This window comes from Acomys minous (assembly GCF_964271855.1).
Source record: "Acomys minous genome assembly, chromosome: 10".
NCBI classification, from domain to species: domain Eukaryota; kingdom Metazoa; phylum Chordata; class Mammalia; order Rodentia; family Muridae; genus Acomys; species Acomys minous.
Genome location: NC_140491.1, coordinates 96,314,064 through 96,386,152, shown reverse-complemented (window position 1 = coordinate 96,386,152; position 72,089 = coordinate 96,314,064). Strand labels below are relative to the sequence as shown.

Here is a 72,089-nt window from a genome sequence, read left to right as displayed (position 1 = left end):
CCTCCTCCTCCTGTATATGCTCATATGGTATCAAGTTTCTTCTTGGTACCCTGCTATCCTTCCTCTGAGTGCCACCAGGCCTCCCCATCAAGGGAATGTGGTCAAAATTGGGCCCCAGAGTTTGTGTGAAAGTCAGTCTCCATTCTAGACTCAACGGTAGAGAATGTTTTGTCCATCAGCTAAATCTGGGTAGGGGTTCGAAGTTTACTGCCCATATTGTCCTTAGTTGGTGTCATAGTTTGAGCAAGACCCGTGGGCCCAGATCTGCCCATCATAATGTTCTTCTTGTAGGTTTCTAGGACCCTCTGGATCCTTCCATTTCCCCATTTTCCCATGCTTCTTTCACCTAAAGTCCCAATAGGATGTCCTCCCCTCTGATAAGTGAAGACTTTCATGGGACATGCCCCTTGGGCTAGTATCTAGATATAAGTGAATATATACCATTTGACTCTTTCTGCTTCTGCTACCCACCACCTTTTATCTGGTCAACTAAGTGATTCTTGAACTTATAAGCGGTCAAGTATTATTTCAAATGATCTCAGCATTTAAACTCTTGAAGTAGTGAGGCTTAATGCTTAAAAAAAAAAAAGTTAATTGTGCCCAAATACAAACTTTTATAAAGAAAGGTGTCCTAGTTGGTTTTAATTAGCAACTTGACAATCAGCAGCCATCTACGAAGAAAGACTTCATTAAAGAATTGGCTAAATCAGATTGGGCTGTGAGTAAAGGCCAATTATTAGTTGATGCAGGGGGCCCAACCCCACTGTGGACTGCACATGCGTAGGCAAGCGGTCTTAGAATGGCTGTGTAAAAATGCTAGCTAAGTCATAGAGAAAGCCACCACGCAGTGTTCTTACATGGTTTCTGCTTCAGGTTTCTGTTTGAGTTCCTGTTCCAATTTCCCTCAATGACAGAGTATGATGTGGAGGGGGTGTAAGTCAAATAAGCCCTTTTCTCCAGCAAAGGTGCCTTTGGTTAGTGTTTTATCACAGCAACAGAAAGAAACTGGAGCAGAAGGCTAGGACAAGGTTGCTGGCTTATACACAAAGCTGGTTCTGGTCGGTGGGCTGACAAACTGCTTTTTACCTCCTTTTGGAAAGTAGAAAATCTTTGCATCTCAACAGTATTTCTAAGCATGGTAAAAAATGATAATTTGGTTTCCCAGCTTTACTAAGTTCTTCCTCGGTGTTATTAAAGTTAGAGCAAATGGTGCTAGAGTCCATAATAATTCTTCTGTATCCTTTGGACTTTCTCTTTTACACTGTTTTTAAAAGTAAAAATGTGAGTTTAAAGATGGCAGTGTTGGTGCATGCCTGTAATCCTAGCACTCAGGGAGGCAGAGCAGGCAGATCTCTGTGAGTTCGAAGCCAGTATGGTCTACAAAGTGAGTCCAAGATGGCCAAGGCTATACAGTGAGACCCTGTCTTGAAAACCCAAAACTAAAAAAAATAAATAACAATTTTTTAAAAAGGAGATCATGAAATTTGCAGGCAAATGGATGGAACAAGAAAAGATTATCTTGAGTGAGGTAAATCAGACCCAGAAAGACATGCATGGTATATACTCATAAGTGGATACTAGCGATATAGATCAGGATAACCACACTACAATTCACGGACCCAAAGAAGCCAAGTAACAAGGCAGGTCCAAGGGAGGATTCATGAACCTCACTGAGAAGGGTAAATAGGACAGACAGTAGAAGTGCTTGAAGAGAAGGAACAAGTTGGGAGGGTGCTGAGGGAAATGAGGGCAGGGATCTGATGTGGGGAAAGGGGAAAGGCAGGAGGACAGAGGGCTTACAGAGAGGAGAGAAACCACGGCCTGGGGCACCTCTGAGACAGCCTGGAGACCTACAACAGGGTAGGCTCCTGAGAGGATATGGGGGTGACTGTAGTTGAGCTCCCAACTAATGGAGGCCATGGAGACTGAAAAGGCCACCCTATAACCAGACAGCACTCCTACCTAGTAGGGGGGAAGGAAGCACCAACCCACGCGCAAAAAGTTCAACCCAAAATTTACTCTGCCTACGAGATGTGCAGTAATAAAGAAAGAGCAGAGATTGAGGGAATGTCCAACCAATGTCTGGCCACACCATGCAAGGGAACCAAGCCCTGACACTCTGCTATGCTTGCAGATGGGAGTCTAGCACAGCTGTCCTCTGAGAAGCCGTACCCAGCAACAGATCAAAACAGATGCTGAGATTCACAGCCAAGCATTGGATGAAGTGAAGGGAGCCTTGTAAAAGAGTGGGAGGAAGGACAGAGGACTGGAAGGAAACCAGAGCTCCACCTGGGCCCGGGGTCGGGGGCTTGCAGAGACCGAAGCACCCACCAAAGACGAAGCACGGAGTGGACCTTAGGCCCCCTACACATATGTACCCAAAGGGCAGCTTGGTCTCCAAGTAGGCCCACTAGTAAAGGGAGTGGAGGGTGGGGGGCGGCTGTCTCTATAAGGGCTTTCTAGCATGCTTTTCGATCACTTCCCCCTGGTGGGGCTGCCTTGCCAGGCCACATTGGTAGAGGATGTGCTCAGTCCTGAGGAGACTTGAAGTGCCAGGATGGGTAAGTGGAGAGGGGCTCCCCTTTTCTGAGGGATGGGGGAGGAGGGAAGGTGGGACTTGGAGGAGAGGAGGGAGGCGGCTACAATCGGGATGGAAAGTGAATAAATCAATCAATTTAGTAAAAAAAAAAAACAAACTGTGAGTTTAGAGAAACTCATGGGTATGTGATACCACATGCCTTAGTATATGGCTGTGCTTCTTGGTTGAGTTTAATCGCGCAGTGAACAAGAACAAGCTTATCCAGAAGCAACAAGGGAGGATGGGAAGGAGGCTGGCCTGGAAGTGATAAGATTTAGGTCTAGTCACTCAGTGGCATTCTGTAGCTGGCTGACATTCCAAACGCCATTTTCCTCTCTGAGCTTCAACTTCTTCATCCGAAGATGTGATTGACTAGGTGGCCACTCAGGAAACTAATCTCAAGCTTCTGCACGCACTAGTGAGATGCAAACAAGGCAGATTCCCAGTGACACACTTGGGGCTTCGGGAACAAGGCCAAACCGTTCTCACACACGCCCAAGCTTTCTGCAGTGTGTGTTCATCTAACCAGCTCCCCAGGAGATGATGTATGAATGCTGAAGACGCTGAGAGCCCTGGCCAAGATGTTTTCCTCCAGCCTTCCCCATGCACCGCTCAGGCTTCCACACAAGGAGAGCAGAGGCCTGTGTCCAACCACCTGCTCATTCTCTTTGCACAGAGTATGAATGGAGGCATCACCTGTTTCCTTGCAGAGACAGAATGCTCAACCAGGCATTGATGCAGCACTTAGCCCTCTGGAAACGTTATTCAGTTACCACAGGCCATCATTCTAGAAAGTTTTTAGATTTTGTGCTTTGAACTGTGATTTATTGCCTTCCTATTTGAGAGCTCTGAGTGATAAGTTGATATATATGTTGTTGAACTGCGCCATTTTCTTTGCTAATGTAATGAAAGAGATTTTTAAGAACATTAATGTAACAAAACATGTGTGGTTGTCTGAGAGCTAAAACCATAAACTGTCTTGAATGGGATTGTCTTTAATTGATGGTTACATTTCTAAATTCTTCTAATGTAGCATTTGTGTCACACACACACACACACACACACACACACACACACACACATATATATACATATCTCAAGTATATATTGATAACACATAATCAAAGGTACTGGACTCAGATGAGCTTGTATTTATGTTCTATGAGAAAGCAAGTTTATGCATGCCATTATTTGTTTCCATAGGAAGTTATTGATGACTTTCAGGGTACTTGTGTAGGTAAAACGAAATTCAAATTGGCCATAAAAATCAAGCAAGCTCAAATTTTTATCTATGATATACACTGAGAACTGTAATTAAAAGAAGGGAGTAGCAAGGAAATGTCTTGTTGGCAGAGTATATGTGAAAACACATCTATACATACATCACTAAATTACATACACCCAAAAGGTAATTAGAATGTTCATCAAAGAAATCGATGCTAATGGTGAACATGCATCCGATTCTCAAATGTTATGACATTTATTTTTCAATAGAATTCTGATTTTTCTTTGGAGTCTTTATCATTTCCTGCTGTAGCTTAGAACAAAACGACAACAACAAAACAAAAAACAAAAACAAAACAACAAAAACAAAAACACAAAAAACTGGGAGAACTTGGAAAACCAAACTAACGGAGTAAGCAAATTGCCTGGCCACCTCCTTGGGGAAATGCAACCTGTTTGCTGTAAAATGGAGGGAGATGAACAATTAATCGATGTCAGGATCCAAATTAAGGTCATCTGCCACCCGCCATATGGTTAGTGGGTTTAACCACCTTAGGCTGCTTTGAAGAAATGTCTCTATTCCCCAGCCCTGGGGGTCATCTATCTCTAACAATCAACCATCCAATAACTATGTACGGGACACATCACTCACTACAGCTTCTGGCAGGGAAATCTGGTCACACCTTGCCTTCCAACTCACAGTAATCTTCCAATTATCTGGACGCCTCTCTTTCTGTTTCTTGTGCCTTCATTCTTTGGTTTGTCCTCACATGAGATGCCTTGGCGTAGAAAAAACTTTTGTCTTCCGTCACACATGCATTCCTTTTTTAAAAAATATTTGTTTATTTGTTATGTATACGGTATTCTGCCTGCAGGGCAGAAGAGGGCACCGGATCTCATTATAGGTGGTTGTGAGCCACCATGTGGTTGCTGGGAATTGAACTCAGGACTTTCGGAAGAGCAGTCAGTGCTCTTAGCCTCTGAGCCAGCTCTTCAGCCCCACACATGCATTCTTTTTGGCAAATTCCCCTCTACAACAACTTAGCTAGCAAATTCCTTGTAGCCATGTGTATGTGGAGTGTGTGTGTGTGTGTGTGTGTGTGTGTGTGTGTGTGTGTGTGTGTGTGTTCTATGTATGTGTGTATACTGGTATGAATGTGTGGATGTTAGAGGCTGATGTCTGGTATCTTCAGCCATGATTCTCCACCTTATTTTCTGAAATATGGAACCTCACTGAACTGGGAACTTACCTGATCCGCTAGGCTGATTGGCTAGTGAGCTTCCAGTGATCCCCTGTCTCTTCCCTTGTCCCTACACAGTTACTCATGCTCACTACCACATCCAGCTTTTACAGGGATGTTAGAGATCAAACACGGGTCTTTCCATTTGTTCCATATGCACTTTCACGATGGAGTCATCTTCCCTTTAAAGCAAACCTTATGTCAAAATAGAGTAAAGAGGACAAAGGTAGCACAGTCTCAGGTGTGCAAAGTGAGCACCAGACCACGAGGCAGAAGCTGGCCACATCCTGGTCATCTTAGTCACTAACTGATGACACTTAGTAGGTATGCTTATTTGAAATTCACAAGAATGAATTTGTGCTCTGTACTCTTCCTGTTGAAAGTGCTAATTCAACATTATGCTTCTGAGAGATTAATTCACACTCATTTTTATTGCTATATGTTGTTCCACAGAAGAGATGATTTACCCATCTTACTTTTGATGGACATTTAGTGTACTTCTTCTAGTCTGGTGCCACTGTAAATTCGAGGCCATATGGTGAACATACAAATGGGTTTCTGTTCCATATGAAGCCAGAATTCCCCCAGTTAGCCTTGATCAAAACTTTCAAATGGTCCTTGAAGATAGTTATGGCTCACTTTCACTCTCATATCCGGTTTTTTTCCACAGCCCCATCTGGGTGCATAATAGCTATCATTATTGTTTTAATTTGTGTTCCCTATAGTTCAATGAAACTGAGGGCTTTCCCATAGATTTGCACTAAGTTAGCTATCTCCCTTCACGAAGTAGCCATAAATGTATCTCTTTTCTATTTAGCTTCCTGAATCTTTTCTTTAAAAATCTATATTCTTGCAAGAAACTCCACTTGCTTCCAGTGAACTGTTCTTTGTGTGTGTTACTCAATGTGATTTATTGAGGAATTGAGGGGGTTTGCTTCTGAATTCATGAAGAAAGGTAGCTTTAATTTTCTGTTCCCATAACTTTCTTGGAGGCTTTAATGACAGGATTATATAGGCTTCCTGCGACAGACTGAGATGTGCCCCTCCTTTTGTATGCTGGAAGAGTTTATACAGTTTGAAGTTGGTATTATTTCCTTCTCAAATGTCTGGAATAACTTAGCAATTGAGTCTTGAGGCTGTCTCCATGGAAAGTTTTTAAATAGTGGATTCAATTTCTTTTTTTTTAATACGTTTTTTATTAATTTATTCATATTACATCTCGATTGTTAGCCCTTCCCCTGTCTCCTCCCATTCTTCCCTCCCTCCCACTTCCCCCCTTCTCCCCTCCCCTATGTCTATGATTGAGGGAGACCTCCTCCCCCTAAATATGCTCTTAGAATATCAAGTCTCTTCTTGGTAACTTGCTATCCTTCCTCTGAGTGCCACCAGGCCTCCCCATCCAGGGGACGTGGTCAGAAAAGGGGCACCAGAGTTCGTGTGAGAGTCAGATCTCACTCTCCACTCAACGGTGGAGAATATCATGTTCGTCGGCTAGGTCTTGGTAGGGGTTCGAAGTTTACTGCCTATATTCTCCTTGGCTGGTACCTCAATTTCTTATAAAATGAAAAGGTTTTCATTAACAAAATTAATTGTTAACTTTGCCCCTTCCACTCCAGGTATAACAAGTCTTAGTTGGGTTTCTGTTGTTGTGAGACACCATGACTTTGGTGTTTTGAATAAGAATGGCCCCCAAAGGCTCATATGTTAGGATGCTTAGCCACCAGGGAGTGGCACTATTTGAAAGGATTAGAAAGATTAGAAGGTGTGGCCTTGGAGGAAGTGTGTCACTGCGGGGTGAGCTTTGAGGTTTCAAAAGCCCAAGTCAGGCCCGGGCTCACCCAGTCTCCCCTCCCCCCTTTCTCTCTGTCTCTCTGTCTCTCTCTGTCTCTGTCTCTCTGTCTCTCTGTCTCTCTCTCTCTCTGTCTCTCTCTCTCTCTGTCTCTCTCTCTTTCTCTCTCTGTCTCTCTCTCTCTCTTTCTTTCTCTCTCTCTCTCTCTCTCTCTCTCTCTCTCTCTCTCTCTCTCTCTCTCTCTCTCTCTCTCTCTCTCCCAGCCAGCTACTGCTCTGAAACGTTAAGCCAATCCCAGATGAATGCTTTCTTTCCTAACGGGTGCCTTGGTCATGGTGTCTCTTCACAACAGTAGAGCAGTGACTAAGACAACAACCAAAACGCAACTTAGGGAAGAAAGGGCTGATTCCACCGAACAGCTTACAGTCGACCTGGGAGTGATTTCAGGGCAAGAACTCAAGGAGGAATCTGGAGGTGAAAATTGAAGCAAAAGCCATGGAAGACCACTGCTTACTGGCTCACTCAGCCTGCTTTCTTATAGAAGTCATTACTATGTACCCAGGAACAGCGCCACCCACAGTGGGCTGGAGCCTTCCACCTCAACTATTATGAAGAAAATATGCAACCTACAGGCTAATCCGATGGGGAAATTCTCAGCTGAGGTTCCATCATCCAGGTGATTCCAGCTTGTTTCAAAATTTTTAAATTCATTGAGTAAGGTGATTTATAATAGCCTGAATTTGTATCTTAAGATACAAACATGGTCTACAGCCTAAAGTATGTCTGCTTTTCATGCTTAACATTACACACACACACACACACACACACACGCATACACACACCTTCTTTTTCATAAATAGCCCCACTAAGGTTTCTTGATTGTACTATCCTTTCAAAGAACAATGTTCAATGTAGTTGCTTTTGAGTTTGTTTTCTTTCACCACTTATGTCATCTTTACTGTTCCTTTCTTGGTTTCTTGAAATAAAAGTCAAGAATATTCCTTTTCTGTATTCTTTCCTACTGTGTATGTGTCTTTGAGTATTTTAAGTGGATAGCACAAGTTCTAATGAATTATGCCCTCGTCGTCATTCAGCACACACTTCCTAACCTCTGTGCATGACTTACCTTAGATGTACGTTAATTGCAAAGGTTGGGAATTTTAAAGTTAATTCATTTGAAGCTCAGCTCCACCACAGAGTCACAGAACAGATTCTGAATTGATTGCATCTTTGGAATTGATAGAAGCTTGCTTTATGACCCAGCATATGGACAATCTCAGCAAGCGTTCCATTTGTACTTGGAAAAATTAGAATTTTGACATTGCTAAGCATTGTACGCTAAATATAAATCAGTTCAAGTTGGGTAGTTCTATCGTTCAGACCTTCTATAGCCTTAGTGATGATTGTGCCCTCTCTACCACCTGCTAACAACGAGCTAAAGTGTCCTGCTATGATTATGGATTCTTCTGTTCCATCTTTTATTTCCAATGTGTTTTGCCTTATACATTTTGAAACTATATTCTTGGGTGGCATTAAACCTAAAATTGTGGTAGCATTTATCCTTCTGAAGAGTCACTCAGTGAATTTGAACACTTCAGGTCGCCTTTGCTTGAAACATATATTTCTTTTGATAAGTGTTCACATTGATTGTCTTTTCCACCCTTTCAACTTTATCTCTCTGCATCATTAGTTTAAAGCTAAGCTCTTAATTAGAGTTTTATTTCTGGTGCAGCCTGAAATTTCCCATTTTAATGCCAATATTTACTGTTTTCATTTAAAGTCATTGTTTTTAATTGGAGTTTATCGTTTCCACTTTCTATTTGTTTCTTATTTCACCCCATTTTATGCTTTCTTTCTTTTCTTGTCTTTTCTTTCAACTAGCCAAATTTTTCTTCTCACTTCATTTTCTCTGTGCAGTAGTTGTCCCAGAGATTCCAGCTTGCACTTTGCCAATTTCCTTATGATATTCCCAACTGCAGGGCACCTTAGGTCCACATAGCCCTGTTTTATCTTACACTATTGTCATTATGCATTTAATTTCTATATTATTATACACCCAATAGATAATTTATAGCCAAGATTTGTTATATCTTCATTCACATGGCTGCCTCTTCTGATATTGTGCGTTTGTTCATGCGTTTCCAACTGGCTATCTGAATCCATTTTTTTCTTATAAATATTTACTATTTTTGTTTGTTTGGTTTTGAATTATTTGCTTGCTCTTGAAAAAAACATATCTTTATTGTAGATTATTCTTTTTATTTTTAAGATTTACTTTTACCTACATGTGTACAGTGCCCATGGAGGCAGGAATAGGATATAAAATTCCCTGAAACTGTAGCTACATACATTGTGAGCTGCCATATGGGTGCTGGGAATCAAACCTTGGTGCTTTGAAAAGCAGCCAGAGCTCTTAACAACTGCTGTGCCATCTCTCCAACCTTCTAGTTCAGATCATCCTTAGGAACCATTTTTGCCAAGCATAAAATTCTAGATTAGCTATTGTTTTGTGCTCTCTATCCCTTTAAAGACATCGTTCTGTTTGTTCCTAGCTTCCAGCTCTGTTAAGAGTTGAGTATAATTCTTTATCTATTGTTTCTTTCAAGAAAATGCACCTATTTGGGCTACTTTAAATTTGTGCCTCATTTTCTTTGTTTTTCAACAACTTTTCTTTGCTTGTTGTTTTTGATTATTTGTCTGACTGTTTGTTTTTTAAGATGGGCCTCTCTATATAGCCCAGGCTGATACTGAACTGATATATAGCCCAGGCTGATACTGAACTGATAAATAGCCCAGGCTGCTCTGCATCTTGCAGTCTTCCTGTCTCAGCCTCCCAGGCACTAGGATTACAATCATGAGCCATCACACTTGGATGCAGCAGTTTTTAATGTATTAAGGAGTCATGGTTTACATATAGAATGTCTCCCAAAGTCTCCCATAGTGAAGGCTTAGTGCCCTAGGCAGCAATGTTGCAGGTGGGGGAGTTATTGGATTATTAATAGATTCACCACTGAATGGACAATTGGGAATGACAGCAGCTTTGGGAGTCAGGACCTAATTGAGGGACACGGGCCACTTGAGGCATGCCCATGAAGGTCCCCTGGGGCCTGGTCCACTGGTTCATGTTCTGTCTCTGCCTCCTGGCTTTCCTTGCCTTGCTATTCCTCATCACAGTCCTGGGACCAATGGGCACATGTGGCCACATACTGAACATCTGAAGCTGTGGGTCCAATAACCCTCTCCGCCTGCATTTTCTTCACGAATTTTATAACAGTGACAGAAAGCTGACTTACACATGTTTGGTTTTTCTTTTATGTATCTGTTTGTGTTTGACATATAACTTAAATCTGTATGCTTGTCAGCTTAGAGGTAATTTTACTAATTCATTACATCTTCAGTTGTTGCTTGTACTCTCTCCCCTTATTTCTAATTGAATTAAATTACTTTTTTGCTGTTTTCCACATATCACTTATATTTTAAGTACTTTAGTCTCCTTCTGTCCTATAACCTTTCTTACCATAAACCAATCTGTTGAATTCTTAATTGGTTTTTAGTCCCAAATTTTAATTCTTCTATTAATAAGTTCTAAATCTTTGGTGAAATATTTTAACTTACCTTATTTGTTTGTTTGTTTGTTTTTTCACTTTTTTTTTGAGACAAGCTTTTCTTATATCACCCAGATAAGTATGACTTACGTTATGAATACAGACAGCTCTACATTACCTAGTTTGTGTTTGCTTCTTTGATGGGTCAATAAACAGATGTTTTTCTCCACCAACTAAACATCTAGAATTTGTAGGAATTGTGTCTATCTTCTAATTGCACTGCATTTCCTTTACTCTCACATTTGTGAAAGTCATAAAGAAAGATTTGTATAAAGGTATAGGTGGAAAATATGTCACCGTATGCTGCATCCATCTATGTTAAAGCACTCAGAAGGGCAGGTTGTCAGCTCTGCTATTGTCTGTATGCCTGCGCTCATCCAAAATCTATATACGGAGACTCTGTCCTCTGAGGTGGTGCCATCAGGAAGTAGGCCCTCTGGGAGATTCGTGGTCATGAGAACTGAGCCCTTAGGATTGGAGTATGTACCCTTAGGAAAAACACACTTGAGACCCACCACATCAGGACACAGTGAGAAGGATTCATCTATGAGTCTGAATGCAGGCCCTCCCCAGTCTGCCTAGCTTTCAGAGCTGTGAGAACTTTCTTGTTTATAAGTTCTCTGGTTGATGATGTTTTGTTATAGCAGCCCAAACGGACTAAACCAGCTTTCATTTCGACAGACACAATTATAATGTTGTAATGTGGGGAACAGTTTTTAGTAATTACTTTTCTCTCTCACCTTTGCCTTCAATAACATCTTAGGATAAGGAGCTACCCATTGCTCGGGAAAGCAGAGGACTCCACTGCATGATAATCCCAAGAGCTAAATGCTTTTTATAGTCATTATTCGCCAGTGGTAGAAATGGCTCAGCCCTCACAAAGATGGAGCAGTTTAGTGAAGCACTTCTCTGTACCCATCAGCTTCCATCTCCCTGACCTTTCCTTTCATCCCAAAGCAAAAGGATTCAATTGCTTATTTTAAGATACTCTTGAAAATCATTTAGGCATAATTAAAGACGGCAATATCCTGTAAGCGAGTATTATATTCTAATATTTTCTGCCAAGAATTGAATTCGCTAGGCATGACACATTTATTGCTGGCAGTAGATGTACCAAAACCTACCGACACTAGGGAATTAATAAATACCAAGCCTCCTATGGAGCAAGTTGCATGAATATTTAATAGGAAATGCATGATGAATTTCTTGCATGATTATGCAGAAAAACATTTGGGAATGGCTGCAGCTGTTACATGAACTAGCTCAGTCCCCTTCTCCCACGTCTCTCAATCTTTATCGATCTCGGGATTGTGGTTTAACTTGAGCAGGAAAGGATCTCCAAAGGTGAGGACTGCAGACACCTGTCAGTCAGCACGTTAGAAAATGTGTGAGTCTTCGCATGTGCTCTGCGTGTGCCAGCCTTACAACTTTCAGGGGCAAACTGTAAGGGCCTCCTGGAGAAGAAAAGGACCTGAGAGGACACCTGACTCAAAAGAGGAGGTGAGCAGAGTGAAAAGGTGACAGCTGTGCTCTCACGGGCGTGGCAGGTGGTCCCTGGCAGCAAACTTTGCACCTCTACCTAAGGCACCTGAAAACATTGCAATGTAGTCTTTGCAGCTCCTTGTTTGCTTCAGTACTTCAAAGATTTGTGGGTTCGCTCCCTTTATTTGTACTAGAAATCCCTTGACATTCCCCTTTAAGTGGGTAAACTATTCCTTTAGCATTTTTGAAGTTTACGTCATATTCATAAGGCAGAAAGGGCATAGCACAAAAGGAGCGTTTTTCTTAATGAATCAAGAGTTAGATTCTCATCACAATTGTTTGAGCGGCGAGCTCAGATCAGCAGGCACTGACATGCAGTAGTTGGCTTGAGTCCTCCAGAGCTCTAAAGGGCATCTCTCTAAAACAAGAGCCACTCGTCAACTCGCTCAAATACCCCCAATTTACAGCAGCTCTTCAGCACAATGTCTCCAGGGATTAGGAATTCCAGGAAGATCTCAAATTCTCACACCCCCAAGGACACAACACACTGTTACAATGCTATCAAATCGGCACAGGGAACTCAGGGGTGTGCTGGATTTTTGACAATGGTCTGTGACCTTCTCATGAAATCAGATGCACAGTGTCCAAACACCCCAAAGCAACTTAGTGTTCACTGGACACCGCTGAGGGGCTACCACCCTTAAATTACCAAGTTGAAATGATAATTTTGGCTTCCATGCAAGGAGGAAAATCCTCCTTAGTCACGTAGGTGTCGCCCAAATGTGGAAGAGAAATGAGCTGCTGCTCCTAAGGTGGTGACCTCAGTCCTCACATGTTGGGAGCTATTTGGGGGAAGAAATGGAGGCTTTGTAAACACAAGGATTAATGAATCTTCCCCACATCCACTGTCGCTGTCTTCAGAACGCGCGCCCGCTCATGCGCGGGCGCGCGCGAATATGTGTGTGTGTGTGTGTGTGTGTGTGTGTGTGTGTGTGTGTGTGTGTGTGTGTCTGTGTGTGTCTGTGTCTGTGTGTCTGTGTGTGTGTGTGTGTGTGTGTCTGTGTGTGTGTGTGTAGCGTGGGGGAGGTTCGCACAGGTAAAATCCCAAAGCCCCATGACAAGTACTTGTGAAGCGAGAAGCACAATTCTAAAAGAAACTTTCTTTCTCAAAAGCTGAAGCTGAAATGTCACTTAAGCAAAAAAGTTTAGATGCTGCCTTCCCTAATCTGCCCTCCTCCCACTTTTTGTGCAACATAAGTACCTAATGTGAAAGGAGACTTTGAAATCCTTTTCTGTGTGATTACAAAGGTACATTTTTTAAAAAGTCTTCCTTAGAGTTACAATTCAAATAAAGCAGTTACCTCCTCTCCTCCACCCGCCATTTTGTTAAAGTCTAAAATTACAACTAATTCTCCAAAAATCAAAGGACAGCTCATTACATGTTAACTTAGCCTAAATCCTTTACTTAAGAAGGACCCATTTGGCTTTTTTTTTTTTTTTTTTTTTTTTTGAGACAGGCTAACCTGGAGCTCCTCAAGTTGACCAGGTTGGCCTTGAACTTACAGAGCCCTACCTGCTTCTGCTTCCCCAGTGCTGGGCTTAAAGGCGTGTGCCACCACATTCAGTCATCACTTAGGATATTTCTGTGTAAGCAGAAATATGTGTGTTCAAGAAGAGACCAAAAGGGCTGTAGCTCTACTACTAAGAGGTGACAGAAATCCATTCCTATCTCACATAATATTTACACTGTTATAATTTAAACTTGAGCTTGTGATGACAGTAGAAACCTCACTTGGAGGATAATTGTAAGGTTGGTAGAAGACAAAATTCTAGTTCGAATGCCCCCCCAAAGACCTCTTTTAAAAGTCTACATTCTCAGTTATTAAAAACAGTTATTAAAAAATTATCAGTTAAAATGGTCAAAATATTTATACAAGCCCACAAAGCAAAAAAAAGAATTTTTTTTTTTTTTGGTGAGGACATTGTCTTTGCTCTCTGTGCCTTATAGTTAATTCACTGTTAACTTTCATACAAATGAAAACAATATAAATTTCTTTCTAAAGCAATGCTACATTTTAGGACTCATCTTTAATATTTTAAGCTTCATTTTTGAAAATTCGGCCTTGCCCTAAAGGAGTCCGAGTCAAGCCACCCCGTTGGGAAGGAGGCAGAGCCACCAGCTTCCTGTTGCCTGAGTCATTAAAAAGCTTTGTTTGTATTTGCATTTTACTCTTGGGCAATTTTCCAACGTGGAACAAGATAAGCTTGCAGCCTGAGCCTACTCATTATGACTAATCACAGCGGCAATAAGGGAGCCTGCTGTATCATGCCTCTATCTCCATCACACTCTAGTGATTTTTCAAATAGAATTTGTGCCTCACAATAGCCTTGGAACATGCTCTCTCTATCTCTCTTTTCTTAGGAGATGAGCTCTTGAAATATAAAATAAAAGGCACACAATAAGCTTAGAGAGATCCCCGTTTGTAATTAGAATGTATGATTAAAACTAGAGAAAAGGCTTGCCTCAGAGCAAATGAGATGCAGAGAGGAGAGCTAAAGAGAGGGAGAGACTGGGTGAATATCATTAGAGAGTTGGTCCATGGCTGCCCTCTGTGTTCTTGCGTTGAGACATTAGTCTTAGGATGGTCCAAGAAGACCCCCAGGTTGGCTTGGCTTGCTCTCCTGGACACGGTGGCTTATATTATAGTTTCACAGAATGAATGCCTCAGATTCTGGCATAAGTTACTAATTTTCTTATGCTAATGAAAAACACACATCAGCTCCTTGAAATTCCCCAAAGCAGCATCAGTTTGCCACTAATTGCAATACTTTTGGGGTGGTAGAGGGAGGAAGAATGATTCCAACAGAAATAGTTGAGAATGAACTTTTTTTGCCTCTGAGTGGTCCTCTAACTGAAAACACTTGAGACTTGCCCCTCCTGGCCTTGGGTTCTCATGAATTTTAAGAAACTGAAGCTCCCCAGGAATACCAGAGTGCAGTAAAATAATGGAAAACTGGCCCAGGAGGTATAAAGATGAAAATCTGCCTCCAACTTCAAACCTAGCAGAGAGAATCTGAAATATAGTCATTTGATTTTTTTTTTTGTCTCAACTTGACAAGATAGTCTTCTTTAGGGCCAAATGTACTCACACTGTATTTGCTAACGACTGATACTTCATGTATGAGAACACCCTAAAGCCTGAAAGCACTAATAACAAAATGGCTTCCCACAAATCAATTTTTAAAGCAACCACAGAACATATTATGTTGAGAATTCACCAGAGTTTCTATTCCTATGATAAAACACCTTGACGAAAAAGCAACAGGGAGAGGAAAGGGTTCATTTAGTCTTGTGGCTCTCAGGTCACACTCCATCACTTAGGGAAGTCAGAGCAGGTGGTCCAGGTTGGAACCCAGAAGCAGAAACTGAAGCAGGGGCTGTGGGGAACACTGCTGACTGTCTTGATCCTCAAGGTTTGCTCACCCTACATTCTTACAGCATTCAGCATCACCAGCCTAAAGGTAGCATCATACTCCCACATCGAACATTGATTTTTAAAAAATGCACCACAGGTTTTGCCCACAAGCCAATATGGTGAGAATGTTTTCTCATTTGAGATTCTTACTTCTCAAATGACTCTAGCTTGTGTCAAGTTGACAAAAAACTAGCTAGCACAGTGTATGTGCCTCTCTCTCTCTCTCTCTCTCTCTCTCTCTCTCTCTCTCTGTGTGTGTGTGTGTGTGTGTGTGTGTGTGTGTGTGTGTGTCTGTCTGTCTGTCTGTCTCTCTCTCTCTCTGTCTCTCTCTTTTTCTCTCCTGAAACTCATTCATACAGCCTTTATAGTCCTCGTTATCAATGAAAAAGAAAGTTTTGCTCAGTAAAATATGTCCTATGGGTAAAACGAGAAATATAACCAAATTGTCGAAGATCATATTGTACACAATATCTCAACTTGTGCATATTTAAACACACATGGCTTGCAGATATTTTACTGAAATTATTTGCTGTAGAACATGAACCAGGCAGGAAGCCTGTGCACAATGAATTGATTTCAGAGTCTTATTTTGTGGCTGATTTGAGGTTAGAGAGCATTTCTGTGCTGGGTGGAGTGGTACAATAAATGTTTATTGTTTAGGATTTAAAAGGCCCATTATCATGCAGACGCAGGAAGGTTATGCCACACAGAACTAAGTACCAGGCCAGCAGGCAACTGATTCAAGTGACTAGAGGTGAGCTGTAACAGCCCTTCCATGTTAATAAAACACATCCTAGCACTCAGAAGGAACTCTAGCTCAGTAAGAGAGCAGATCGAATTTGTTAATCAGAACTACTGCTAACTCTAATTATAGACTTCCTTTGAGTTACAAAATAGATGGATGCTGTGGCAACAAAAAAAAAAAAAGCAATGTTTCGTATTTCGAATTATGTGTTTCCATGGATTGCTTTTCTTATTACTGAGAGTGAGTTTTGATAGAAAAAGAAGTCTAATCCCACTAATAGATACAGTCAGGTAGCTCCCTACCCAATTTCCTGCCTTACTTTGTGACTTTTTAATTCTTTCTGAAGCGCTTGTCAGGGAGTCAGATACAGCAATGCGGGTTGTGGTTCTGCCAGTCATTAGATGTTATTAATACTCATTAAAGCACTTTCTTTATCAGCCTGGGTAAAGGCACGGCTAAGGGGAATGGAATATTAGGAATCTACAGATACCACCCCAGCAGGAGAAACTTAAGGAAACTATGGGCCCTCTCTTCTCTCCCAAAAATTACATATGCATATACAAACAGAACGTGTGACATCAAAATGTGGAACACATTAGTAGAAGAATTCTGAAGAACTACAAGTGTAGGGGGAAAGGGGGTCAGTAGATTAAAGCCCTTGCCACCAAACATGAAGACCTGAGTCCTATCCCTGGGGACCACACCATGGAAGGAGAGAACAGACTCCTACAAGCTGTCCCCTGACTTCCACATGTGTACTGTCATACACACATACCTCCCCGCTACTCCTGCCAAACAAATACATAAGTAAAGAAAATATTTTTAAAAAAAGAATTAGACATGTAAAACCCTACACAAGACCACTCAAGCTTTTAAACCATCCATACATTTGGTTTTCTTGACTATCTTCTGCATTGTAGACATTAGACTGTGCTGCATCCCCAGATCTATTCTTGACAGATGAAGATGGCTGTCTACCCGGTTCTTCACACCAACTCTCTCTACATGGCATGGTCAAGAAGAAAGTTTGCTCGAGATAACACATATTCTGCTATATCAAGTCCCAATCTGATATGTAAGCTAGAATGTTAAGGAATATAAGTCTAAGAAGAGGCCTATGAAGTGTTATCAGTAGACAGTGATGTCAAGTAGACACTACATGATGTAGACGGAAGTTTGTTGTACTGCGGTCCATCCCCATTGAGTGAGTACATTACAGTCTGTGCAACAGTCTGTTCCAGCATTGATGTCCCCAGCAACAGCTGCAAGTTTGCAAAAGAGTTCTTTCTACCACTGTTTTGAAACATGAAAGCAAATCACTTGTCAACATGCAAAAAGAGACTCCTCTTTCAATTTCTAAAATTATCAGGCAATACATCTAAAGCCATCACGCTAATTAATGACCAAAAAGTATGGAAGTATAGTGAGAGTGGAAACAAAGATGATGGTGAGGTAGAATGAATCTGTGAGAGCTGTAAGGACTTGCTATTCCAAGGTTACTTAACACACAGTTTTCTTTCACACTTTTTACCAAAATGTGAACTCATAGGAGTACTTTTCTGTCTCTTTGAAGTCCATATATGTGGACCGTGACCACTCCCACACAAAAACAATAAACCTCAAGGGAATAAACCTACACCGCAAAAGAAGCAGTAACACTGAGTCAGCTTGTGCCTGCCTGGCATTGATGACACCAGCGAAGTGACACAGACTCCCTCGGGGGCACAGCCAGCAGAGAGAGGTAGGCCACACACTGTGCCCTAAGCTCCATCCTCTGCCTGCCTTCCCAAGGAGGCCTGCCAGGCCCCAGGAACATTCAGGTTAGACCCTCCCCAGCAATCCCCTGCCTGCTGGGTCTATCTGTGACACAGCCAGCAGAGGTGAGCTTTAGGCTGTGCTTTCAGCTCCATTGTCAGTCCCACAGCTCTGCCTGGCTTTCTGAAGGAAAATTCCACCTAAAGAGGTTAACTACACCTAAGAAAACACAGAAAATAACTAACTCCATACTAGTAAAACCAAAAGAAGGAAAGTGCGTACACACACACACACACACACACACACACACACACGCATACATGCACACACACTACCACCACCAAAATAACAGAACTTGACAGTCATTGCTCAACATCTCTCAACATCAAGAGAGCTCATTTCCCCAATAGAAAAGATGCAGGATAACAGAATTGATGCAAAAACATGATCCATCATTCTGCTGCATACAAGAAACACACCTCAGCAATAAAGATAGATATTACCTTAGAGTAAATGGCTATTTTCCAAGCAAATGGGCCCAAGAATCATGTTGGGGTACCCATTCTAATATCTAGTAAAATAGACTTTCAACCAATATTAATCAAAAGAGATAGGGAAAGATACCTTATACTCATCAAAGAAAAGTTTCACCAAGATGATGTCTCAATTCTGAATATCTATGCCCTAAATGCAAGGGTATACACATTTGTAAAAAGAAACATTACTATCGAACTCCTCCTATTAATAGTGGGAGACTTCAACACCCCATTCTTACCAATGAACAGGTCATCAAGACTGAAACTAAACAAATAATGAAACTAAAAGATGTTATGAATCAAATGGACCTAACAGATATCTACAGAACATTTCACTCAAGCACAAAAGAATATAACTTTTTCTCAGCACCTCACAGAACCTTCTCCAAAATTGTCCACATAGTTGGTCACAACAGATACAAGAAAATTGTATTTTATCAAACCATCATGAATTAAAGGTGGACTTCAACAACAACAGAAACAACAGAAAGCCTACAAACTCATGGAATATAAACAACTCTTTACTCAATGATCGATGGATCAGGAAATAATAAATTGACTAAATTAAATTCTTTTTACAATTCAATGAAAATGAATGCACAACATACATAAACTTATGGCACATATGAAAACAGAGCTAAGGACAAGGCTCATAGTACTAAGCACCTTCATAAGAAATTGGAGAACTCTCATATTAGCAACTTAAAAGAACACCAAAAGCTCTAGAGCATCAACAACAACAAATGAGTAGACAGCAAGAAGTAATCAAACTCAAGGCTGAAATCAATAAATTACAAACAAAGAACAATATAAATAATCAACAAAACCAAGAGCTGGTTATTTGAGAAAATCAACAAGATAGATAAACCCTTAGCCAAACTAACTAAAAGGCAGAGAGATAGTATCCGAATTAACAAAATCAGAAAAGAAAATGGGGACATAACAACAGACATTGAGGAACTCCAAAGAATCACTACTACAAAAGCCTGTACTCCACAAAATTGGAAAATCTAAAGGAAACAGATTATTTTCTTCATAGATACAACTTACAAAAGTTACATCAAGACAAGGTAAACCATTTAAATAGATGTATAATACCTAAGGAAATAGAAGCAGTCATTAAAAGTCTTCCAACCAACAAAAGCCCTGAGTCAGATGATTTTAGCAAGGAATTCTACCAGACATTCAAAGAAGAGCTAATACCAATATTCCTCAAACTATTCTACAAAATAGAAACAGAAGGAACATGGTCAAACTCATTCTATGATGCCACAGTCACCTTGATTCCTAAACCACACAAAAGCTCAACAAAGAAAGAGAATTTCGGACCAATTTCCATTATAAATATTGATGCAGCAATACTCAGTAAAATGCTCATAAACTAAATAAAAAACATGCCAAAGACATCATCCGCCATAATCAAGTAGGCTTCATACTAGGGATATAGGGATGGTTCAATATATGAAAATCCATCAATGTAATCCACCATATAATCAACTAAAAGAAAAAGAAATGACAACAAAACCAAAGGGTCATCTCATTAGATGCTGAAAAAGCCTGTGACAAAATTCAGCACCCTTTTAAGTAAAAAATATTGGTGACATCAGGAATAACAGGCACATACCTACTCACAATAAAGGCAATATACAGAAAGCCAATAGCCAACACCAAACTAAATGGAAAGAAACTAAAAGCAATTCCACTAAAATCAGGGACAAGACAAGGTTGCCCACTCTCTCTATATCTATTCAAAATAGTACTTGAAGTTCCAGTTAAGGCAAATAAGTCAACTAAAGGAGATCAAGGGGATATAAATTGGAAAGGAAGAAGTCAAAGTATCACTATTCACAGATGTTATGATAATAATACATGATATATTATATATATATATGCCCAAAATTTTACCAGAGAACTCCTACAGCTGATAAACACCTTAGAAACCCGTCTGAATACAAAATTAACTAAATAAATCAGTAGCCTCCTTTATACATACGCCAAACAGGCTGAGAAAGAAACTCAGGAAACTAAACCATTCACAATAGCCACATATAATATCTTGGTGTAACTCTAACGAAGGAAGTGAAAGGCCTATATGACAAGAACTTCAAATCTCTGAAGAAAGAAACTAAAGAAATCAGAAGATGGAAAGACGTCTTATGCTCATGGATAGGTAGGATTAACATAGTAAAAATGGCCATCTTACCATCTTACAATCTATAGATCCAATGTAATTTGCATCAAAATACCAACACAATTCTCAGACTTTGAAAGAGCAATTCTCAACTGTGTATGGAAAAATGAAAAACCCAAGATAGCTAAAACAATACTGTATAATAAAGGAACTTCTGGAGGTATCACCATCCCTGATTTCATCCTTTACTACAGAGCAATAGTAATAAAAATCATGGTATTGTCATAAAAACAGACAAGTTGATCAATGGAATAGAATGAAAGACCCAGAAATAACCCCACATACCTATGGACATCTGATTTTTAACAAAGAAACTAAAACCATACAATGAAGAAAAAAACTTCAATGAATGGTGCTATTCTAATTGGATGCCTGAATGAAGAAGAATGCAAATTGATCCATTTTTATCACCCTGCACAAAATTCAAATCCAAGTGGATCAAAGGCCTCAACATAAAACTGAATATACTAAATCTAATGGAAGTGAGAGTGGGGAAGAGCCTTGAACAATTACATAAGAGACAACTTCCTGAACAACAGCTCAGGCACTAAAATCAACAATTAGCTAATGAGACCTCATGAAACTAAGAAGTTTATGTAAGGCAAAGGACACCATCAATAGGACAAAATGGCAGCCCACAGAATAAGAAAAGATCTTCACCAACCCTATATCCAACAGAGGCCTAATATCCAAAAAATATATATAAAAACTCAAGAAAATTAGACAACAAATCAGACAACCCAGTTAAAAACTGGGGTATGGAGCTAAACAGAGAATTCAAAACAAAAGAACCTCTAACGGCAGAGAAGCACTTAAAGTAATGTTCAGTGTTCTTAGTCATCAGGGAAATACAAATCAAAACAACTCTGAGATCCTATCTTATACCCATCAGAATGGCAAAGATCAAAAACTCAAGTGACAGCACTTGCTGTCAAGGATGGAGAACAAGGTGAATACTCCTCCAATACCGGTGGGAGGATAAACTCATACAACCATTTTGGAAATCAATCTGGAAGTTTCTCATAAAATTTGGAATAAATCTTCCTCAAGACCCAGCTATACCACTCCTGAGCATGTACCCAAAAGATGCATCACCATACCACAAGGACACTTGCTTGGCTATGTCCCTAGGAGCTTTAGACATAATAGTCAGAACATGGAAACAACCTAGATGCTCCTCAACCAAAGAATGGATAAAAAAAAAACTGTGGTACATTTACACAATGGAATACTGCTTAGCTATTAAAAACAAGGAAACCATCAAATTTGCAGGCCAATGGATGGAACTAAAAAAGATCTTTCTGATTGAGGCAACCATAGAGAACATGTAAAACAAAGAAGAGAAGTTATACTAAAAACATGTTGGTAGTAATAAGTGAAACAGTGTGCTTGCTATAGTAAGAAATGCCATAAGTTGTCCATCTGAACATAAACACAATGTGAAATGAGTGACATAACCTAATAGCTCATTGGCTAAAAGGGGGTACAACTCCTTCCTAGCTAGGGTATATAAGCCGAGTACAAGACCACTTCAGGCTGGCCATGATGTCTACCAATTAGGACCACGCCACTGTGCTGATCAAGTTGGACACACATACTCAAGTCCAAACACTCACTGGAGACCAGACCAGACTGGGGCCCAGATCTAGAGAAGTAAGCCCATTGTGGACCGCTCAGCACACCAGGACAGATCTTGAACCTTATCTGTGAAGCCATAAACCAGGCTACAGCTGTGCTCAGCAGACTAGGAGAGGTATTGGATGCCTGCATGAAACGAGATGAGTGTATGACTAATAAAGCATCTGTAAAATTTTGATATTCATCTCCTTGAGGTTATCCCTTCCCTAGACTCGTGACAGTTGGTGTAGTTGGCAGGATCTGGTCCTTGAGACTTGATCATGAGCAGGAACCCTGAAGCTCCCATTAGTGTTAATATCTCTGGCTAGATTTAAGCTACTGATCAGTCTTTGGAATTTGAATCAGTATTATAGCCCAGCCACTGTGACCGCCAGAATCTTTACCTCCAATAGACGCCAATAGATGCCGAAGGCAAGGGCAGAGGGGGAAACTCTGTGTCTTAAGACTGGTCTAAGGGAGTAATGATCTGTACCCAAGGGTCAAGAAACAAAGATACCATAATTACCTAGACACCTTAATGCCACTGCTGAAGGGACAGCAGGGGGGGAGGGGGCACAACACGGGACCCAGGCCCATTAAGACACACACAGTATGCACTCACTTATAAGTGGATATTAGCCATAAAGTACAGGATAGGCACAGACTCAAGAAGCTAAGAAACAAAGAAGGCCCAAGGGAGGATGTTTGAATGTCATTTAGAAGGGAAAATAAAAATGACATCAGAGATGGACAGAGGGAGGGAACTGGGTGGGAGAGAGGGTGGGAAAGGGAACAGTGGTGGGGATCAGGTGTGGGGAGAGCAGGGTTTGGGGATGGGCTGGTAGAGGACATGGAAATCACGGGGGTGGCATCTCTGGGACGAAATGGAGACCTGGGCCTGGGGAGGCTCCCAGGAGTCTATGGGGTGACCCTAGCTGAGACTCTTAGCTGAACTGGCCACTTCCTGTAGACAGGCGGGACTTCCAGTGGTGGGAGGGGCACACTAACCTACTCATGAAACCTTCAACCCAAAATTTTTCCTGCCTACAATATGTACAGGGATAAAGATGGAGTAAAGATTGAAAGAATGGCCAACCACTGATTGGCCCAGCTTGAGACCCATCCCACGGGAGAGAGCCAATCCCTGGCACTGTCAATGATACTCTGCTATGCTTGCAGACAGGAGCCTGTAGAACTGTCTTCTGAGAGGCTTCATCTAACAGCTCATGGAAACAGATGCAAAGACACACAGCCAAACATTAGGCAGAGCTCCAGGTGTCTTGTGAAAGAGTTCAAGGAAAGATATGGTAGGGAGTGTCAAGGACACCACAAGAAGACCAACAGAGTAAACTAACCTAGACCCATGGGGGCTCACAGAGAGTAAATCACCAACCAAAGAGTATGCATGGACTAGACCTAGGCTTCCTACATATATGTAGCACATGTGCAGCTTGGTCTTCACATGGGTCTCCTAACAATTCAAGCAGGAGATGGTGCTGTCTTTGACTCTGTTACCTGTCCCCTAGCCCCTAGACTATCCTCTAGTTAGGCTGTCTTGTGTAGCCTCAGCAGGAGAGGATATACCTAGTCCTGCTGCAACTTGATATGCCAAAATGAGTTGGTACCTGTTGGGGAAGGGGGGCTCCCCTTCTCTGAGAAGAAGAAGTTATGATGGGAGAGGAAGGTGTGAGCATGGAACTGGGAGGAGAAGGGGACTGTGATCTGGATGTAAAGTGAATAAATTAATTAATGAAAAAAAACTAGTTATGTGAATGTCTTTTTAATCCCATGTGTATGATAAGAGGCTGCTTCACAGCAGGTGCTTGTGATTTGCCTCATGCACTAGCAGGGTCATGATCTTTTCCAGCTTCAGATAGTTTAATTCTGGGGAATTCTGGAGAGGGTATAAATAGGAGAGCCCCAAGAGGCCCTGTTGCAGCTGGCTGCCACTCTCCGTGCTGCTGCTGGATCATCCTGCTCTGTATTTACTGTTGTATTTTTTTCTATTGCTGGATTGCTGATTTGTTGGTTTTCTGAACGGCTGGAGATTCTGACAATAAAGCCTGACTCAAGGAAGTCTACACCCATAAACATCAGGAAGTAGTCTATAGATGTCTATGCCCTTTTTCCCTTCTAACCTTTTTTCCCTCCTACCTAGTGTTGAGGGCTGGAAGGGATTAGGGTGAAATAAGGGTTAGAAGGGAGGTAGAGGTATAAGAATCTAATAAAATAGCTTTTAAAATACACCACCATACAATACTGCAATAAGCAAAGATACACCGTGAACAACCAAATCCACCCAGACTTTACAGAAAGCCTATGCAATGGTAAAAACCAAGACGACATACTTCAAGAAAAAAAGCTATGCAATGGCTAATGAAAGTAAAAAGTTATTACTATCACAAACTACCCAAAATGGCAAGTCCACCTAACTATAACTACCCACTAGAAACACTAAAAGAGAAAGGCTGGCAATACGAACCATAGAGGAGGTGTGAAGTGGCCAGGATTTCATACTCTGCTCATGTGAGCTGAAGTGGAGGACACCTTTGGACTGAGCAGTTTCATCATTTTGATAGGCCCAAATGAATGGTTCATATGCATCAAAATTATTTAATACTTGTGCATAAAAATATTTACAATGGCACTAATCATACTAGTCCTGATTTGAAAGGACTTAAATGCTATTCTTTCAGAAGGCCTGAGTTTGGTTTCCAACACCCATGTGAGATAACTTAGAACCACCTATAAATGCAGCTCTCAGGGATCACTCTCTTCTGGCTTCCTCAGACATGCACATGCATGTGGCATACATATACAGACATATATACACATAAGTAAAACATTTGTAGAAAACCAGAATGGATAAAAATATTGCAATATATTCACACAGTGGAAAATTTTTATGACAAACTATGCTTACATACAATGAAACTGGCACTATCACAAACATTATATTGGCCAAAAAAAGCCAGACACAAAGAACATAACTGTGGGAGTCCACTTCTGTGAATTTCAAAAGGCCCCAAGAGGGATAGTGTTCTTGGGTCCGCAAGATTCCAGACAACAAAGCGTCAGAACACAAGGTTCAGACAGTGCCCTGAAAAACACAGAGCAGAGGATAAAGGAATAGGAGCTACTGACTATCACTAGAGTGAGACTATTTATCAAGTAAAGCACCAGACAGACATCTGACTTTTTCCGAAGCTATGTATATACATATGTATGTATGTATATATTTACTTTTCAAATTTTAGTTCTTAGCCATCAATGCAAAACTGACTCCCCCAAGCAGGAGTACACACCCTACAGATGAAAATAAAACCACATTTTGTGACTAAGTACAGTACTATACCACTAAATAAATGTGACGCACATTTGTACCCATATACTAGTCCTTCTTATTCATACTTTCCCTTTCTGTGGTTTCTGTTATCTATGGTGAACCACAATCTAAAAATATTAAATGCAATTTCCTCAAGGACCACGCGTAACTGTGACTGTGTATAGATACGCTGTGGAGGCAATACAGTGTGTCATCACATTGTCACCACTTACCCATGGTCCTAAGGACTGAACAGATGAGGATTCTGACCAAGCCAGCTGTTTCCGGACAGTCAAACCATTATCTGTCACTGAGATGTAAAGAGAACATTTCTGATCAGGCTCCGTGGTCAGTCCCTACCCCCTCCACTGTTCACACGGACAAGTTGCAGCTGTTGGGTGCTGGGAGCGTGGACCTTGGTGAGCCCAGGAGAGCCAGAGAGAACACAAACAGCAGCTGACAAGATAGCACGCAAGAGTTATCAATGATTAATTCAAACAGTACATGACGAGAAGGAAAACACTTTGGCAAACGTTTTTAAAACACAGCTACTTTCCACATAATCAAAGCAATCACGACGACCTGTCCTGAGCACACAGCACTTCTGGATGGATGTCAGCAGAGACTGGGGAGCTTTGAGAGGCCCCAGGGTGGTTAATGGGAGAATTAGCACAATTCAGAAAAGACATTAATTAGGTCAATCTGCAGTTCTGGAAAAAAAAAAAAAAACCTTAGCACCTCTCCAATGCTATTAGTGAATTAATGACCCCAGCTGCTGAACAATAGACAAAGATTAACACAAAAATTTGGATGGTGAAAGCCAACTTTAGAAGGAGAAGTGTAAAGAGAGAGCTAACAAAGTTGGCAATTTACAAAGAGAATGAAGGGAAGCGTGCTTATGAATTATAAAAGCAGACAATGGGAAAGTGAGTCTTTTCTGAAAGAACTCCTCAACATGCCTTACAGCTGATGTGAAGAGAGTGAATACGACCAACAACAGTGAGTCTGGACCTGTGACTTCTGTAAAGAAGGAAGTGTTCCTTATATAGCAAGGGTAGATTGCCTCACTAGTGCATGGAACTAATTCCAATTATTCCTATAGCATTTGTTCGTTTGTTTTAAGATGCTCTTATTCTGAGGCCCAGGGTAGCCATAACTATGTGGCCCAAGCTCAGCAATCCTCCTGCCTCAACCTTCTATGTGCTAGAATGATGCATATGAGCCACCGAGCTCAGTTACTTTTCTGAGTTTTAAATTAAATTAGTTCCAACACCAAACCACTCACATCAGGATGGAGTGGTAAGTCTTTCTCAGCAGGCTCTTTTGGGGTCCTGCATGATGCCTTAAAAGGAATGTCCTTTCTTCATTCCAAGGTCATTCCCAAGCTGTTGCTCCTTGAGACTACTAATGACCCTTATGATTCTGTACTTTGTGAGCCAATGCTGCCTAGGCTAGGCGTAGTGACACAAACCTTTAATTCCAAGACTCTGGAGGCAGAGGTATGTAGGCTTGAACACACTCTGGAGGCAGAGGTATGTAGGCTTGAACTTTTTCAAACCTACTTTATTTGGGGTGCTTTAATGCTATTCCTCCCTTCCAACCCACCTACCCTAGACAGGGGAGAATGAGGTTAATGGGAAGAGGAGAAATAGACCTTTTTTGGACTCAGTTCCTTGGAGCGGTTCCACTCTTTATAGTCAGTATTCCAGCAGACCCTTTAAACAGCAAACCAGCAATTCAGCAGAGGTGACTGCAACTGCAGAAGCAGGAATCCGGAGCAGCAGCCAGAACCCGGAACCTGGAATTCTCTAGAGCCATTCTTTTTAGGAGCACCTCAAAGCAGAGCGATGAACAGCCAAATCATAGGAAAAGGTGCCATAACCAAAAAGCCCAGCCTCTTGTTTTGAGGATATATTTGTGTGTGTGTGTGTGTGTGTGTGTGTGTGTGTGTGTGTGTGTGTGTGTATGTGTGTGTGTATGTACACACACACACATATATATAGAAAGGGTATATATATAATACACACACACACATATATATATACATACACACACATATATATATTCATACATACACACACACACATATATACTAGGATGTTTATCAGTTGATAAAGATCATGCTCCCACAAGAGGCAGTTCTTCTTCTAATAGACAAACACCACGTGTCCTCCCACAAGTCTTTTTCCACCAGACAAACACGGCACACTCTAACACAAGTCTGTTTCACCATAGTTGGGATCAAAACAAAAACATGTTCACATCTGCTACATAGGTGGGTGGGTATCTGTGAGTTGAGGCCAGCCTAGTGTATAGAGCAAGTTCCAGGATGCCCAGGCTATAAAGAGAGACCCTGTCTCAAACAAACAAACAAACAAACAAACAAACAAACAAACCACAAAGACAGAGCTGGCCAGTACTCACGGTAGGGCATGTTAACACAATAATACATCTTTATTGTATGGTATATGTTTATAATTCATGTGCTATAAATAACGATTTGCAGTGGCACTGCTACAGGATTACATAATTTGACATGCTACTTGTTTCAAAATGTAAGAGAACATAATCAACAAAATCTACTGGAAAAATTATGCAACAATCAATATTTAACCAACATCAAGACTTTGTGTTCACTTTTTTATTTTAAAAACAATATGTTAATAGTAATAGCTAACTCAGGTTGTACTTTTTTTTATTATGCTATAAATCCAACATTTATTTTTCAAGAGTTAAAATATCTGCCTCCACACAAATAGTTCTTGATGTACTATAACTAGGAAAAAAAAGAGCAGAGAATTCTTTTCAAGAATAACTGTCAAGTCATCAAAAGCGTGTGTGTGTCTGTGTGTGTGTGTGTATGTGTGTGTGTGTGTGTGTGTGTGTGTGTGTGTGTGTGTGTAGATCTTTTATGAATATCACATAATGAATTTCTTGGGCTGGCTTTCCATAACTTTAATATCTGTTTGTAAGAATTGTTTTTTTTTAAATGTGGGATTTTATACCATTAAGCAATGACAGCATTCATCAGCTTTACTACACGGAGCAGCACTGACATTTCTGTGAGAGCTGAAACCATATGATCTGGGATCTGCAGGTCTAAGATGTGTGGTGACTACCGTCTAGATCTGCAAACAGGCTTCCAGTGGCAGATTGCACAAGACTCTAACTTTCTTAGATAAGGTCCCCAACAAGCACAGTTCTTTCCCAGAAGTAAGGCTAAAGGAGGGTCATAGTGGGCACAGATGACAAGGCGTGGTGGCAACTGTGGGGACCACACAAGAGCAAGAGCTCTGAAGGCAGCTACTGTGCGGTGCTGCTCCGTGAGCATTCGAGTGTGCTCGAACCAACATGGAGGGGGAAAGTCAGAAATAAGAAATGGCGGGTTTTGATCCTCTCAATATACTAGTCATAGACTAATATGGAAATGATCGGCCTGTCAGGAGGTCTTGTGTGGTTTGGCTTAACCTGGACACCAAAATATGGAGTCTACAAGACTAAAGGGAACCTTCTCCTTCAGCTCAGAGTTCTCTGGAATCAACAGGTAACAGCCAGGTTAAACAGAAGAAATTCTCTCTCTCTCTCTCTCTCTCTCTCTCTCTCTCTCTCTCTCTCTCTCTCTCTCTCTCTCTCCCTCCCTCCCTCCCTCCCTCCATCCCTCCATCCCTCCCCTCCTCTCTCCCTCCCTCTCTCTCCCTCCCTCCCTCCATCCCCCCCTTTCACACACATTAATTTGCATCAGGAAATTTTTGAAAATACATGTTAAGAGTCATACACAAGGTATAAGAGTGCCCAACAGACCAAAAAGTTGAGGCTTAAGTAATTTCCCCAGCTTTAGAAAGATGGAGGCACTGAATCCGGATCAGCTGCTGCTGCCGGGACAGTAGCTGCGACCGGCTGGGTTAGCACTGGGTCCCATCTCCACCACCGACCAAGGGCAGTAGGTTCTGCCCACGGCCTCTTTTTGAGACCTGGCAGTCAGCCCCATGTTATGGGCCTGGAGGGGCAAAGAGGACGAGGGAGCCGAGAGCCCCAAGCCGCGCCTGCCTCAAGGGACATGGACTACCTGGATTGCCACGAGCTGGAAGTTGACATTGAGTCCAGGCTGAGGGTGGAGGCTGAAAGAAGCTGGTAAGGTGAAGATGTTCCAATACCTTTACCAGAAGATAACAGCATCGACGCACATAGACTAGATGTAACTGATCCAGACAGACAGCCTGGCTCATTAGAAGTTAGTGGAAACAAAGTACATAAGAATCTATCAGCCTGACCCTGGATCCTAGTGGAGGCTCTGTGCGGTCAGATGATTTGGATGAAGGCGGGGAGGATGACCTGGAAGCCTTAGACACCCCATCAAAGAACAGTGATGACTTTGAGTGAGGAGATGATCTTCCCAAACACAAAGCACTACTGAAGTCATTGCGGAAGGCTCGACTACTGCTGGCTACACAACCACAGAAGAAAAGGAAGATGGACGCCGCTGGCGGTGTTCAGGATCAGAGAGCAGGACCACAGAGCAGATATGAAAGCAGTCAAGCCCTACAGAAAAGTAATTACCCATGGAGGCTATTATGCGGATGGTTTAAATGCCACCGTTGTATTTCCTGTCATGAAGCAGAGAACTGCATGTTCATTTACTTAAACGGTGCAACAACTCAAAGGAAGACACCCAGTCTGGGATGGCTCAGGAGATGCCACCAGCAGACTGATAGACGATTAAGGAAAAACCTAGAGTCTCTAATCATGGTCCACCCCTCTTGGTTTATCCGAACACTTCTGGCTGCTACAAGACCGTTGATCAGTTCAAAATTCAGTCAGAAAATTAAATGCGTCTTTAATTTGGCAGAACAGGCGGAGCTTGTTCCCATGGAGTGTGTTGGCATACCTCAGTGCATCAAACAAGTTGATCAAGAGCTTAATGGAAAACAAAACCAAAGAGTGAGCAGTAAGTTCTGCGCCCTGCCCAGACGAGACAAAGAGTACCGACCAGGCAAGTGGAGCTGTAGTGCAGCATAGTGCACTCATAGCTCAAGTGCTTATGTAATAATCTGTTACAAAATTTACTTGACTTCTTTCCAAATGGATTCTTGTGTAAAGGACTGTTCACTGCTGCTGTGGTTCCCAACTCTTGAGTTTAGCTCTTTAATGATTATATTATAATAATTTTATATTGCTATATAACAGAGAGCTACTTTTTATATAAAGCAATTTTGCATTAGTTTATTTGAATGATGCATCTTCAGTAAAATGTGTGTGTGTGTGTGTGTGTGTGTGTGTGTGTGTGTGTGTGTGTACAAAGGAAAGAAATAATACATATTTCTTATGTTGGGGGCACTATTTTTTAGTGTGTACCTTTTATCTCATGGAAGAATATAGAGGTAAATAAGATGACAATTTTAAATGTAAAGTACATGTAAGATCTTGTTTTTTGTAAATGGTTGGATACATTTCCTGGGTAACTTAGGTTGGGTTGTCCTTAAAGCAGAGACATCTAAACTGACGCCAAGAAGCACCTAGGGTCATGCATGTGGTCTGGTCAGTAGTAGCAGCCTGAGCTTCTCCTCACCTTAAAGCACACTGCTCCCAAATGTGGTGGAAGGGCAGGCAAGTGAATGGTTCACTTTCCTCTCTAAGGACATGTGTTAGAACCAGAACCAGAGATTGTGAGAAGCTGGTAGTTAGGGTTTGTATATATGTATATAGGGGACATTTTATTTTACCCAAAGTCAGAACTGTTTTGAAAGAGAAAGAAAGAAAGAAAGAAAGAAAGAAAGAAAGAAAGAAAGAAAGAAAGAAAGAAAGAAAAAGAAGAAAATAAAGATAGAAAGGAGCCTATCAAGATATGCTCGCTAACATGAAGTGAGTTGTGTCCATGTGGAAAGCTGCCTGTGACAAGTGTTGATGGTCAGCCGCATCTGTAGAGTGGATGGGCTGCTTTTGAAATGCTCTCACGGTAAGGCATCAGAGACCCTCCTCGTCAGCTAGCTGACCACAGTGGCATTGGACCTAAGCAGATGGGTGTTCACGTTGCTGATGGATGGTGTTGACAGTGCTGTGCGTGGGTCCGTTCTTTAAGCACTGAAGACCGATGGTATGCGTGCAGGATGTTTGCTGTAGGTAAGTCTTTATTTCATGTGGGTAAGTACATTGACTGAACATTGAAATAAATATTATTTGTGCCTCAAAAAAAAAGAAAAGAAAAGAAAGGAAGGAAGGAAGGAAGGAAGAAAGAAAGAAAGAAAGAAAGAAAGAAAGAAAGGAGAAAAGCCTGGGTAGGGAGGGTTTGAGGTATGCTGGGAGGTGCTGAGGATTAGCTGGGAGAAAAATATACAGAGCAAGATTGAATTCTACTGTGGTTAAAGTCCCTCAAGAAATCTCTGGCCCTGCCACAGAATAGACGAGAAGTCTGTCCAGGGAAATCTGGGCGTGGAGACTCTTATTCTCAGTCTTCTTCTACAGTTATTATTTCCCGGCTGCCAAGACTTCTTCTATTGCACTCCTCCCAGAAGAATGCTCTAGAGTCTCGAAGAAGCCCTTTCCGGCACTTTAGGAGAGAAAGGATTAGGACACAGGACAGCTAAGGCAAAGGTCAGAGAGAAACCTTGCCGTTGTTCCTTTGACTTGAAGCTATCGCACTTTAGGGCCTGATACATGGTTCCTTGCTTTCTTGCTTTGATTCCCAACACATTAGGTAGGTGGGCAACAAGTGAGAGGCAGAAACGACAGCCTCTGACCACCTCCTCCACTTGACAATACACGAAGACAGAGGACCCACTGAGACTGACCAAGGAAACATTAGGTAGAAGAGCGCTGTCCATTCACTTTCCCTATTTATAACCAATAAACTAGAAGCAAAGGAGGAAAACAGGATGAGAGGGAGGAGGGGAAGAAGAAAAAGAAACAGTGACTCTAGAATCAGTTTCCAGATACAGCTATAGTTTGACCCGTCTTATGTCCTTTCTAGGGCTCAGCATGGCCCTCAGCCTATATTTTCTTTTATGTACTAAGCAGGTCTTAAGACTAACAAAGTTATGCTGCAATTTTTCTTTTCTTTTTTGAGTCTCGAAGTTCAAAGTTGCGGGTAAGAAGCGTAAGAGGTTTTCTTACCAAAAGTGAGTCATAAAAAATAGAAATGAAACAGAAAGAGAAAGGGACGGAGCGGAGTCCTTGGAATCTCCAGGGTTGCACTGTATTAACAGGAAATTCCATTCTCTCATTCTGTTCAACTCTGCTCTGAGAGCAGTCCAGGGATTCACAAGTGGCCAGATTACACACACACACACACACACACACACACACACACACACACACACACACATCACCACATACACACACACCACACCACACACACACCACATACACACATATAACACACACACCGCACACACACACACCACATACACACCACATACACACACTCCACATACATACACACCCCCCACATACACACACATACTACATACACACAAACCTTCCATACATACCACAAACACACACATAGCACACATACACATCACACCATACATACACATATACCACACTACACACACACACACACACACACACACACACACACACAGACACACAACGAGGAACAGAGAATATTTACTGTTTTATCTTGTTCCTATCAAATACTGCTTTTTAATCTGGATTCTCTGCTTTTTGAAAAAGATTTATTTACTTATTATCATATGTACAGAGCTCTGCCTGCAGAGAAGAGGGCATCGGATCACATTATAGATGGTTGTGAGCCACCATGTGGTTGTTGGGAATTGAGCTCAGGACCTCTGAAGGAACAGTCAGTGCCCTTAACCTCTGAGCCATCTCTCCAGCCCCCATTCTCTGCTTTAACTTGTAGCAGTGGTGACTATTCAAACACCTTTGTGTTGAAAGGAGAAGCGTGCCATGTTACTTTCAGGGGGTACTCTGTCATACCGTCTTCAGTGTGGTTATTTCTCATGCCCAATCTGTCAAAGGAACAGTAACAGTGACTCAAAAAGATTTAATCTTTTATTTTAAAAACAGTTTTAAATATCCTGAAAATTATGTTTATCCTTGATACTCTGGCATGACATGTTTCTTTTAGTTCATAAAACTGGGCAGTGGAGGGAATGTCAGTTTCTAACCTTGTCCACCTCAGATCCTGTTGTCTCTTTCTTGTCTAGTATAATGGTGTCTGTCGAGGGGTGATTGAAGATAACACTGGATGTCCTTATCACTCTTCCTACAACTGGTTACCATAATGATGGGAACGTGGCTAAAGTCTGTACAGCAGTCTGTCCTCAATCAACCAATAACTAAGGAGCCACCAGATAAAGCAACCTGTCTGAGTTCTAGAAATCAGTGATGACTCAAGCTCTTCCTACATCAGATATGTGTGCCGGTTAGTTTTTCTCAAGTTAACACAAACTAGTCATGAGAAAGAGAGGACATCAGTGGAGGAATTTCCTCCCTCAGACTGGCCTACATCTGGGAGATGATTAATGAGACAGGGGCCAGCCCACTGTGGGTGGAGCTGTCACTGAACAGGCAGTCCTGGGTTGAGCAAGAACACAAGTTGAGTAAACCATGGGATGGGAGCAAGCCAGGAAGGAGCACCCCTGCATGGCCCCTTGCTTCAGTCTTTGCCTCCAGGTCCTTGCTTTGACTTCCCTCAATGATAGGCTGTGCCCGGAAATGTAAGATGAAATTAACCCTTTCTTCCCCAAGCTGCTTTTGGTTAGTACAGCAATAGAAAAAAATAGATGAAGAAATGCAGACTACTTCCTACATGCCAGGTACTTTGCTAAGCATTTCCCAAACATGTTGCTATTTAATCCTTACTACCAACATACGAAAAGGAGACTGACATTCAAAACACATTCCAGTAATTACAATACTGGCAGTGACTAAAAAAACGTAATGGATACTTACGTCATCTCTGACCCCTCCAGCCCTCATGCCATATCAGTGTGTAACTGGATAGTGAGCTCATTTCCTATTCTAGAACACTAGGCTTAGAGGGATTAAATAGCATGGCCAAAGTGCCCATCTAGTAATGGAAGGGTTGGGATTTGAACACAGGTCTGTTTGACTCCAAAGCATAAGATAATTTCCTATTCACAACACACACAATGCTCTCTCCCATTGGAATCATCATTTCCTTATCAAGAGGCGTCTGTGGGCACTTAAGACGCTGAGGGGAAAGTTGTTATTCACGGGAAGACACGTAGAAGTTGTCTCACCTACTAAAATACCTGCAAGAGGCAGCCTTGTCACATATGCCTATGTCTTTCTACAAGCTCATATCCCTCAGCAATGGCAGGCCCAAGGACAGCCTATGTGTCAGATGACCAGCAACCAAGTTTCTCCTTATGAACGCTGAACACGAGATCCAAAGGTCCTACCAGACTAGGGCTGGCCAGAGTAGGAACTACTCGGAAGTGGCACCGGAAACAAGGAGAAATAAAGTGGCGCAAATGAGAAAGCAGAAAGATGGGTTGGAGACGTCTTCTTCTGTCACCGGCTCTATTTTCCATGAGGTCTGGGCAGTATTAGAAGTTTACATGGCCATATGTTTCCTCGTTTTCTCCTTCACCTGAATTAACTGGGGTAGGTTTCTTTCGAAAAGACAATGAACCCTGTTAGAGATCAGGGTCCCCTGTTCTATGTTAAGAATTTACATCTTCCTGCCTGCTGTTCTGCCAGCCACTTTAACTTATACTTCCGTTTTGGCACTTTTATATCTTTTTCAATTAATGTTAATTATGCATGTCTGTCTCCCACCTTTCCTTCAGATGAGGTACAGTCATCTTTTTCTCTAAACGCCCGGAAGAACCTGGCACACACAAGAGTTTTAACAAACATTCATTGAATTGAGTAACGTTATGTGAGGTAAGTAACAATGGCATTAAATGGGCCATGAAGAACTATATTAACGGCATTCCAGAATAGCTTTGTTTTCACTGTCATCAATGCACTTGAGTGTCTGCTCTCAAAGGTTACAGAGAAAGAAAAGGAAGTACTTATGTCTGGCCAGTCACTCCACACTGTGTACCCCTTTCTGCAGTAGAGAGCTGTCACACTTCCCCCACAGAAACCAGTCTCTTTACATTTAGGTTGGGTTTGACTGGAGTCAAAATGCGTAAGCCTCTTCCACACCCAAGGGTTCAATAAGTACTTATAAGGACCATCCTATGAGGGAGGAGCCTAGGTCCTGCTAAAATACTGATAGTATAGCTCCAATCTCAAGTGATCTCCAAAAGTCCATGTAGAAAGCATTTGGTTCCAAATAGGACACTATTAAGAGGTAGTGGAGTCTTTAGGAAGAGGGTGTAGTGCAAAACCATTCATGGCTTTGTGCCCTTGATGAGATGGTGGTGGCTGAGTCTCCTCTTTCTCTCTTTTGGTCCCTGGCTATATGATATGGTGCCTCGCAACAAAGTCAAGGCAATGAGGTACTTAGGTGTCTTGGGACAACCAGCCATGGACAAAGACTCTAAAACTGTGAACCCAAGTAAGCTCTTTCTGTTCAGTAGCTGATTGTGTGACATATTTGTTACAGCATCTGCAAACTGACAAACATACCCATAAAAGGCTATGACAGAAGTGAAAAGGAAATTTTTGTTTTGTTAAACTACTGAAATTTTGGAGGTTATCTGACAGAGCAACTGATTAATTAGAAAAATAAAATGAACTTTAAAGTTCTACCTATTAGACTCAAGAATTCAAATTTTCGAGCCGGGCGTGGTGGCGCACGCCTTTAATCCCAGCACTCGGGAGGTAGAGGCAAGTGAATCTCTGAGTTCAAGGCCAGCCTGGTCTACAAAGTGAGTCCAGGACAGCCAAGGCTACACAGAGAAACCCTGTCTCAAAAGACCAAAAAAAAAAAAAAAAAAAGAATTCAAATTTTCTAGCCTTTTACTCTTTGGTCATTTCTGTTATCAATATGGAATGGTTGATTGGCAGTCTTTCTGTCTTCCTTTATGTTTTCCTTCTTTCTTTCTTTTTTGGACTTATTTTGTTTTGTTTTGTTTTTTTGAGACAGGGTTTCTCTGTGTAGCGTTGACTGTCCTGGACTCACTTTGTAGACCAGACCAGCCTGCCTCTGCCTCCCAGAGTGCTGAGATTACAAGTGTGAACCACCACCACCAGGACTGAATTGTGAATTCCTGATCCTTTAATCCCAGCCTGTCTCTGCCTCCCCAAGAGCTGGGATTAAAGGTTTATGCCACCATGCCTGGCTTGACAGGATTTTGTAACCATTATATATTTAAATGCCGTGAAGTGTTCTTCATATATCTTCTTACAGATTCTCATGTTACATTTTCTTGATGTTTCCTAGAGTATCATAAAGGGAAGTTTTGACACTGGGCTTGGTGGTAAATGTAGTAGATCTAAACATGTTTTTGTTTTAATCCCAAGGGTGGGATGGGGAACAGATTTGTGAGAGATCAGGTGATGTTTATCCACTAGAAGACAAACCACCTCGTGCAGGGGCTTGGTTTTTGACAGCTGAATCACATCTTAGTACCAACTCTGAGAGTATATATATACACACACACACACACACACACACACACACACACACACACATACATATGCCCAAAACAGGAGGCGGGGTTTTGGGGGTCTTGGTATTGTTTGGCTGTTCATCGCTCTGCTTTGAGATGCTACAAGAGACAACTGCTCCAGTGAAGGCTTCAAGGCTCCAGGCTTCAGCTGCTGCTCCAGGTTCTGGCTGCTGTTACAGGATCCAGCAGCAACTTTGGTTGAATTGTTGGTTTGCTGACATCCTACTGACTGTTCCAGGGGAATCACTCCCAGAAACTGAGTCCATAAAGGTCTACTTCTTCTGTTCCCATTAACCTTTTTTCTCTCCTATATAGAGTAGGTGGGTTGGAAGGGAGGTATAAGCAACAAAAAAAAATCTCAAAGAAAGTAGGTTTGGAAAAGGTTGAAGCCTCCTGACATAGAAGGACTGCTACATATTTGAGACCTACCTGGGCTAAAGAGTGAGATCCTTTCTTCACACAAATCCAAAACCAAAGGGAAGGTAGTGACATCAATGACTTTTCGAAACTTAACTCAAGTCTTGGGGCCTCCACTGACATATGGATCGATAAGATTACCTGACCCTAGGTGAACTGGGATACTAACCATTCCTGGATGCCAATATGAGAGAAGCAAACCTTCATCTGGTGTGTCTGCACTTAGAGCCATTGATCCATCAAGTAGAATGTATAGGTTGGCTTTTTTCCCTCCTTGGTCATATTTGATTTTTCCCCCCTCAACCAAATAGGTCTTATGAAGAATTTCAAAATGGGCTCTGTATATCAAACAGTTCTGTAACAGATCATCAAAAACAGTTTACAAAACTTTGGTTTTAAACTAGGTGGTGTAGCTCAACCATGTAAGTAGTAAACGATGGTGTCCTATGTGGCACATCTTTTGTGAAATTGAGACCTTTGAATTAACTGATTGACTAAGTTCGCCAGATGCCGCACCTGCTTTGCCCTGTGTCTGGGGATTCCATAGGAAAGGAGGAGCAAGGTTCCCATCATAGAGATAACAAATGACTCTTAACTTAAGAATCAGAGGAATCTGATTCATGGATAGAATACGATGGAGAATACTTTAATGTAACTCAAGCACAGAGCTGGTTAGTTAGAGGGACAGAGGACCAGCTATCACTCAGGAACTCTGAGCTAGTCACCTTTGCTCATTTTGTTCATTTGGTTTTTGCTTTGTGAGACAGGATTCTCTCTGTGTCGCAGTGCTGTCCTGGAACTTGCTGTATAGTCTAAACTGGCCTCGAATCCCAGCAATCCACCTGCCTCTGCCTCAAACCTGCTGGTATTAAAGGTGCGCACCTCTGTGCTTGGCTTCTTCCACACACAGAGTAGCATCCATGACTGTTCTACAGGATGAAAAATGAAGCCAAATCCTGTGGAAAGCAAAGACCACAGGAGATTAAGATTTTTAACTTTTGATTTATTTTCATGTTTTGTTTATAGTCTCTTTCTACCCCTGGACTGTGTGACAAGTCCCCACATACTTATAATAATATGACCTTTTACTTTATGTTTCTTATACTTTAAACTAAATAGAACAGTAAGAATTCTTAAGATTACTGGAAATCGAAATGCCTACACACATCTATCTCAGTCTCTGATTTGATAACACATGGCTGATATTACAATGTGCTTTACAACCCTTTCATCATAGGGTTACCGTACTTTCAGCGTAACCAGTGGAGAGTCAGATAACAAAAGTGATACAGGCCAATGAGTTACTCTCAAAGGCATTTAATCTGACACAATTTTTATCGAAAAGGATAATTTTATATAACATAGTAAAAGAGCCACAATACAGAAAGACATCCTAAGAGTTGCAATATCACTGAAGAATTAAGGAACAGAACTCCCGATGTTTCCTGTTGCAGAGGTACTGCCTCTTATCAGGCTTCCTGAATGGTGGGTAGAAATACTAATGTCTCAGGCATCGTTGCTGAGACAAAGCACAGGGCTTTAAGGGTTCTCAAAAGAAGCAGAATAGTAATACTTTAAGGAAGGTACATACTAAGAAAACCAAATTCAGGCCTGAAGAGATGGCTCAGCAGTTCAGAGCATGGGCTGCTCTTCCGGAGCGCCCTCATGGTAGCTCCCAGCTGCCTGCAATTCCAGTTCCAGGGGATCCAACACCCTCACATAGACATACACATGCAGGCAAAGCACTAATGTGCATGGAATAAAAATAAACTTTAAAATATCAAATTCATAAATAAACATGTAATAGAGATGCAAAATCAAAATAAATCAAGCAAGTTATAACAGAGATTTACAGGGTCACAACGGTTTGTTAGCTGGACCTAGACCTACAAACCTTTCAAATTTGGGGAAGCTTACTACTTTATCTGGTTTATCAAAGCATTGTTCTTAGCTTGTGGGAAGAGGGAAATTTCAGGCACAAAAGCTCCATGCTTTTGTTTGTTTGTTTGTTTGTTTACTATTACAGTTTAACAACAGTCCCAAAAGCCCTGGGAGGATATATGAATTAATAATAATGAATTGGATAAAGAAGCCGAGTTATATTTTGAGAAGTTATTCAAAGGTCTGTAACTGTAATTCTGGATAAAACATTGTGTAAACATATATGAGATAAGAGATGACGTCCAAATTCAAGAAAGAAGTTGATAACAAGTTCACCCACATGGTCACCACTTCTCAACTGCTTTCCTGAACATCTAATTCCTCTACATGTATGTTCACTGTACATGTACATAGATGTTCCCTCAAGGTGATCATGAACCCAGTAGGTCAATGTTTTTATTCATGTTAAAACAATGATAGCAAGAACCAATAGCATGAAAGGAGAATGCTCAAGACAGTGGGGTTACAGATGGGAACAAAACGTACCAAATCCTTGCTCTCATAGAGGCGCGTAAGGAAGAAGGTAAGAACCTCATATAAAGATGCAGCCCGTGTCATGTGGTGACACAAGCCACGAAGGAAGGAAGGAAGACACAGAGAGCAGGTAGAGAGGTGAAAGGCAATGTGCTGTCGTAAGTAAGCACACAGACATTCTTCTGCGATGAGGTGACCTTTGAGCAAGGATGTGAGTGAGAGGTAACAGACCTATGTGACAGTCTGCAGGAAAAGTCCTTCCAGGCAGAGAGAGCGCACAGGCCCTGGGTGGGGACATGCCTGTCATGTTTTAGGAGTAAAGGTAAAAGTGGTGCAGTTAAGCACTGACTGAGGACGTTGAAGAGAACAAGACCAGAGAAGCACCTGAGGAGAAGGTTGTGGTAGTTTTACATCTGTAACTTTTACAGTGAGCCTCCTTTTAAAAGGAGAAGCCTAAAATGTGTGTCAGATTTAAAAAGTTGGCTCACGAACATGACAAAGGAGTGCTATGTAACTTCCAACATTAGATTACTAAAAAAAAAAAAAGAGAGAGAGAGAAAGAGAGAGAGACTCTACCCTCCTGGTCTCTTGAAATGTCATTCGTATTCTAGAGAATTCCAGATACTACATTATGGGAAAAAAAATCCCAAGCAATATTACAAAAAGAGGGAGGAGAAAGACAGACAGACAGACAAACAGACAGACAGACAGAGGGGTAGCCAGGCTTCAACCAAGAGCCAGCACTCACACACCAAGTGTGAGAATCAACCTAAATAACTTGACATCATCCTGGCTGCTCTGTGCGTGCACTGCAGCGAGAAGCCAGGAATGGTGGTAATCACAGGAGCCTAGACCGAGGAGCGCACTGGCTATATAGATGTCCACTAAGCATCCAAAGCAGGGGTGCCGAGCAGGCACATTTGCTATGGACTTTTCAGTTCAGAGAAATTATGAGTTTGAACTAGAATAATTAGTAAGTAATGGTGGAAGAAAAGAGGGGCAGCCCAAGGGCTGAGCCTTCACTAGATCTTGATATCTGGGAAATGAGAAGAAACTGTGATAGAAGACAGAAGAAGGGTAAGTAATTATGTAAGAGGAGAGCATGAGGGACCATTGTCCTGAAAACCACTTGAGACAAAATTCAAAATAGAGCCACTATACAAGATCAGACACTAGCTGAATAAAGGGAAGGCTGGAAATGTGTTGATGGGTTTAAAATCTGCTCCTGTGGTGAGAACTTTAGTTAGTGGGATGGACTCAGAAGCCCAGTTGAGGGAAGATTGGGGAGGCTGAGCTGTACATGACAAGACCAAGAGAAACACCAAGAGGACAACGTATATTTTGGAAGCATCATTAAATTTACTAAAATATTACACTAGAAAATATTCATTTAATGGTGAAGAACTTAATAAGAAGGAATGGACTAACAAGTAGGTATGAGACAGAGATAAAAAAAGAATCTAAGAAACCAAAAGTATATCCAACTACAGCAAAAGGAATAGTACATGTGAATAATATCAACAGGCAAATTAAAACAAAGAAACTTCCAAGCTGTATTGGTTTAAGGTTCAGTTGTTTACAGGAGATAAATTAGACTAACATGTAAAGGATATAAAAGATTTACTGTACTGACAGTAAATCATATATCTATATATTTAGATATATAAATAAAAGAAATATAGACTGATTTACTAATGTCTGATGAAACAAACTAAAACAAAAATATGTTTCTAGATATTGGAGAGAAATTTTGTTTTTTTTTAAAAAAGGATCAAATCATTAAAAAAAACTAATATATATATATCACAGCAGACAGAAATGGACAATTCAACAATAAAAGCTAAAGACTTAAATTTTCTACTTTCAACAATGGATGAAAAGACATATCGAGGACTGGAGAGATGGCTCAGAGGTTAAGAGTACTGTCTGCTCTTGCAGCGGTCCTGAGTTCAATTCCCAGCAACCACATGGTGGCTCATAACCATCTGTAATGAGGTCTATTTCCCTCTTCTGGGGCCGGCAGGCACACATGCAGGCAGGATGTTGTATATATAATAAGTAAATCTTTTTTTAATTTTTTAATTAAAAAAAAAGAAAGAAAAAGAAAAGACACATCGAGAAAATTTCTGAGTAAATACAGGATTGCAACAATGCTGTAGGTCATATGGGTCCCTCCCCAACAACAGTACTACCACATCCTAGAGCATGCTCTTCACAAACACACACAGCACTTGCTCCAAGATGAGTCTGGGTCACAATCCTGAAAGACACAATCCCAAGGATCCCAATCCACTGAGCATGTAACTCAGTGAAGGAGTGTCTGTCTCGCATGTACAAGGCCTTGACTTTAATCCCAAGCACCACAAAGAGGCCAACCAAAGAGCATGATTCAAAGTGCTGAGACATAAACTGGTCAATATTCCTAAGGTCTACAAATCCCCAAAAGTCAAAATCTGAAAAATAGTTATCTTAAGAAAATAACATGAGGCAATTCTCTCAAAGAGTTAAGACAGGAATACATCTCAATGGTAAGTGCTTGCCTAGCACATACAAGGCACTGGGCTCGATCCCCAGCAAAACACACACACACACACCTACACACACACACACACACATCTACACTGTTTTTAGTAGGATACATTTGAAAACTTTAAGACTTTGTAGACTACTTTGCACAATAAAATGGACAATAACCACATAGTTTTTGCAAGCAAAAATCCATGTACCACTAACCATCACAACAGTTTTGAACAGATTATATTCCATAAGGGAATGTTAGCCAGGCATGGTGGTGCATGCCTGGAAGGCAGAGGCAGGTGGATCGCTGTGAGTTCGAGGCCAGCCTGCTCTACAAAGTGAGTCCAGGACAGCCATGGCTACACAGAGAAACCCAGTCCAAAAAAGGGAACAAAACAAAAAAAAAAGCTAAATGTTTACATGTCTACCTCTGTGGTTGGTAATTGAATATGTGGAGTGTTATAGCTGCCATCATCAAAATTCAATGACAGAAATCTAAGTATTTTCACAATATTGTTTTTTTAAAACAATCATAATATGAAAAATATTATTATCAATATAAACTGAACAAAAAAATCACAACAGGTCGCCATTGCCTATTCAGTCAGTCAAAGAGCCAGAATCTTGAGAAGCTGTATATTCAGTATATGCATATGTATTGAAAGGAGAGCTTGTCATTTATTGTGGACCTTCTAATGAGTTGACATATACTCAATACTTAAGCATAAGCTCAACACCGGTAATACACTTGCTGAGTCAAATCTGTAAATAATGCATGAGGTGAATTGCACATCTTTAAAAGTATTTATAAAATTTATACTTTTAGTACTGAAAATGACAAGAAGAGGAAGCACATGGGATAGAAGATTATAAAATGTAAGACTGAGGCTATAAAATAATGCAGGGAGAGCCAAGATAGCATGAGTGAGGCCCTGGGTTCAGTCCCCGGTACTGCCAAAATAAACAAACTAACAAGTATATTTATACAGCCAGAAAATTAAATGATAAAAATCTAATGAAAAACTATCTAAGGAAAATAAGGAGCACATAAAAGGCTCTTTGGAGACATCAGGTGGATTGCATAAAGCAGTCCGGATTGCTGCCTAAACATCTATCATTAACCGTGACCTCCAAGTTTCGGGTCATGATGAATGGCCACTCCTTTCTTTCAGATGTCATTCACATCTATTTTGTACATGGCAGATGTATACCTCATCCACTTAGGCTCACACTCATCGCTTTTGGAAACACCCCAATACTACTTCACCCAGTTTCTAGGCATCCATTCACCTGATGCGCTGCAGCTGTGTGGCTCACAACCAGAAGCACACTAATCCCTTGGCTTTCTGTCACTCTCACATGGCTTTTCACTCCTGTAATAGGAGCTACCATTCTCAGAGTTTCAACATATAGGACTTCGAATTTGGGGGAATAATGATTTTGGCCTTTAGAACATTTCAATTTTGGAGGTTTTGGAATCTCAAGCTTTTGGTATTTGAAGGTTTCAACCTTTAGTAGTATGGCATCAGGACTGTAATGTTTAGAGTTGGCACTGCTCTAGAATAGACTACATACTAAGCTATTGGGCAAGTCTCAACATGCTTAAAATTGGGATCAAAACCATAAAAATGTTCTCCAACTATTTTGTTGTGAAATCAAAAGTCAGTAAGAGAGAAGCTTGAAAAATCCACAATGTGTGCAAAGTAATTAAGACATGATCCATATATCAAGAAGAAACAACACACAATATTTTATAGAAAATCACATAGAAATGCTTTGAGATGAAGATAAACTAGGGAAACGCATACCCCTTTGTGATAATCAGTACACAGAGAGAAGGCTTCCCTGTGAAAGTAAATTACAAGCCAATAATTTAACCTTCTAATAGAAGATACCACAAAGGGAAAGAAAATTAAACTCAAGGAAAAAGAAAAAATGAGGAAGGGAAGGTGGGGGGAGAACCAAATTAGAGAAGACACGATAGAAATAAAGAATAGAAAAACAATAAAAATAATAAAACATAAGCTTGCTCTTTGAAAAGAGCAACACAATTGGCAGACATTTATCTAGACTAACCAAACAAAGAGAAGAGACAAAGTATTAAACTTGAGAGGAATAGCATTGGTGTTTTATTACTATGAAATCTTACAGAAATAAAAAGCATCTATAGGAATTAGCACAAACAACTATACTAAAACAGGTAATTTAGGAAAAAATTAACAATTTATAGAAAGATAAAAAAGGATTCAAGAAAAAATAGAAATTCTGACTGGAGTTACAATAGGTAAGAAGTTGAGTTAGAACTGGATGCCTGGGATCCCAGCACTCGAGGAAGTAGAAGCAGATGGAGCTCTGAGTTCAAGGCCAACCTGGTCTACAAAGCGAGTCCAGGACAGCTAAGGCTAAGGCTACACAGAGAAATCCTGTTTCAAAGAAAGAGAGAGAGAGAGAGAGAGAGAGAGAGAGAGAGAGAGAGAGAGAGAGAGAAGAAAAGAAAGAAGAAAAACAGTTAAATTAGTGATTAAAAATGTTAAAGATGCCAAGATGGCAGCAACTGGCACACATGGTATCAGTAGCAGAAGATCAGAGACTGTGGACCAAGCAAGTGACCTGGCCCAAGGAACACATACAATCCTAAGCTCCTGGCATCAGAGCATACCCTGATTTCCAGGGATGCATGGCTCCAGCACCCAGACACCAGGCTCCTCCTGCCACCCCAACGACAGTTTCCAGATATGAGCCTCCAGCCCATGGTTCTACCTATCCTCCTGTGGAGACTGGCCAATAGGAGTACACAGGGTCCCATACCAAGATAGCAGCACTCAGTGGAGTCTGAGTACCAGGAGTTCAGTGATAGCAGAATGAGCATCCACCCCAGAAAGAGGAGAGGATCTGAGCTGCTAGACACAGTACCACCATCAGACTCCCCAGCTACTCCTTCCATCCTGAGGACAACTCTGGATATTTGATATGTGCAGATGCAGCCTATGGTTCATGGCTCTACTAGCCATCTTGAGGAGACCTGTCAGATCTCAGTATTACACAGGTCAGACACCCAAACCATAATTCACTGCCTATAGGTTCAGTTGGGACACAAACATCAAAGAAGAGCTGTAGGCTATTTGAGAAGATCCAACCCCCAGCCGACTACCCAGGGATAACCCCTAATGTCTGAGAAGCCCAGCAAGCCCCAAAGAACAACCAGCTGACACCAGAGCTAAAGGCCAGTGTAAGAACACAATCAACAAAAACTAGGGCAATATGTCACCACTAAAACCCAAGTATCCTAATACAACAAGCTGTGGATATCCTAACACAGCTAAAATGCAGGAAAATGACCTTAAATCTATGCATATGAAGATGACAAAGGCCTTTAAAGAGAAAATTAATAAATTCTTCAAAGAAATACAGGAAAACACAATCAAACAGATAGAGGCCTTTAAAGAGGACATGAATAAGTCAAAGAAATACAGAAAAATACAGTCAAATAGGTGAAGGAGTGAATAAAACTGTTGAACATGTAAAAATGAAAATAGAATCAATAGAGAAAACACAAACTGAGAAAATTCTCCAAATGGAAAACTTAGAGAAGAGGACAGAAACCAACAGAATACAAGAGATGGAGGAGAGAATCTCAGGCATAGAAGGTACAATTGAAGAATCCAAAGAAAATATTTTGTAAAAAATTCCTGACACAATAAGGGGGAAATGGGAGGGAGGGAAGAATGGGAGGACACAAGAGATGGGATAACCATTGAGATGTAACAAGAATAAATAAATAAATAAATAAATAAATAAATAAATAATTCCTGACACAAAACATCCAAGAAATCAAGGACATGATGAAAAGACAAAACATAACAAAAATAGGAGTAGAAAAAAGAAAAGATTCCTAGCTCCAAGGACCAAAAACCATTTTCAACAAAAGCATAGAAGAAAATTTCTCCAACCTAATAAAAGAGATGACTTTAAACGTATGAGAAGCTTACAGAACACCAAATAGATTAGACCAGAAAATAAATTCCTCCCACCACATAATAATCAAAACATTAAATGTAGACAGCAAATAAAAAATATTAAAAGCTGCAAGGAAAAAAGGCCAAGTAGCATATAAATTCAGGCCTATCAGAATAGCACCAGATTTCTCAACAGAAATTCTAAAAGTGAAAAGGGCCTGGACAGATTTCTTGCAGACCCTAAGAGAACACAGATGTCAGCCCAGACTATTATACCCAGCAAAGCTTTCAGTCATCATAGATCAGGCAAACCAGATATTCTATAACAAAACCAAATTTAAACAATATTTATGCACAAACCCAGCCCTACAGAGGATGCTAGGAGGAAAATTCTAACCCAAAGAGGTTAAATACATCCTAGAAAACACAAGATATAAATAGCTTCACTACAGCAAAACAAAAGAAGACAAGAATACAAACACACTACTACCACCAACATCATAATAAAAGGAACTAACAGTCATTAGTCATAAATATCTCTCAACATCAATGGAAGTACCTCTCCAATAAAAAACAAAGGCAAACAGAATGGATGTGTAAATCGGACCCAACAGTCCACTGCATATAAGAAATACCCCTAAGCTTGGCACAGTGGTGCATGTCTATAATCCCAGCACTGGGGACAGAGGCAGGAAGATCTCTGTGAGGTCAAGGCAAGCCTGGTCTATAAAGTAACTCCAGGAGAGCCAGAACTACACCGAAGAACCCTGTGAAGAAGAAGAAGAAGAAGAAGAAGAAGAAGAAGAAGAAGAAGAAGAAGAAGAAGAAGAAGAAGAACAGGAGGAGGAGGAGGAGGAGGAACAAGAACAACAAGAAGAACAAGAACAAGAGGAAGAATAAGAAGAAGAAGAGAAGAAGAAGAAAAGAAGAAGAACAACAAGAAAACCAAGAACAAGAACAAAAAGAACAAGAACAACAAGAAGAAGAACAAGAAGAACAAGAACAAGAACAAGAACCACATTTCAATAACACAGATAGATATTGCCTCAGAATAAAGGGCTAGAAAAATGTTTTCCAAGCAGACAGACCCAAAGAACAAGCTTGAGTAACCATCCTAATATCTAATAAAATAGACTTTCAAGCAAAATTAATCAAACGAGTTGAGGAAGAACACTTCATACTTATCAAAAGAAAAATCCACAAAGAGGACATCTCAATTCTGAACATCTATGCTCCAAACACATATGTGAAAGAAACATTAAAGCTTAAATCATACATGAATCCCCAAATATTAGTAGTGGGAGACTTCAACACCTCACTCTCACCAATGGACAGATCATTGAGAAAGAAACTAAGTAGAGAAATAGTGAAACTAACAGGTGTCATGAATCAAATGGACCTAATAGATATCTACAGAACTTTTCACCCAACACAAAAGAATATAGCTTCTTCTCAGCACCACACAGAACCTTCTCCAAAATCAACAATATAGCCAGTCACAAAGCAAACCTCAACCAATACAAGAAAATTGAATTAACCCATTGTACTTTACTAGATCACCATGGATTAAAGCTGGACTTCAGCAACAACAGAAATAACAAAAAGCCTACACACTCATGGAACCTGAACAACTCTCTACTCAATGACCACTGGGTTGTGGAAAAAATTAAAGACTTCCAAAATTCAATGAAAATGAAAGTACAACATACCCAAACTTATGGGACACAATGAAAACAGTTCTAAGAGGAAAGTTCATAGCACTAAGTGCCTTCATAGAGAAATCTCATACTAGTAACTTAAAAGCTCCCCTGAAAGCTCTAGGAAAAAGGAAGTAAACATGCCCAAGAGAAGCACATGGCAGAAAACAATCAAACTCAAGGCTGAAATCAATAAATTAGAAACAAAAAAAAACAATATAAAGAATCAATGAAATGAGGAGCTGTTTCTTTGAGAAAATCAACAAGATAGACAAACCCTTAGCCAAACTAACTAAAAGGCACGCAGACACTATCCACATCAACATAATCAGAAATAAAAAGGGAGGCATAACAACAGACACTGAAGAAATCCCAAGAATCATTAGGTCTTATTTCAAAAGTCTGTACTCCACAAATTTGAAAATCTAAAAGATGTGGGCAATTTTCTCAATCAATTCTTCTTACCAAAGTTAAATAAGGAACAGGTAAACAAATTAAATAGTCCTATAACACTTAAGGATATAGAAGCAGTTATTAAAAGTCTCCTATCCAAGAAGAAGAAGAAGAAGAAGAAGAAGAAGAAGAAGAAGAAGAAGAAGAAGAAGAAGAAGAAGAAGAAGAAGAAGAAGAAGAAGAAGAAGAAGAAGAAGAAGAAGAAACCACCCAGGGCTAGATGATTTCAACACAGAATTCTACCAGGCATTCAAAGAAGAGATAATACCAATACTCCTCAAACTATTCCACAAAATAGAATCTGAAGAAACATTGACAAACTCATTCTATGATGCCACAGTCACCCTGATAGGTAAACCACACAAAGACCCAACAAAGAAAAAGAATCTCAGACCAATTTCTCTTATGAACATTGATGCAAAAAATACTTGCAAACTGAATCCAATAACACATCAAAAATATCATCCACCATGACCGAATAGGATTCATCCCAGGCATGCAAGTATGGTTCATTATATGAAAATCATCAATATAGCCACCATATAAACACACTGAAAGAAAAAACCCACTTGATCATCTCCTTACATGCCAAAAAAAGCATTCAACAAAATCCAACACCCTTTTATGTTAAAAGTATTGGAGAGATCAGGGATACAAGGCACAAATATAAACACAATAAATACAATACACAGAAAGCCTATATCCAACATCAAATTAATTGGAGAGACACTGAAAGCAATCCCATTGAAATCAGGAACAAGGCAAGGTTGTCTACTCTCTCTATATCTCTTCAATATAGTACTTGAAGTCCTAGCCAGAGCAATAAGACAACTAAAGGAAATCAAGGGGTACAAATTGGAAAGAAAGAAGTCAAAGTATAGCTATTCACAGATGATATGATAATATACATAAGTGATCCCAAAAATTTTACCAGAGAACTCCTACAACTGATAAACACCTTCACCAAAGTGGCTGAATATAAAGTTAACACACACACACACACACACACACACACACACACACACACACACAAAATCAGTGGCACTCCTTTATACAAACAATAAATAAGCTGAGAAAGAACTTAGGGAAACCACAACCTTTACAATAGCCACAATAATATAAAATATCTTGGTGTAACTCTAACCAAGCAAATCAAAGACCTGTATGACAAGAACTTCAAGTCTCTGAAGAAAGAAATTGAAGAAGATATCAGAAGATGAAAAGATCCCCCATGCTCATGGATCAGCAGGATTAACATAGTAAAAATAGCCATCTTACCAAAAACAATCTACAGATTCAGTGAAATTCCCATCACAATATCAACACAATTCTTTCAAATCCTGAAAGAACAATTCTCAACTTCATAAAAAACAAAAAAACAAAAAACAAAACAAAAAATACCCAGAATAGCTTTTAAAAATCGTACAATAAAAGAATTTATTACTTCAAGCTATACTACAGAGCAATAGTAATAAAAACTGCATGGTACTGACATAGAAATAGACTGGTTGATGAATAAAACTGAACCTAAAGCCCAGAAGTAATCCCACACACCTATGGACACTTGATTTTTGACAAAGGAGCCAAAAACCATGCAATGAAAAGAAGAAAGCATCTTTAACAAATGGTGCTGGTTTAACTGTATGTCAATATGTAGAAAACCACAAATAGATCCATATTTATATCACCCTGCACAAAACTCAAGTCCAAGTGGATCACTGTTAACAATAATTGCAGATGGGATTCTAGCACAGCTGTCCTCTGAGAAGCTCCAAGCAACAGAGGATCAATATGGATGAATGCTGAGACTCATATCCAAACTTAGGCAGAGCTGGAGAGCCTAGTGGAAAAGTAAGGGAAAAGATTGAAGGAATCAGAGGGGACAAGAACTCCACAAGAAACCCAACTGAGTCAACTAATCTGGGTCAACGGGGCATACAGAAACTGAAGCACCAACCAAGGACTATGCATGGACTGCACCTACGCCCTCTAAATATATTTGCCCTATGGGCTGTTTGGTCTTGGTGTGGGTCTCCTTGTAAGGGGAGCAGGGGCTGTCTCTAATAGGGACTCTGTTGCCTGCTTTCAGATCACTTCACCCTAGGGTTGCTGAGTCACCAGGCCACAGGGGAAGAGGTTGTACTCAGTCCTGATTTAACTTGATGTGCTGGAGTGGGAGGGCTCCCATTTTCTGAGGAGTAGGGGAGGCAGGATATGGGGGAAGATGGAGGGAGGGTGGGACTGAGAAAAGAGGAGGGAGGGACCTACTACCAGGATGTAAAGTGACTTGGAATTTATAATATTTTGGGTTTTTTTTTCCATTAATTTTGAACTTCTATTATATCATTTACATATTCAAGCAAGCCTTCCTTTCTGGATAATTTTGTCTGCAAATTTTTATTTTTACAAGCATTACAACGTAAGATGAAATGAATAAAAAGTGTAAAAATTCTCCTTTATGCCCTAAAAGAATATTCTTTTAAAAATAAACCCAATGTTTATAAGTAAAGAAAAAGATGGGGAGGGGAAGGAGGTAGAGATGTCTTCAGTAGGAAGCTTTACCAAACATTTAAAGAATTCACACCACATTTTAAACAAGCTCTTCCAAGAAATTTAAGAAGAAACGCTTGTCTCATTTTATCAAGTCTGTGTTACCCTGAACCTAAATTTAGACAAGGTCATCACAAGAAAAGTACAGATCAATGTCTTGTGAGCATAAACACAAAGTTCTCAATAACATATCACCAGTATGAAAGCAGCCACTCATACAAAGCATTGTACATCACAACTTGATTTATCATAAGAATATAAGTATGATTTAACACCTGAAAATTCCAGGGCTTGGGATAGAGCTTAGTAATGAAGAGTATTATCTAGAACAAGATCATGAGTTCAACACTCAAGACTGAGAAAAATTAATATAGCATACCAATGAATCAAAAAGTGAAAGTACATAATCATTTTGGAAGATGAAAAAAAAGGAATTTGACAAAATCCAGCACACTTCCTCATTTTAAAATGTACTCTATAAACTAGAAATAGATTTCTCAACTTGATTCAACATAGGCATAAAAAGGGAGTGGGGCACAACATAGCAATGGTGAAAGACTAAACACTTTCCCCCTAAAACTAGGAACAAAAAGGGGGAAAAATGAGTTCCCTCACCACTACCAGTAATGGTACAGATTGTAGCCAGAGCAATCAAACAAGAAAAGTAGAAGGTATTCTGACTGGGAAGAAAAAAGTAAAATTATCTCTTATTTGAGCATAACATATCCTGTATACACGCCTTAAGAATCATATATAGAAAAGTCTCATGAATCCACAAAAAGTCTATTAGAACTAACAGGCAAGTTCTGCAAAGGGGCAGTATTTTAGTACACAAGTACTAAAGTAAATGAAAGTGGAAATGAAAATCATGAAATATTGTCTTTCTAAGTAGCACTAAGAATAATAAAATGTTTTGGAATATGTCCACTAAAAGAACTTTAAACCATAAACTCTGAAAACTGCATTTTCAATAGAAGATAAAATTTCAGTAAATAGAAAAATATCCTATATTCATGGATTAAATGTTGCTACCATATGAAAATTCTTGAACTGATCTACAGATTAACTGCAATAGTAGTCAAATCTCAGCTGGTTTCTTTTCAGATATTTATGAACTGATACTAAAAGATATGAAAGTTTAAAAGAGATGCACTCATTAAGATAAACTTGGGAGAAAAAAAAACACTGATGGAGAAGTTATGCCTCCCAACCTTAAAATGTACAAAACAGTATTGTATTTGTGTAAAGATTGAGAAATAAGCTAATTGATAAAATTGAGACTTCCAGTAAAAGCACATACACCTGTGATCAATAGAGTTTTTGGTTTTGTTTTCTTGTTTGTTTGTTTGTTTGTTTGTTTACAAGAGTGCCAAAACAATTCTATAGTCTTTTTAATGAATGCTGTTGGGAACAACTGGATATGTGCATGAAAGAGTTGAGACCTTACCTCACTCCACTTGAAAGAATTAACCCATAAGAGGATCTATGTACCTTCAAAAGAAGTGCAGGAGCATGTTGCATGGGTCAAACAATGGCACCTTTACTTTAACATTTAAAGTAGGAGTGACAAAAGGAAAAAGTCGATAAACTTGACTTCATTCAATTAAAACTTCTGTGCTTCAAACAGTGCTGTTATGAAAAGGTAGCACATGGAATGTCAGCAAATAATCTCTAGCTGTGCATCTGATAAGGGACTTGTATCTACAATATGTGAGTAATTCCCTACAGCTCCACACAGAAGATCAAATAACTCAATTAAAAACTGGGCAAAGGGTATGAAGAGACATTCCTCTAATAGAATAAGCGAATGAAAGTACTACTATCATCACCCATAAGGGAAATACAAATCAACCATAATGAGATACTATTTCTTGCCCACTGGAATGACTGTAATAAAAAGACAAAAACAATACTGAGTAAGTTACGGAGGAAATAAAACCCTCGGATATTGTTGGGAAAAATTTGTAAAATGTTGCAGTCACTTTGAAAAGCAGTCTGAGGTTTTCACATGTTAAACAAAGCCAGAAAATCTACCACTGGATAAGTAAATTGCTTGCCCACACAAACCCTTTTGAAAGTTAAAATGTATTTGCCCACAAAATCTTTTCATGAGTGTTTATAGCAGCATTGACCACAGTGGCCTTCAGTAGCTATCACAAACAAGGGGCTCTTGCTTTAAACCCATTTTAAAGGGGGAGGAGAGTTTTAGGAAAAAAAATAGTTTAGTAATCTCAGAGAGAAAATTTCAGGTGAGTGATTAGCTTGAGGACAGCCCACAAAGAGACAAGTCTTGCTAGAACACAGATCTTGGGCTTGAAAGATAGGTTGGGGGGGGCACTTGCCTCACATAGCAAGGATGGCCAGGTTTCAGTTACAGGAATGTTTGAGACTTCTTTTTCATTACTGCCACCCTACAGAGTCTTTGAGGCATTTGCCTGATTGTCCCCATGAAATTTTAATACTTCAGACTGATGCTTTATACATAAGAAGAACCAGTTTTGTCCCCAGTTGAGAAATCATGTATTAGAGCCATGAACCCAAGGAAATGTAAAAATAAGAGATTGGAATGAAGTGAACTAGCAAATGCCAGGAGCATTCACAGACACCACTGAAGTCGTTACACAACGTGGGTTGAATTGGTTAACAAAGAAGAAAGGAAAAGAAAAGCAGGGGAGAGTGAAAACAAAATAGAAGAGGTACAGACAGTGCCTGGTTCCATGTGGGAGTGGGCTATCGATGATGCTGTATGCTAGATTTAGAACACACATCCTAGGTAACTGTTGGGTATCTTTAAAATGTCTTTATTCAAAAGAAGAAAATGCTAGTTATTTGTTGTAAACCTGTTAGATAGTTCTATGCTTTTGCCAAAATGAGATGCCCATTTCTGTCTTTACTGTCATCTTTCAAAGAGCATACAAACTTCCTACATGTATGAACTGCGTGTGTACCACTCAACAAGCTCTGCGACTGTCGATATCTCTCCATTTCCTATGAAGAAAGGCAACACTTAACTTTAAAAGGAAGCTGCGTGTGTAGTTGTAGTATTGCTGCCATATCATGATGAGGGAGGAGAAGGAAAAGGATATTTTACAGTAAATGAAGCAAGGGCGAAGGAGAACAACCACTGAGGAAGGTCTGTGAGAACCATAACTGACATAGCTCGACCTCTAGAGACACTGGCCCAGCTGCCAGGAAGCGTCCCATCTTAGCAGGTCTCTCTGGACCATTTGTTAGGAGTCAGCTGCAGAGTAGCTGGTAGCCAGAGCTGAGATGCTCAAAGCTCAAGAGAAGCCCACCTATCACAGAGTAAGCAATAGGCTCTCCAGAGAGGAATAAACAAGGAGGAGGAGGAGAGGGAGGAGAGAGAGGAGGAGGAAGTGAAGGAGGAAGAGGTGGCTAAGGAGATGGGTCAGATCACCAGCACACACATTGCTTCTCCATTTCCTCCCCCCCCCCACCTTTTTTCACCTCATTAGATGAACACCAAGGTCTCTTCCATAACTTGGATATTATGAACAATTTTCAGAAGTTTTTGTTTCCATTTTAATTTGGGATGCCAGGGAAAAGACTTTGTTTTGGTGTTTTGTAGGGAGCACTTTGGGGTGGTTTTTTGTTTTGTTTTGTTTTGTTTTGTTTTTTGGTTTGGTGGTGGTGGTGGTGTGTGTGTGTGCATGTGTGTGTGTGTGTGTGTATGTGTGTGTGTGTGTGCATGTGTGCATGCATGCACAAGCATGCAGTGGTAGAGATCAATCACAATGGCCTTAGCACCGTATTTTTAAAATCCCAGTGCTGGAGAGACAGAGCAAGGGCTTACTTATCAGTAAGTTCCAGGTTCAGTAAAAGACCCTGCCCCCAAAACAAGATGGAGAACAGTAGAGGAAGACACCTGATGTCGACTTCTGGCTTCCACAACTGCACAAATGAGAAAACACACACACACACACACACACACACACACACACACACACACACACACACACACACACACACTACAATCAAAAGAATAACTTCCAAACACTAGGACTTGAAATATGAGCATATTGCATACCTCACTTAGCAATCCACCTTGAAAGCATCCTACCTTGAAAGGCATCTTAGACATGGCACCCCTAGATCTCATTTCAGAAAACACAGATAGAAGTCCACAGGCAGAGGCACAGTACACATCATGAGTGACATACTCAGCATGGCAGGGCCTTCTGGGGGAAACAAGGCAAAGAGTAACAGAGGACTTTAGGAGACCTTGTATCTTGTCATAAATTCCATTGTTTTATGTAAATAGTGCATAAGAGATCCATTTAGATGGCAAGCTTTTTTCAGTATTTAGCCACACTTCTTACACAAAACCTTGTTGACTATGATGTGCCTTTTTTTTTTTCTACAATTCTTATTCTCTGAATTCTTTGAAGAAGCTGATGGGAATTTTCCTCTCTTATTAGTGTCACGACTTGAGTGCCTTTCTCAGACAGTAAATACGGGACTCTCTCACCCTGCCCCTCCCATCCTGCAGCTCCTTTGCAGCTGCCTCCCTGTGCCTGGCTTCTGACCCCTGTCCCGGCCTTGGTCTGCTCTTCCCATCCTGGCTCTGACAACAGCTAATGACCTCACCCTACTGCTGAGCCTAGATAGGACAGTTGTATTCCAAAGGTCACCAGTCAATGGAGTGTTTGGAACTCAAAGAATTTCCCCATAGAAAACTATCATTATAACTCGTGATGATTCCCAGGCCCATCCACAAAGGCCCATTTAACTCACTGTGGTGTTGCTGCAGATGTCCTAAGCCACCTTCTTTCCCAAGTCTATGAAGTTGGCCTGAAGGCACAGAGCAAAGAGAATGGCAGCCCCTCAAACTTTAGCGGTCCCCATGGAAACAGAAGGGGAAACTCCAGCGTTGCAGGAAGCCAGAAAGAGGTTGATAGTTATCTCAGATTGAGGTCACCCAAGCAGAGGTGAAGGGGGCAGGGAGTTTAAGACTCATAGCCAAGGGCACCTTTCCTCAGAAAGGGCTCACAAAGCCAGAGCGACATCTTTTCTAAGTTGACTGGCAGGACTGCACTGCTTTACTTGACTGCTCAGTACCACCCCCACCCCCCACCCCCCCACCCTCCCACCCCCACCCCCCACCCCCACACCCTCCCACCCCAATAGCTCTGCTGTCTTCTGGTTCTTAGAAAACTCCTCACCAGATTCTCCATACCTCTGATTTCCATATCCTGCTTACTAGATGTCTACAGATTACTGACTTTTTGCATATTTTGGTTGAAGGGGTAATTTGTTTTGACGGTACTACAACCATATTATGTAAGCACACCATCAACGTCTATAGAAATCACTCTTTCGATATGATCCCCTTGCCCAGGAATCAATCTGCCTTCTGTTACCAACTCTGCCACATTCACTCTTCAGTGTTTTCTCTTATCTGCAGGTGCCTCTCTATTGCTCAGCATATATAAACCCCTGGGTCTGACCCCCAGAACCACATAATCCCAACGTGATGGATATTGCTGTAATTTCAGTTCATGAGAGACAGAAGCGGAAAGATCTGAAATTCAAGGTCAGTTTCAGATACACAGGAGTTGGAGACTAGTTTGGTCAACAAGAGACCCTTACAAACAAAAACCTGGAATGTTAGCGGGTGTGTGTGTGTGTGTGTGTGTGTGTGTGTGTGTGTGTGTGTGTGTGTGTGTGTCTGTGTGTGTGTGTGTGTGTGTGTGTGTGTGTGTGTGTGTGTGTGTGTGTGTGTGTGTGATCAAGCTCAGGTTCTGCACATACTAGGCAAGCATTCTTGGCTCACTTTATTCCTGGACAGGCTCTTCAATGCCCCACTTCTCTGGTGCTCAGGACCCAGGAGGACTTTTGCCATTGTCCTTCCTTGAGACAAGATTTAAAAAAGAAAATCCACGGTGCTGTCTTCTTAGCACCTGTCATGTCTGACCCTTCAAGGTACTCATGCCAAGGCTCCAGGTCTCAGAAACCCTGAGTGACTGACGATCCAGAGGCCCCTGTCAATCTGCTTCTGCCTGGGAATCTTCATCTCTACAAACCTCCCGTATGACCATGAGACCAGTGGATCGGAAAATGCTGGCCTGGGTCACTCTGTGTGCCTGCTGCCACAGCCTTTCAAAAGAGCTGCCTGCAGTGCCCCTGGCCACATCCTTCTGTTTTGCCACCCTTAAGGCTCTGGCTAAATGTTTCTTTCATTTTTCATCAAGTTAGAGGGACATGATTCCTGGTGACAGGAACAACAGATAACAGTCTCCACCTCCATTGATCAGAGGACACATTTTAAAGATACCTACTTGGGCCAAGTTCAGTCGATTTGGGGAGGAAGTGATGAAATGAGAGTGTTAGGATCCTGTTTCAGTCTGCCATCCTGTGATGTCATTGCTTACCTGCCATGGGGGCGTGACCTGACCAGGGCCATATAAAAAGACAAATCATCCATGTGACCTCCTCTCTCTCTCTCTCTCTCTCTCTCTCTCCCTCCCTCCCTCTCCCTCCTCCTCTTCTCTTCTCTTCTCTTCCTCTACTCTCTATTCTCTCTCTCTCTCTTTCTCTTCTTCTTCTTCTTCCTCTTCCTCTCTCTCTCTCTCTCTCTCTCTCTCTCTCTCTCTCTGGGGAACCCCTACCACCTTTCCGTCTCCCCCCATGCTCATTTAATAAACTCCTCTACAACATAATATCTGCTGCCTGGTACATTATTACCTGTATTACCTTATTACCTTATATCTTACTGCCTTAATTATTAATCATAAAAGAGAGGGCATCTGCATATTGATAAAATTACAGGTACATTCAGCAAATGACCTAGATAGCCTCAGTCCTTTGTGCTGATCGTTGTACTAGAACAGAGCCACGTGTACACAATGAGCTAACAACCACTCATCCTGAGCAAGAGAAGCCTAGATCCACAGGCATTTGTTGCATTGAACGTGCACTCAAAAGCCAGATGGGGTGGTACACATCTTCCATTCAGGCAACTAGGGAGGTGTGGGTAGGCATAAGGATCAGCCTGGGCTATAAAGAACCCCAGGGCCAGCCTCGCCTCAAACAACAACAACAACAACAACAACAACTGTTGCAGAGGCTTGGCGCCCGTAAGGGAGAGCCCGACATCAAAGGCGGGAAAAGGAGGCCAAGGCATAAGCACAAACGGATTTTCTAGACCCCACCCCCGCCGCCCTTCTGTGAAAGTGCTGGCAGCAGACAAAACAAGCGGGGATTTCAGATTTGGAAAAGTATAACATCACACGAAGCTCTTAACGGTATCTAGTATTAATCTCAAACTAACAAAGGAAGCCAACATGGCTATTAAAGGAGACAACGTTCCAAATGTCTGGGGAGGACCCTCTGCAGCAGAGGTGGCCTCTGAGAGCAGCTAAGCTTGTTTTTCTTTGTTTTAACATTTTCCTCCTCAACTTCCTATCACTCCCTTCTCTAGAGAAGAAAGGGGCTAGGGGAAAAAAAATCCTCTTTGTAATAGCTGCTCCAGTTTCTGCCCTGAGAAACCCGCTCTATTTATTAACCACTCCTCTCAGTGAAGAAATTCCACTAAAATTCCTTCAGGGCCTGGCTGCCTTTCAGCTTCTCTCTGCACATTCCTGCCCCTATGTATGTCACCATCTTAAATAGCTGTGCCTTCTGTGCTTTAATAAGATCTCTTCTAGAATTTTTTTTTAAGAGCACAGACCTAGTTTTTCTAAGTTTCTGAATACCTCAGATTGTAAGCCTCCATAATACTAATTAATTTCCTCTCTGCCTTGTCTGTGTCCTCACTGGTCAGCTAACAGCATAAGGACCAGTGCTGACCTCATTACAATAACTTCTTGCACGGAATCAAAATGATTCCTCCAGGCTGGTGATTGAATTCCGCCCCGCCTCCACCCTGCCTCCTCCCACAGGCTCCACGTTAAAGATTTAGGTGCGCGTTCATCATAGGTTCCCAGACTCTCTAGGTCCCAATTTTGGGCTACTAAAATTTTTAAGAAGATATATTGTTTCGTTGGTAAGTTCATGACGTAACCCGAGTGTTGGTGCACTGTCTGCATAAAAAGCCCTAAACAATGTCAAGCTTAGCTCGGAATTACTGTCAGCCAAAAGAAGAAAACGGGGAGGGGGAGGGAGGAAGAAAACTGTAAACATCCTATTGTTTTCCTATGACAGGAGCTTGCTTGAAAAGCTTTTAGAAGCTCTTAGGAGGAGCGTCCCACCCTTAGGGTATAAACAGTCAGCAACCATTTCATCTTGATTGCACCCAGATGGACGCTTTTGAGGTGTGGTCCTAGGAGAAAATCTCAGAACTCTCTCACAAATTCAGATTAGTGAAGTGTTTTATTATAAATGCATTCTCCCGCACTCTCCGTCCTTATCCCTCTCTCCTGCTTAAGTCACCTCCCAACTCTTGGTCGCTAATTGTAGCAAAGCCTAGCATTGAAATAAAGAATTTATGGGCTCTTCTTCCAGATGACTGCACAGGGTAAAAAAAAGTGCCCCCTGTCAATATGCTGGGCTCCTTCAGTGTCTACTGCCGTGGCCTTCTGGCATCTCCCGTGCGCCTCTGTAAACTCTCAAGGCAAGAGTGCTTCTTCGGGCACGCTACTGCCTTGCACGTCAGTATTGAAGTATTAACTTGGAACTCGTGGTGGCCTCCTCACTTTCATTCCAGCTCTGACTCTGCTCTCTTTCTCTGAGGATGAGAGACAGAAAAGCGCCACGCCCACTGATGTTTACTTTGAGGGTTTACTTCCTAGCGATACCCGTGATGCTTTGGGCGGCACTGTGATCTTGCTGACCAGGTGCTTCACAGTACACGTTCACACTAAATCAGTCATCTCATACAGATGACGCTGAAGGCTGGGGAGGGAGAGGCTCCGGAGAACCTCCCTGCTCCCCTGATAAAGGCAGGGACAAGCTACAGAAAACAAGAAACACCACCTCAGTGGGAACAGGTCTAAGGAAGCTCCACAGAGAAGCACACCTTTCAAAGAGAATGGGGACATGTTGCAGTCTTAAAGCAATACAGCCAAGGCACAAGCAGGCCAGTCACATTCACATAACGGCTCTGGTAGGGCCTGGGCCTCCGGACCATTGCCAGGGATCAGGAGATGCCCGTTACGTCCACCTGGTCTCTCTCTCCCTCCCTCCCTCTCTCTCCCTCTCTCTCTCTTTCCCTCTTCTCCCCTTTCCCCTTCTCCCCCTTCTCTTCTCCCCTTCTTCCCTCCCCCCTCTCCCCTCTTCTCTCTCCTCTCCTGCCTCTGCCTCTAGCCCCCCTCCCTCTCTCCCCCCTTTCCTCTGTCCTTACCTCCCTCCTTCCCCCATAATTAAACAGGACACTCACTCTAGTGGCCCCTAATCTTTAGCATCATGCTGCCCATTTTCTTTTGGAACTCTTCCAGTTTGTAAGAAACTGTGGTAGTAGAGAAAAGAAACATGCAAGCTAGAAAAAAAAAAAAAAAAAAGCAATAGAGATATAGGTAATCCAAGCTGGAGGTATAGCACAATGGTAAAGTGCAAATATCTCACACCCATGAAGTTCTGAGTTCTATCAGCGGTATGTCAGTCCTATCCAGAGAAGGCCAATTTCTAAGGAGAGACTTGCATGTATACGTGTGTCAGTTGCTTCTTCTCTGTTGCTGAGATAAAATGACCTGACTGAAGACAGTTTAAGTCAGAAAGAATTCCTTTGGGATTACAGCTTCAGAGGGAGAGTCCACCATGGCCAGGAGGAGTGGCAACAGACAGCCTGAGCTAAGCGGGAGGCGGGGCAGGGCGGGGTGGGGGTGAGGTGGGGGGCGGAAGATGAGACACTGAGCGATCACACCTCCAACCAGTAACACAAGGTGCAGGGAAGTGGAGGGGAGGTGGAGCGGACTGGAAGTGGGGCGGGGCTACAGATTCCTAAAGCCCACCTCCATCAAGACTCCACCTCTTAAAGGCACCACACCCTCTTCAAAAACCACCACTAGGAACAAGGCAAAGCGCTATAGTATGTTTGTCAATGGGGACACTCCTCATTCCAGCTGCTGCAATAAGACACTCAGTGAAAAGGAAAGAACGTGGTAGAGCCTTGGCAGGGAGCTGCCTGATGTTCAGCAGCCTCAGGATGAGAGCTTTAAAGGCATGCCAACAAAACAGACAGTGCAGGTCAGTGGAGAAGGCAGTGTAAAGCCCGGCTCTTCCTCTTGTTGCACGATCCTGAGAAAGCTGCTTGCCCTTCCTGCTCCTCGGTGCTCTCCTGTAAAATGTCGAGAGCGGTTCATGCTACATGGTACACGGAGCATCTGTGAGAACTGAATTAGCATGAATGAAGAGTCCCGACCAATACCTGCTATACAGTGAATGCTATGAAAGACACCAAGTTGGAAACTCCAGGTGCTGAGAAGAGCAAGCCAGACTCTGTCCCACAATCCTCCTCTTATGGCACCATGGCTTAAGAGAACAGATTAAACCAAGACAGAGCCAGGAAATACCAAGCCCATCTTTCATTGCCTCTCCCCTTCCTGCCTCCTTAAACACTACCCTCCCCTACCTCTTCCTCTACACCAGCTATTTCTGCACTTTTGAACCTTTGACCAGTAGGTTTTGTTTGTTTGTTCCATTTGAAACGTAATTCCTTCCAAGCCAAAAGCAAAGAGGATTATTTCATACTTCTCCGCATCCATGCTGGTTTCGGGCTGTGTTTAGCTGATTGGCTGGCTCTGTTGCTTGATTTGCTCATTCTTTCATTGTCAAGAAGGCTCAGGGGCTGGGTTGTAGCCTGGCATATGTAAAGCCCTGGATTCAATATGAAAAAAAAAAAAAAAGATGAAAGCACAAGAAAGGGAGAGAGAAAGAGAAAAAGAACAGAAACATTACTAGAAAATTCAGGGTCCCAGAGAAAACTACTGTGTGAATCTTTTTAATTTTTTTAATTAAATTTTTTCATACAATAAATTTTGATCATGTTTTCTCCCTCCCAGAACTCCTTCCAGAACCTTCCTATCTCCTTACCCACCCAACTTTATGTTCTTACTCTGTGTGTGTGTAAGAGCCAGAGATGGTGGATGACTCTGTGGTGGTTGGAATGAAGTTGGCCCCCACAGGCTCATATATTTGCATGGCTAGTATCCAGTCGATGAACCATAAAGGAAGGATTAGGAGGTGTGGTCTTGTTGCAGTAGGCGTGGCCTTATTGGAGATGTGTCATTAGGGGTGGGCTTTGAGGTTTCAAAAGCCCACAGCTGGCCCTGTGTCTTGAGTTTTCTCTGTCTGCTGCTTGAGAATCAGGGGCAAAACTCTCAGCCACTTCTCCAGCACCATGCCTACCTGTGGGCCACCATGCTCCCCACCATGGTGATAATGGACCAAAGTTCTGAAACTGTAAGCCAGTCCCAGTTAGATGCTTCCCTTTATAAAAGTTGCCTTGGTCATGGTGCTTCTTCACAGCAATAGAACACTAAGATAGACCCCAAGGAAACAGTGTCTTCCAGACACAAAAGAACTAATGCACAAAGGGACTCACAGGATTAGCAGCACATGCAAGACCTACCCAACTTCCCAGTATTGAGAAAAAGAGGTGGTATGGGGCTCCACATGTAACGGAGAAGCTAGGTACAATCGGTACCCAATGGCGAAGGGAAAATTACTTTTCTTCAGTGGAATGTCACTGGATATAATAAACACACTCTAGGGCAGATCCTATGCTGAGGAGTAGTTGGCCTACATAAAACAAACTCTGTGTGTGTGTGTGTGTGTGTGTGTGTGTGCTTTTTATTGAGTTTTCTTGAGTAATTCTTGTCTTATTAGTCTTTTACTTGTTTGTTTTGGTTTATTTTTTTGTCAGAGAGAGAGAGAGAATTGGACTGGAGAGATGGTTCAGTAGTTAGGCGCCCTTACTGCTCTCTCAGATGACCAGACGGTCCCAGAACCCATGTCAGGTGGCTCACCACCACCTGTAACTCCAGCTGCAGGGAGTCCATTGTCTTTGGTCTCCATGGCACCTGCACTCTTGTGCACACAGCCACAAACATCCACATCCATATACATATGCATAATTAAAAATAAATTCTAAAAAAAAGCTTACCCAGCATTCTTAGGAAACTTGAAACATTATGGCAAAAGAAACTCGCTGTGGAAATCTGCACAAAACTGCTACAAAATGTACTCGAGACTATACTGTAAAAATACTTGAGAATTTTAATCTGGTTAATAAATAATTTAAATAAATTCTAACCCAATTAACTTACCTCCTGTAACCTTGTGCTAGGAAAATTCCCCAGATGTCCCTGAAGACTTGCATTTCCCTACATACATTCTCTTAATCTCCTCCTATTGAGTGTGGGCAGGACCCATGGCCACGAGGAGCAATTGCTCTTATAATTGGGGTGCAAAGGTGAAGGAATTTTGCATAGGTAGAGCATGGGACTGCTCTGTTGAACTTGAGTTCATACAAAAGAGGCTTTCTTCATAGCCCTGGAGTTATCAAGTGAGCCTCCGGAAGATTCGAAGTAGCTACGTACTCTCTACTATCTTTGAAGAAGCCAGCTGCCCTGTCGTGTAAGGACTGTGTGGCTAGGACCCAAAGGCAGCTTCAAAAAAGGCAGGGATACTTCCAGCCATGAAAGAGAAAGAAAGAGGGCTCTGTCTCACAACTCAAAGGGCAGAATTCTGGAAAAATCCATGGAGTGTTGAAGCAAATTCAGATGAGACCACAGCCCCCCAATTATCCTGATTTTAACCTTGGGGAATCAGTCAAACTGTACCCAGACACTTGGCCAATAATTTATGAATGCCATTCTAAGCCACTGAGTTTGCGGTTATTTACTTATGCCACTGCTTATTTGTTATTGAAAAAGCAGGCAAATGCTCCAGAAGATAAATTCCAGTGAATGGGGTAGGGGGCCGGAATCAGGAAACCCGAGGAGAACGTCCTAAAGTTATACAGGTGTCTCCATTCAGAGAAACTAATTCAAATGCCTAGGGGGGCGGTGAACCCAGCCTTTAGCAAAGGAAGCCTGGAAGTAAACTGTGGTGTTCATACCTCAAGGGACGGCTGGGTGTCTGGGAACCTAGTGCAGGTGTATGCGAAGCATGTGCAAGCAACATGAGAGAAAGCAGTGAGCACCTAGCAGAGCTACAGTAAAGATGGATAACATCATTCACAGGGAAACGGCTGGAAGGGGAAACTCATCCCTTTAATCAACATAAGCCAGACACACAAGAGCAAAATTGGGGAAGTGGTTTAGGGGTAAGAGTTCTTGATGCATAAGAATGGGGGGGGGGGGCGCCGGCAGGGGGAGAGAGAGATTGCATAGTTTGTCATATGCAAAGTCTAGATTCATACACACACACACACACACACACACACACACACACACACACACACACACCCCAAGAGGGCAAAAAGGGAACCATTTGGGAATAAAAAAGGCAATAGGGAAGAATAAATGAGAGCATGGAGGGGACAAATGAGAGCAAGGAACAGCAACACAGATGCCATAAAAATCCTATACTTTATACGCTAAAAACGGTAATTAAGAGGGCTGAAATAAGTCATCTCTATCTTCTGAGTTTGACTATTTAAAATAAGCTATGCTTATTAAAGAAAGTTTGCAGTGAACAGGGAAAAATATTTTTAAAAGACATATTGGTAATATAGTTTTCACCATATGCACTTGGAGTCGTTCTCTCTTGTTTTGTGTGTCTTCGTGTATTTTGTTTTTGTTTGTTTTGTTTGAGACAGGGTATTGCTACATACATAGCCCCAGCTACCTTCCAACTCTGTTTCCTTGCATCTGCCTCATGACTGCTGGGTTTACAGGTGTGAATGGCACAGTCAGCTCATTCTCTCTCTCTCTCTCTCTCTCTCTCTCTCTCTCTCTCTCTCTCTCTCTCTCTCTCTCTCTCTCAGCCTAGTCTCTAATACACTCAGTCATTGCGTGTTTCCATCACCACCACTTTCTAGAAGCAAATACTCCAGCAGATGACTGCACTGACTAGGCTACTCCACCTCACGGCACATGGGTGCGGTGATCTACTTAAGTAACCCCAGACCAGCAGCAGTTAAAAGCTCCTTCTTGACTTAAAAATATGTACTCTGAACCTGGGCAAAGCCTTCAAGCACCAAAACCTGCAGGAAATGCTATTAGTTCCTGGCACTTCTTGCCTTGGCATTTGACTACACTCACCGTGTCCAAAGAGTCTGAAATCAAGTGGGTAGCTGTTCCTGCTGGGCGAAAGCCATCTTATCCCCCACCGTTTCCTCTGTCCTCAGGAACTCTTTCTTGTTCAAACATGCTCCAGGCTCCATCCAGATTATTTGTCCTCACTGCAGTTTCCTCCCCTGGGAAATCTGTTCCTTCCTGGCCTCTGTCTCTCTCTGCCTCCTTCGCAAACAGTAGGTAACATACAAGATTTACCCTGAATGAGATTGACACTCTTCTTACTGAAAGGCCTGGCCATCCTGCAGAGCCCTGGGGTTACTATTCCTCTTTTCTGAGCCCTGCAAAGGGAGAGCCTTGCAAGCCTCCCACCATGTGACCTTGTTTTCCTGACACTCTTCCCCAGTTGACTCTCCAGCTTGCCAGTCTATACTGTCACATGGTAGCACTCAGCATGGGAACACCACCGTGGGTGTGGGTACATGGGGAACGTGAAGGTAGTCCTTGACTTCAGGCCCACTCTTAATGGGTGCCTGGCATGCTGGTGGGAGAAGGGCCCCTTTTTCTGTACCACTGCCTTTGGTGGGCAGTAGTATGTGAAAACATGGCAGTTTGCTGACACACCTGCAGGCATGTGCCAGTTAGTTCTCATGCCAAAGACACATCACTTCGCCAGTTGCTTTAATTTATTCATCTGCAAGATGTCATTGATAATACTCTTGCCACTGTTGAGTTCTATAGTGGATTAATATAGCAATGTGCGGCCCTTAGTATAGGGTTTGGCACTCTATAATAAAGTCAAATTAAGACCATGACCAGGTGTAGTTTGTTCCTAATTGAGAAGGTTAATGAAATCTTCCTGAGAGAAGTGAGGACTGCTTTGGAATTTCAAAGTCAAGGGTAAGGGTAGAGAAGGTGGACCCGACAGGAGGGAGGGTATTTCCATTTGAAAAGAACGGTATATGCAAAGACCTTGTGCTGAGAAGGAGCTCACCTTGTGAGTAGCAACAAAAGGATGGCTTCATGGCATGTTTGTGTCTTAGCTCTTGATCACATGTGCAGTCAGCCAGGACTAGAGGTGAGATGAAGGTGCTAAGATATTTGCATTCCAAAAGCTGGTCCTCCTGGGAGCAGTTTAAAGGCTGAACTGGGGACAAAACTGTAAATATAGGACTCAGTTTAGCAAGCTGCTCTGTTAGAGTAAGCAAGAGGTTGAGGGCCACTTAGACTCGGGGCTGGGGGGGGGGAGTGCTGGGGGTGGGGTGGGCACTGATAATGAACAGAAGTAAATAACATTGAGAGACATGAACAAAAATGAAGATGATGCAAATGCCAAATATGACATCGAGGATCAGGCGTGTGCACAGGATAGATTAAGGGGCATTACCTGAGAGGAGCCTTGCAAAGGGAAAATGTTTGAGATTGGCAAAGGTGGACTCATTTGGGCAAGAGGCTGGGTATGCTAGTCTACCTCATGAGAGGCAGAGTGCGAGTGCAAGTGCGCATGCCAGCATGGCCAAGAGCATCCCAGGCCCTGGGTGTGAGCTCAGAGTGGCCTTAGATTTTAAAGCTCCTGGGTGGTACTCACGTGCAGGCGGGTCTTAGAACCATTGCACTCCCTGTTATGTTGGGAGAAGAAAGAAAGATTGACAAGCAGTTCTTCAGAAACTCCAAATGCTTCTCTAAGGTCACCCTGAGAGGGTTTATTCATGGCTGTCCTTTCTTGGTTCGCTATCCTAGCTTTTTATCTACTATGGGATGCTCTTGACCTTCTTAAATAGAATAGAAGCCAATAAACGTCTTCACAACCACTGATAAGTGTGTGGTATTCCCTCATCTATGGGAAACCCAACACATAAGAACCACACACAGCCATCCACTGTACTTCCTGTCATTGCCCTACCGCTCTCTCCTATCCTCTTTTGTCCTACTCAGACCCCAGCTGAGTAAATAAGTAAGCCCTCTACCTACCCCTGTGGATTCTTCATACAGGACTCTAGTCTCTTCATCCTTTCTTCCCTTCACAGTATTCGACACAGCCACCTTCCATGAAATTGTGGGGGAGGTCGACTTTGTGGCCTTGTAAAACCCTGTGGCTCTGGAGTAGTGATTTTCTAGCAGATCTCATTTCACTCCAAGTCTAGTAGAACATTAGATTCATCTGAGTGTGTGCTACAGGGAGGGGGAGGAGATGAGGAAATACAGGGAAGGAAGGGAGGAAGGAAGGGAGGAAGGAAAAGAAAAAGAAGGAAGAAAGGAATAAAAGAAGGAAGGAAGGAAGGTAGGAAAGAAGGAGAGAGGAATGGAGGGAGGGAAGGAAAGCATACTAGCAGACCCAGGAAACAGTTTTTTTATAATTCTTAGGTAGATCTGCTTTTATGACTCCCATCCCCTTTTAAATGAACTTTTCCTTGCCTTAAATCTATTTTTAAAAATGGTAGCTTTTCATGCAACTTTGAAGTTTGGCTTGGTTGGCTTTGTTTTTGCCATGCTAGAGTTGAAGAGTGGGCTCTGGGCATGCTGGGCAATGGCTGTAGCAAGAAGCTACATCCCAGCTCCACATGGAGATCTCAGGAAAAGTCAAGAGTGATTCCATGTTACCAAGTTGTCTTTTGTGACAACGGAAGCGTCAACCACTCATCTTTTCTCTCAAGTGTACCGTTTATTCAGCTAAGCACTTAGAGAAACTGAATCATATAGTGTGCAACATTTTGGGTTTTGTCAGTCACTGAAGTTCTTGTTTGTAATTCTTTGCTAGTCAACACTATGGATAAGTATGAATCTTTATGAATTAGTATGAATCTTTGCCCATATTGTTGCGTGTGGCATCTATGAAGATTTGTTTCCTTCTTGCTGCAGAGTCATGTTATATTGTAGAGATGTGCCACTGTTTGTTTAAGCAACGTCTTGTAGAATGTGTGCAGGTTTTTTTCCTATTATGAACAAAGCTACTTTGAACATTTGTTTACAGTGTTGTTGCAGATCCCAGTCTCTATTTCCCTGGGACAAATGCTCAGTAGTATGGTTACTGGTTGGGTGGTGGTTACATGTTTCAAAAAGAATTGTTTTGCCTTGTGGTAAGGATAGCGCTTTCAATGTTATTATATTCTGAATTCCATATGACAGAAAGGAAGAAAAGCAATTGCATTTCATATGTAACTTCCCCTGCTACACATAATATTCAACTCGAATTTACTGCTAACGTTTGCCTGACAATGCCTAGCTGAAAGGGCCTGGAAAATGTTCTCTTTTCTGAGTGCATTGCTATTCTAAATGAAGCCTGGTACCATCACTTAGAATAAATGGGATTATGTTGCAGTAACCAAGCAAACAAACAAAATCTTAGAGACTTAACAAAACAAATAGTATTTTCCTCTAAGATCACCTGACCATCCTTCACTGGTTAGGGCTTTCTGGTCTGTGTAGTATTCCCTCTGAAACAAAGGAGTCCTATCAAGAACATGGGCAATCATTATGGCATTTAGGAAGACTAGTGGCAGACAACAATAAAAGTCACTGTTTCTGAAAATCTACACCTCATTGGGCCAAGCATGTCATGTAACACACGGCATCTCACATAAGTACGGGGAAGTGTACTTTTATAATTTACAAAAAGTACAAGACATAGAAACATTCAGTGTAATGGTTAGTTTTATTTTTTTATACTTTTATTTTATTACACGTGTATAAAACAAACTACATACAGCAGGGAGAACCATGTGACAATCATGAGAATAATGAGTTCTATACGTGTTACATTCATAGTGCCTTGACCATCTGCATTTGTCTCGTTTGGAGTAAGTGTCTTTCCTGTCTTGTTGGGTCTATATTTCCAAATGAGATTCAATAGCTATCCTATCTCAACTCTAATAGCTTAACTTCTTTATCTTGACATAAAATGATCTTGTCCCCTAACCAACTAAACTTGGTTGTAAAACTATACTATGTTGTCTTCAATGCCCCTCAGAGACTTGAGAAGGAATAAAACTTAAATTCTTGAGTGAACCAGCAGTGTGGGTTAGTGGCTTCCAAAATGTACAAATTGACTTAAGACAGTTTACTGCCTGACCAGTCACCTAATACACTTTATAACGTTGGAGCCTCACCTTCAGCTTTCTGGTCTAATATCTCTGCCAGACTTGTTCGCAGGGCAGGAACTATTGAGGACTTGCTTACCCTGACTTGGCAGAATGCAGCCATCGACTCTGCCTGCACCTAAGTTGCCCATTTTTAGGCAAATTCTGTTTGTGGCAGGAATGAGGACATTTTGCCCAGTGGTTATTTTGTCACCTTTAAAGTCATGTCTATAAGGAGGATCTTTGATGCTCATCATCTTCTTTGCGGTCACCTGGATGTTGTCAGGAATTAACTTGTCTTGTCAAAGAAAATTAGAATTGTAAGAATAGCTTTAAGTGCCATATTCTGTGTGTCTCTGAGGCTTTTGAAGACCTTATTCAACTATTTTACCTCATATATCGATAGAGTCATATCTATCGATAGAGTCTTATCCTATCTATAACTTAAGATATATATTCTTGTGTTAAAATCTGCCAAGTATTTGACATGCCCATGTTTTGTAACAATATACTAAATTCTATAGCAATGACTTAGACATAACCTTCATTATAAGTAACAATTAAGGCCTTGAGTTAAGGAGGAGGTTCAATCATCTAGTTTTTGTTCTATCCTCCCTCAGTGTTCCTAAATCTCCCTTTCTTTCTTTTCAGCTCCCATCTCCTTGCCTACACATGCAAGATAAAGGCAAAGAGAGACGTTCCTACTTTTCCCCTAATTATTTCCTCTGTGAGAGGTCTCATGTTGACCACAGATTCTCTGTGACTTACTATTAGAGGCCACTACTAGTAAGGCAAGAAGGAAGATTTGCAAATGCCTTACATCGACTTACAATGACCAGAAAACTAGCTTTAATTGTTCTGTGCATCCTGTACACCTCATACAATTATAATGTTAGAACTGTATAATGCTTGTGAGAAATTATGTTTTCAGAACAAAATAACCAGCTGGATCAGACCTGACAGGAATCATTCCTCCCAGCATAATGAACACTGACATCCTGCATCTTCCTAGTTCTAGCCCCGGATGATTCTGTTGCTTTTACTCATCAGAGTTGGGCAGGTTCCTGAACAACATTGTAGAAAACTCCTGATTTAATCTGGACCACTATTTCAATCTCCTACTAAGCCTGGAATCTCTTAACATTTAGAAACTGAACCACAAATGCAATCACTAGATTGCTTAACCATTCTCTCCAATTTTGGGGGGCTCACTCCAAGGTATTATTTGCCCCAATTGAACCTGAAGAAACCTTAAGAGAATGATGCCCCATTCCCTCAAAGGTTGCTGTTTGCTCACTTGATCTACAAATGCTTATTCTCATCAGGAGGTGGTCATAAGTCATTAATGATTAGTTTTAAATGTGCTCTTTCTACACCTTAGAATCAGCTGAGCACAGAAGCCCTCTAGAGAAATTATCTCCGTCACCTTAATTGATGTGGGAAGACCCGCACCAAATGTAGAAGGCACTTTATGGTAGCAACACAGATATAAAAGGATGCAAAAGAGAAAGGCAGAAGATTATCATTTTTACTCCTTTCCTCTTGTCACTGGGTTAGTTTGTCCTGTCAATACTGATGCTGATGGCTTTGCTGATATTTGAACCAATGTTTCCAGACTTCTGACATGGACTGAGGACCAGCGACTCTCCAGGGACCTTCCATGTCTTTGGCACCAGACTGGGATTCCTGAGGTGTTCAGCTTGGTGGACTGAGCAACTCTGGGATGTTTGGTTTCTCCAGTGTGGGACGGCCATTGTTGGACTACTCTCACTGCCGAGTCACCCAGCCTCAGGGATCGAGCAACTCTCGGGTTCTCAGGCTGTCAAGTGGGAGACAGCTGCTGTTATTGTGCCAACTGTATTGCATACAATGATTTAATAAATTAAGTTTTAAATTTTTATTGATTCTTCTCCTTCAGAGAAACCTGACTAATACATTTGGAAACTACGGCTAAGAACTTTTGAAAGCCAAGAAGGGGATGAGAGGATGTTGGTATAGGATGCGGTCTCTCACAATCTCAACCTTCCATGTGCTCTTCCTAACCTGTGCTTTTTCCCTGACTGACTTGGCTGTATTGCGTGTTCTCAGGTTTTAATCTTTACCTGCATGCACCTTGGTATTTCTATCACTGAGTCCATTTGTCAGTGGGGTTTATTTCCCAGAAAAGTCTTTCCAAAAGCATCATGCAGGATGGAACACAGGACAGTTATCTCTGCTCATCTCTAAGGACTAGGTACAGCTGTGAAAAGAAGTCCTACAGGCTCCACCCACCAGGTACACCAGCATTGCCCTACAAGATCATCAGGATCTGGTGGGGAGGAGGTTCCATTTTGCACCTTGTTAGTTGTTTTATATGACCTTGGCTACCTGAATTCTAACCACTGTGCCTAGAGAGAGGATGAAAAGACTAGAACACAATTCTTTTCCTTTAAAGACTTTGTTCATTAGCTACAAAAATACTTGTGTTCACAGTACTTTAGCCACAACTTACTTCTCCTTAATCATTTAAGGAGTCTGGGAAAGCAGACTTCCCCCGGAGAAGGCATGTGCTTGGGTCAAAGTTGAGGACTCTTACCAGTGAAGAAGCAACAGTGTCGAGGGAGACTGGGGTATAAACAACAGGCCTCTTGAGGAGAAGAGCGTGCCATCCCACTGCCTCACCCTCCCTTGCAGACTCTATTCAATAAAGCATCTCTCTATTGAATCCCTACTCTGAACAGCATACACTACAGACACGGCTCCTGCATTAATGAA

At 41.5% G+C, this 72,089-nt stretch overlaps 1 long non-coding RNA gene and 1 pseudogene across 2 annotated transcripts; one reads left to right on the top strand and one right to left on the bottom strand.

Moving 5' to 3' along the window:
- Positions 1-29,699: 29,699 nt before the first annotated feature.
- LOC311607322 (BCL2/adenovirus E1B 19 kDa protein-interacting protein 2-like) lies at positions 29,700-30,580 on the top strand (annotated as a pseudogene). Its single transcript has one exon. The product of its transcript is annotated as a BCL2/adenovirus E1B 19 kDa protein-interacting protein 2-like (transcript).
- A 6,589-nt stretch (positions 30,581-37,169) lies between these two features.
- On the bottom strand, positions 37,170-61,885 carry LOC311607780. Its single transcript, XR_014782742.1, has 3 exons — positions 61,769-61,885; positions 38,416-38,489; positions 37,170-37,423 (listed from the first exon to the last, which is right to left on the bottom strand). It is a non-coding gene; the product is annotated as an uncharacterized lncRNA (long non-coding RNA).
- Positions 61,886-72,089: the final 10,204 nt, after the last annotated feature.